Source organism: Marmota flaviventris, chromosome 2 (assembly GCF_047511675.1).
Source record: "Marmota flaviventris isolate mMarFla1 chromosome 2, mMarFla1.hap1, whole genome shotgun sequence".
NCBI lineage: Eukaryota > Metazoa > Chordata > Mammalia > Rodentia > Sciuridae > Marmota > Marmota flaviventris.
Genome location: NC_092499.1, coordinates 3,253,238 through 3,321,644, shown reverse-complemented (window position 1 = coordinate 3,321,644; position 68,407 = coordinate 3,253,238). Strand labels below are relative to the sequence as shown.

General features: G+C 55.3%; 3 protein-coding genes across 3 annotated transcripts; all 3 read left to right on the top strand.

The window, feature by feature from the left end:
* Window positions 1-10,780: 10,780 nt before the first annotated feature.
* Lbhd2 (LBH domain containing 2) lies at window positions 10,781-15,719 on the top strand. Its single transcript, XM_071606202.1, has 4 exons — window positions 10,781-10,842; window positions 12,566-12,651; window positions 14,286-14,445; window positions 15,622-15,719. Exons 2-4 carry the CDS (start codon window positions 12,583-12,585, stop codon window positions 15,717-15,719), a joined length of 327 nt encoding a protein of 108 aa, XP_071462303.1. The 5' UTR covers window positions 10,781-10,842; window positions 12,566-12,582.
* Window positions 15,720-19,996: 4,277 nt separating this feature from the next.
* Window positions 19,997-34,302, top strand: Exoc3l4 (exocyst complex component 3 like 4). The gene is made up of 12 exons (XM_071606385.1): window positions 19,997-20,095; window positions 25,195-25,610; window positions 26,510-27,164; window positions 28,148-28,259; window positions 28,411-28,533; window positions 29,109-29,209; window positions 29,410-29,490; window positions 30,909-31,023; window positions 31,482-31,601; window positions 31,679-31,831; window positions 32,470-32,591; window positions 33,822-34,302. The coding sequence occupies exons 2-12, from the start codon at window positions 25,211-25,213 to the stop codon at window positions 34,027-34,029; spliced, it is 2,190 nt and encodes a 729-aa protein (XP_071462486.1). The 5' UTR covers window positions 19,997-20,095; window positions 25,195-25,210; the 3' UTR covers window positions 34,030-34,302.
* Window positions 34,303-43,814: 9,512 nt separating this feature from the next.
* Window positions 43,815-56,888, top strand: Tnfaip2 (TNF alpha induced protein 2). Its single transcript, XM_027946704.3, has 12 exons — window positions 43,815-43,870; window positions 46,566-46,923; window positions 47,194-47,848; window positions 49,881-49,995; window positions 50,139-50,261; window positions 50,443-50,543; window positions 51,164-51,262; window positions 51,724-51,847; window positions 52,705-52,827; window positions 53,061-53,216; window positions 53,378-53,499; window positions 55,118-56,888. The coding sequence occupies exons 2-12, from the start codon at window positions 46,581-46,583 to the stop codon at window positions 55,257-55,259; spliced, it is 2,103 nt and encodes a 700-aa protein (XP_027802505.3). The 5' UTR covers window positions 43,815-43,870; window positions 46,566-46,580; the 3' UTR covers window positions 55,260-56,888.
* Window positions 56,889-68,407: the final 11,519 nt, after the last annotated feature.

The following is a 68,407-nucleotide window of genomic DNA, read 5'->3' as shown; positions in this document are numbered from 1 at the left end:
CTGGGTTCAGTCCCCAGCCGGAGAGGATATAGAATCGCTTGTTCCAACCAGGAGGAGCATGGAGCAGCCACTCCGCAGCCTGTTGGTGTGAGGATGCAGGAGCATCCAGTCCTAGGGACAGACCACAGAGGAGGGATAAGCAGAATTTTGGGGAGAGGTGACTGAGGAAAGTGGATAGGGTAGCTAGTGATGTGATGTGGGCTTACCTACAGACCCCAGCAGAGCTATGCAGGCCTCTCTTCCTCTCCTCTCTTGGATCAAAGGAGATCCAAGCAAGAAGGAGGCAGTCCTGCGAGGCTTCTGGGCAGAGGAACCCCCAGGCACAGCAAGCACAAGGTGGCCAGGGTGCATGGGCGGGCGCAGAGGTGTGCCAGGCCAGACCCCACAGGCCCAGATTCATCTAGGTGGATGGTGGCAGGCGGGATGAGAGTGTCTGAGCAGACCCTACCTCCCTGCCATTGCCTGCCCGGTCCTGCCACTGCTGGGACCCTGGCAGTGGCTCTTGAGGTTTCCTGCCGTCAGACTCCTTAGGTCTCGGTTCTTCCTGAAGGTGTTTGTTCTCCTCATTCTCAACATCTGAGCTGACCACATCAAGGACTTTGAAAGTCAGGGGCACAGGCTGCTACCCTGCCAGGATCAGACTCAAAGGAAGTGCCCGTGTAATGTTTGTGCAAAGGAAAGGCAGGGAGCCGGCAACAAGGGAGGCAGGAGGAGATAGAGGGCCCCTGGGGGCCTATGTGTAACGTGTGACTGGAGTGTCAGGCTGAGGGTTGGAGACCTCTCCTACTCCTTAGGATCAGAACCAAAGGAGCTGTTATCACAGAAGCCAAGTAGCAAGGGCCAAATGTGTAATCTTGGAAAGCCAGAAAGACAACCTGGGAGGTCCACCAGCCCCCAGGTCAGGGGAGCCAGGCTGGTGACAACCTCAGAGCAGAGCCAGACAGCAGCCTGTGCGTGGGCTTCAAGGTCTGGGTGTGCCAGGCCTGTGGGAATCAGCTGCACCCTCAGACAGGGTCATCTCAGCAGGGGCTGTTTGCAAAGAGCAGAGTGACGGAGGAGGTGGGGACCACAGGGATGGTATAGGAAAGAGCCGGCAGCTTCGCTGTCCCCTACATGCTCCAGGTCTTCTGATGGCCCTCGAAGCCCTCTCCACCCTCTCTAGCTGCTGCATCTGGAAGAGCACATGGACACTTACAGACAAGGGGGACCCTGCTGAATATCTGGGAGGGAGGGAAGAGACAAAGTTGGGCTTCTCCCCAGGCTCTGGCCCTGATACATGGCCCCTGGCAGTGTCCTGACTAAAGGTCACTCTCCTCTCCAGACAGCCAAGTGCAGGTAACTGTCCCTTCTGAGTTCTAGTCTCGGCTCTCTCTTCTTCCTTCCAGAGGAGAGGGGTGTCTTTCTGTCTGACCCCCAGCCCAGGGAAGGCAGCACCACCCAACCTGCACCTCCCCTTTGAGCACGCTGCCTCTTGTTTCGTTGCCCCATGAGCCCTGCCTTCTAATCCCTCAAGCTTGTCCTCTGGGAAACGCCCACTGCGTCCAGGAGCACCAGACCCAGCAGTGCCCGTCAGCTGCTTACTTGGGGCATCTGTGAGCTGGGCGAGAGGGCTTGGGAGTGAGACGCTGACTCTGAGACCTCCAGAACCCCATCGGAGAGGGGAAGGGGGCCCACTGTGTGAGGCTTCAGGAAAGTCACAGGGGCTAAGGTTCACACAAACTGTCCTAGAGTTGTAGTCCCAGAGAGCAGCTGATAACAACAAGGATGAAAGGGCAGAGCCTGAGGCACTGATCAATGCCTGTGCAAACACTGGCCCTGTGTGGCTCCCTTCCCCAGCTGCCTCACCCATCTCCTAGCTGCTAGAGGTGACTTCCCACAGGTTAGCGCTGACCACCTCCCTCCCTTGCTCAGAAGCCTTCCATGGCTTCCCACTGCCTTAGGGATGAAGGAGAGTCCTAGGCCAGCATTCAGGGTCCTTTGGGGCCCTTGAAAGATTCCCCTCCCTGAGCACACAGTTCAGAAAGGAGTGAGGTGGGTGTGGAGGCTGGGCCAGGAAGTCAGGAGGATTCCCAGCAATAGCCACAGATATTTTAAATGCTCTATTATCAGCACTTTGTAGACTGGACTCCAACCCAGACGAGAACCTGAAGAGGTGGGGGCCGGAACTGACCTCACTTCACAGAGGAGCAAACTGGGGCTTGGGGGGTTGAGTAACTGCTGATAAATGGCAGGGCCTGGTTCTGAGCCTAGCAAGCTTGGCCTGCACACTCCTCGGCCTTTCCCCAAGCAGCCCATGTCTCCTTCCAGATGTAGCCCGTGTCCATGTCTCTGGGAGGAAAGATGAGCACTGTAAGGAGCACTCCTCCCTGTGCATGACTTCCTCACAGCCCCTCTCTATCCACACACAGCTTCTGTTCCCCAGTGCAATGTACAGGCAAGAAGACAGAGCCTCGGCATGGACAAGAGACCCACCCAAGGCACACAGCAAGTTGAGGGAGGAGCTGGAACTTCCTCTTAGCTGGGTGGCTAGCAGAGCCTGGGCATTGCTCTTGACACAGATGACGGCAGAGGCTTGTAAGGCTGGCCCATCCTGCTTGGGGTGTGGACAGATGAGGCCTGGGAGGGGTAGGATGTTGCCTCTGGCCACCCCTTGCTCCTGTGGTTCTTACCGTGTGGTCTCCAGATGGGACCAGCAGCAGCACTTATGAACTTGTTATAAATATACCCGGACCCACTCGTCTAGAGCTGCAAAGGCAGGGCAGGGGCTCCTGCCACAGGCTCAGGACTGAGAATCTTTGGGCTGATTTGCTCTGGTGCAGCCTTCCTTCAGGGTCTCTGCTCTTGACCTCCTGGTCATTCACTTTTCTCCTACTGCTCACCTATGTTTGTCAGCTTTCCATTACTGTGACAAAATACCTGCTATAATCAATTTATAAGATGGAAAGGTTTATTTTGGTTCATGGTTTCAGAGTTTTCAATCCATGGTTGCTTGGCCTGTTGCTTTGCCCTGTGGTGGTATGGTACCTCATGCCAGGGCTCATGACAAAGAGAGCAACAGGAAGGGGCTAGGACTCTAATATCCCCTTCAAGGGCACAGAATTTTAAATGTGATGATGACCTAACTTCCTTCCACTAGGCCCCACCTAAAGGTTCCATCACAGACTGGAGACTAAGTCTTCAACATATAGGCCTTTGGGGGGACAATCAAGATCCAAACTATAGGAGCCACCCATCCCTGCCAGCATTGAGTGAGAATGAAGGGAGGGAGATTCAGGGACCTTCAGAGTGACATCTAGTTGAGACCCTGCTTGAGCCTGGGTAAAGGATTACACACCCTTTATCAGATTTTTTTATTTACTTATTTTATTTTGGGGATGGGCTTTGTGTATGCGAGGTAAGTGCTCTATCATTGAGCTACGTCCCCAGCCCATTTGGTTTACTTTGGGACAGGGCCTCACTAAGTTGCTTAGGCTGACCTGAGGTTTACAGTCCTCCTGCCTGCATCTCTTGTGTTGCTGTGATGGTAGGCATGCCCCACCGCACCCTACGTTACTAGTGATTCCTCATCTGCTAAAGAGTATGCTAACAGCCCTGCCTCACAGGGCCTTAGGATGGAGTAGACAAAGCACAGGGTGAGTGCAGTGGGTACCCCAGAACCCAGCTCTTGAGGATCATTAGTGCTGGTTATGCTGGCTCTGGCCCTGCCCTCCACACCCATGCTCAGAGGACCACCCCTCAAATCTGCCTTCAAAGCCCTGAGCCAGGCCTGGCACTTTTGAACCCTCCAGAGTCCTGGAGCCAGAGTTGACACCAGGCCTGTTGATACAGGGCCTGTTGCTGAACACACCCCCCAGATACCTCCTAAGGATAGGCAGATGCAGAGCTGGGGGACCTGCTCTAGAGCTGCTGCTGCTGCCTGTTGGTTTGCCCTGTGGTGGTATGGTACCTCATGTTGGTGCCTTTGTTGAACAGTCACTAGAAGGAAATGCTCTACCAGGCTGAACCACTGCACGGGTGGCAGGGGGGCCAGTGAGGGTGGAGAGTCGGGCTGCTGGACGGATGTGTTGGAGCACCAGGAGGGCCATGCCTCGGGCATCCAACCTGCTCTTCCTGGCTGCTCCTGTTGCAGAAGCTGGGCAGGACCAAAGGTGGCAGGCACACCCTTGGGAGTGCCACTATGGGCCCTTCAAACTAGCCTTGAATCCTGCCCTGTTCCTACCTGTAGGTGGGGCTAAAGTGGGGACAGCTGGAATTTATGAAGGGCACCTGGAATTCATGAAGGTGAAGATGCTGGGGGAGGGGAAGCATGAATCCAGGGGCCTAACACCTGGCAGGGGCTCTGGTAGGTAAGGGAGGGAGGATGCCAGAGTTCCCTTGTGGCCAGCTGGTCTTGGATGGCAGAAAGCCAGCAGGCAGGAAGGGCCAGGGGAAACTAGAGTCCAACCTCAGTTCTGCCCTTTTCTAGCTGTGCGCCCTGGGAGTCTCTGAGTCTCAATGTCTGCTCTGCACCAGGGAACTGGAGGTTAACAGCCTCTGTCCCTAGTGCTGAGGTGAGGAGTAGAGGTCCTGGCTCTCCACTGGAGTGTGGCCAGACAGTTTCAAAGAGGTGCTGAGAAAGATGTGCCTCTACCACGGCTCAGTATTCTGGCGGCAGAGGTGGCAGGCAACCTGTGGGAGACCAACCTTGCACATGACTGAGTCACACTCCCGACTGGGTGCTGAGGCATAAGGCAGCATTCTGCTAGACTTTCCCCACCCTTCTTGGGTCCGAGGGTTGGTGTCTCCTGCATGGGTGTGTCTTGCTACAGCCCCAGGGGTGGAGCTACACTCACCTGTTCCTTTGGAATATAACCCCTTGCCCTGTTTAGGATAGAATCTTCCATGGAAGTGCCTTGTGTGTGTCCCCTTCTCTTACTGTGCCCTTGGGTGTGGCCTACCTAGATGTTTTAGTCAACCTGCTGACAGGGGACATCATGAAGATAGACTCAGCCCCCTGAAACCTGACTTCTTGCCTCATTTGAAGAGTTTCTCCTCAATAAAAGGGGTCAGTGTGTGCTCTCTCACTCTCTTTCTGCGGACCCTTAAGGTCAGAGGAGCCGTCACAGCGACTCCAAAGAAAAAGGTATTGTGTCTCTTGTGTGGTTATTTCGTGCAGCCCAGTTAGCCCAGTTTCCCTGGTGTCACAACAGAGACCCGGCAGAAACTCAGTGATTTAAGTCTGGTGCAGGTCCCCACTCCAAATCAGAGTGACAACTCTCACTCAGCTCTGACACTGCACAGCTGCCTTAGCCCCTGGGTTTGGTTCTTTCTCTGTAAAATGGGATAATGTGTCATTCTCACAGAGGTCATGTTAAAGGAAATGATCCAGTTGTAGGCAAAGCGCCTGCATGGTGCCTGTCCTACAGGAAGTGCTGTGAGCCAGCTAGGCTCCCACATCCCCATGCTACGCAAACAAACAGGGCACTAGCTTTAAACTGTTTGTTACCCACGGTGGCATAGACATTGCTGCTCATTTACCAATTATCCTGGAGAAGCATCTGTCCCCACTTTTGTGAACAGGAGCTGCTGCTTAGTGGGTGGGACTAGAGTATGTGTGAGGCTGGCCAGCTACCACTGCCAGTGAGTCCTCAGAAGGCTCTGACCCGGACCCCTCACCGTCCACACAGACACCATGAGCCAGGCCGTCTTTATTCGTAGCCTGATGGGTTGGGGTGGGGACGGCGAGAAACACAAAGACAAGCACTGTCCCCTGTGACAGGCAAGGCGAGGGTGGGCGGGATGATGACCTCGTCCAGGGTGACCTCAGCGGGCGTAGCAGTGGACAACTCCCTTCCGTTTTGCCGGCCGACCTGGTCACCTCTGCAGTGGCCAGCTCCAACTTGGCCTTTGGGCTCTTGCCGCGCTGTCCTCACCACCTGGCTACCAGTCCAAAGTCACTTGTCCCTCAAGCCGGAAATGGAGCTCACCCAAACCCCAGCCAGCCGAATGCAATCCTGGGCGGCTCTGTCCCCTGGATGGATGGCGCCTGGGAACCAGATCTCCCTTCCCCGCCCCGCCGGGTCAAGCCCTCCGCTCAAGCGTCCTGGGGCTCGACTTCCCCATCCGTGCACTGGCGGGCAGGGCGTCGGTGCCGCGCGGGGCACCGGGCCCCAGCTCCGTCCGGCTGTGCTTCGGCTTCTCGGGCCAGCACCCACTGAGCCTCAGTTTCCCTGCAGTACCAGGGGTAGGGACTGGAGGCGGCGTGCAGGCTGGGACAAGAATGTCAACCCGGCCCCTTTCCCCGGCTCTTCCGGCTTCCCGCTCGCTCTGGTGTTGGGGCGAGACCGAGGGCCAGAGACCTACAGGCCAGGCCACCCAGGCCCGCGCGCCCGCGCAGGGTCGCCCCCCCCCCCCCCCGAATCGGAGCGCTCGCGCGGCGCGAGCCGCCCAGGCCGAAAGGGGGCGCTGGAGACCCGCCGCGCAGGCCGGGAGCTGGGCCGCCGGCCCGCTGCTCCCCACTCGACCCGCCGGCTTGGGCGCAATCCTGCGGCAGTTGGAGACCAGGTTCCTCCTCCTGCCCCCGCTCCACCCTCACAGGGAGGGCAGATTGCCCCTCCCCGGTGTGGCTCAGGCTGCATCTGTCCCCTCGACTTGTCCCGGGGCTCAGCGCAAGCTTCAGGGGAGGCTGAAGTGGGGGCGGGCGATGCCGGTGGCTCTCAGGGTCCCACAGGTCCTGGGAATGGCCCAGGGCACTGTGCCGCGCACGCCTGCACTCCCTGCTGTCTGGATTTTTATTAAGGTATCTTTAAAACCCTGAAACCTTGTTATTTACATCCACAAATTCTGTGCGGCCAGCGAATATTTAGGAGCCTGGGATTTAGTGTTGGAGCAAGACAGCTGAAAATCCCTGCCCGGACCTTTCTTTGTAGTGTGGGGAGACAGTAGGAGGGGTCCAGGTTTCCTTCAGTGGAACCTCACTGAGATCAGCCGGTGCCCAGGCTTTCCACCCTTCTCCTTCTCCCCTGTGGTTGTTTACTTAGGACCAGCTGCCCACCAGCCCATCAAAGGCTGAGGGGTCAGTCCTGGCTCTGCCTCAAAGATCAGCACCTGAGGGCAAAATGCAGGAAGATGATGCCCCTGGCACCGCACCCTTCCAGTATAGAAGGTTGCAAAGATATGCAAACGTATTGTCACTGCCTTGTACCATCCCCGGGAAGTCTGGGGTGCTTTACCCTAGAATGACCACCAGAGGACGACAAGAGCCAACCTTCCTGGCCCAGAACCAGACATGCTGATGCTATCCTCTCCACCAAGCTTTGGAAGGTTGTTTGTGTGTGTTGGGGGGTGCTGGGGAAGCGGCAGTCTCAGCACCTCCAGAGGACACCAGAGATGATTGGTTCTTAACCTTCCCCTGCTTCACTGGAAGGAAAAGGGAGGCCCAGAGAGGGGCAGGGACTCCCTAGACACACAGCAAAGCGGAGGTGCAACAGGACCCAGAGCTCCTGCCTTCAGCTCTGCTTGTTTCTTGTGAAGTCCCCGGTGGAGGCAGGAGGGAGAGGGGAGACCCAGAATCTGAGGCTAGAGCAAAGACAGCCCCTAATGGCCTTGAAAGGTCAGCTCTAGGCTTCAGGCCTGTCCTTGTAGGTGTCCCTACCCCCCCTAGTCATCACAGCATATACTTAAGGGCCTTTCTGGAGAGCTCTAATAGGAGCAATCTCCAGGAGCTGTGAGGCCCTCTGGCAGCTAACACCTGGGATGACAACTAACACCCTAGGTGACAGTTAACACCCAAATTAAAAATTGGGAGAGCAATTCCTGCTCAAGTGGCAAGGAGGTGGGTGCCTTTGGGGGTGAGGTGGTGGGAGGGAGAGTGTGTCTGCATAAAGAATTTTCTGGTCATCTAGGTGTGGAGGTGGTGCAGTTGCAGCCACAGTGACCACGGTGCCAGGAGTCTGACACATTCGCTTTGCTGCAATGGCCCTAAGGCAAGCCCCTCTTCTTCTGGTTCCTGTTCTCCAGAGTGCAGCAGCACATCTACACTGTAGACAATGAATGGGGGGCTCTTCTAAGACCTTAGCTAACTGGGGCATCTGCCTGCCTAAATGTATTCCAGACCTCCCTGCTGTCCCACACGGGGGACTGATTCCTCCGCCAGGTGCTCTCGCCTTTGGGTCTTGCCTCATCAGGTCTCCAAGCTGTAGTCACAGTACCTGATCAGGCCTCTCCTGCCCCTTCCCCATCTTCCTCCCTGGAAACTTATTCAAAAGAACTTCATTCACCCCATGTCTGGGAGAGAGAGGCACTGGAATTTCAGCACAATATACATTTTACACTGGCAATTCTCTCTGACCTGTTCGCTCTTTCTGGACATCAGGCCATGAATTTGAATTGGGCATTATTCATCTCAGTGATCCCAGAATCCAGCACTGGTACTGAGTAACAAATGTTTACTATTTAATACCAATAAAAAAAAATTAAAAAAAAAATGTTTACTATTTATTATTTTTTTAATTATTCTTTTTAGTTGTTGATGGACTTTTATTTTATTTATTTATATGTGGTGCTGAGAATCAAAGCCAGTGCCTCATGCAACATATAAATGAAGCACTGTTATGGTTTGGTTAGTGTCCCCTCAAAACTCTTGTTAATGCAGGAATATGCAGAGGCCAAATGATTGGATAGTGAAAGCTATAACCTAATTAGTCCACCCTAGTTTGAATGAACTGATTGGGTGGTAACTGTAGGCAGGTGGGGTGTGGCTGGAGGAGGTGGGTCACTGGTGTGTGCCCTGGAAGAGTTGTTCTTTCTGGGATCCCTTCCTACCATGAGCTGAGCAGTTTTCCTCTACTGGGTCCTTTCCCAATGGTGTGCTGTCTCACCTTGAGCCCAGAGCATTCAAGACAGCCACCTATAAACTGACCTCTGAAACCAAGAGTCCCAAATAAATTTTTCCCCTACTAAGTTGTTCCTCTCAGGTGTTTTGGTCATGGTGATGAAAAGCTAACTAAAAAAGCACCAAATAAATAAATGAATGATTGCCACTTAGATGATACTGGGTTGTGTATCATCGTCCTTGGAGGTGTAAATGGAAGATGGATGACGGATATGTAATGAATGGATAGACTCTGACTAGGCAGATGATAATTAGATGCTGAAAGAATAGATGGTTTTTAAAATAGTAAATGGTTACATCTTAGAAAATGGATGCATGAAAGGTGAATGGTGGGTGGTTAGATAGTGGAGAGATGTTGAATGGATGAAAGGTAGTGAATGGTATATGGTAAATGAATGGTTTAATGGACAGATAGACAGATAGCAAATGGTTAGTGAATGGATGACCAACAATGATGAATACTGAATGGATAGTGAATAATAGATGGGGGACAATACATGGATGGATGGTGAATGGATTATATGGTGGATGGATGATGGTCAAGGAATGCTCACTGCTGTTTCTTGACTGTAACCAACACCTACAACAATGCCTGTCACATAGATGACATTCAGTACTTTTTTTTTAGGATGGGTGCATATAAAATTGATGGTAGATGATACTTGGAAGGTTTTTTTAACTCACCAATTTTTAAATTTTTTTGTTGTTGATGGACTTTTATTTATTTATATGTGTTGCTAAAAATTGAACCCAGTGCCTCACATATGCTAGGCATGTGCTCTATCACTGAGCTACAACCCTAGCCCTTGGATGGATTTTGAATGAATAGTGAATTGTAGTTTTATAATGGATGGATGGAGGATATCTAGTGACAGACATTGAATAGGTATATATGAGTTGGATGGCAATAAGAGATGGTGCAGGGTGTGTCATTGGTGGATGGATGGATGGTGGATTGTATAGTTCATAGAAATATTAATAGATGGCAGATGCTAAATGATTGATGACTGCATTATTGATGGATGAATTGTGGCTGATTGGATGAAAGCCAATGGATGACTCGGGATATATGAATAATAACTAGAGAGTAGATTTATGATTGACAGATAAATGGTAGATGGACTCACAAAATGTGGATGGACAATTGTTAAACATTTGATGGAAAGCTGCTACACAGTGGGTGATGACTGGATAAACAGTGGATGAAGCTTGGTAAATGAATGTTGTTGGATTGATGAGTATTTTCCTGGTGTATTGGTACTTGGCAAATTGTGGGTGTGGGTGTTGTGTGGATGAATGCATAGTGGATGGATTCTGGTTGGACAGCATGTAGTGACAGAGATTGATGGTTAATGGATATTGGTTGTTGGATGACAGCTGGTGGTAGATAGTGGAAGGATACTGGATCCTGGATGATGACTGAATGGTGGATGGTGAATGAATGGATGGTAGTTGGAGGGTGGAAGGCAGATGGTGGACAGTGGGTAGGAAGGATGATGGTTTATTTATTGATAGTGAATGATAGTAGATAATTGATAGTTGCTTTGCTCCAGGGTTGCTTTGCTCCTTTTGGAGGAAACGAGACGGAATTAAGGTGAGAGGGGCTGTGGATTGATCTCCCCACTTTGGATTTTCAGTGTCCTTTTCACTTCTCTCTTCTGTTGTTCCAAAGGAAGGGAGTCCTCTTCCTATTTCTGGCGCCACCTAATTCTGCACCCAAGTGGCTCGGGTCAGGTTCTCAGGGAAGGGATTGGGGAGAATGAGGCCGAGGTTAGAAGGGGCAGGAAAGGAGCCCTGAGGGGTGGCCACGCCCCACCAGCAGAAGGCGGGAGTGTGAACGAGAGGCCAGGAAAGCTGGCGCGTGTGGGCGGAGAGTGCGGGGGAGGGCGGGACGCGGGGAGGAGAGCCCCAGGCCGGCGAGCGCAGCGCCTGGCGAGCGGAGGTCCGGGCGGGAGCACCCAGCGCAGGCGGTGAGTGTGCGTGAGGCGCAGGGGCGCCCCCTCCCCACCTTTTCTGGACGTGCGCCCAAGTGAGCCCTGGCGGCCGGCGCGGGTGGGTGGGAGAGGAGAAGCGGGTTGAGCAGGAGCTGGGGTGGAAAGGTAGGCTTGGGTCTCTGGATCATCCTTGGAGATGGGACACTGGGATCTGGGCAAGAGCAGAACCTCTGGCGGTTGTGCAGGTGGGTACCTGGCCCTCTACACTTGGGAGCCCCTGGAGATGTGGACCGGTGCTCGCAGTGCCGCCTGCCCACGTTGGTACTGGACCCTAGCAGGAGAGGAGCAGCTCTTGGGCACCGACCCACTCTGATTTGTTCACTGTGACAGCTCTATCGTCTCTCCGTTCTCATTCCTCGCTGATGCCCTCTCTGGTCTCTCTCCAGCTCCTTCTCCTTGCCTTGGTCTCTGTGGCCAGTAGTTTCCCTGCCTTGCCCTTCTCTGGGCTCTGTCCTGGCTTCTGTGGACTCTATTAGAGATTTCCAGGCCCTGGGATGAAATCCTGGAAGAGGCTCAGTGGAGGGCCAGACCTGGGACCATGGGTCATGGAGGCATGCCATGGGCTCTGGGACTGGGGAGCCTCTCCAGTAGACATGGACTGGCTGCTCATTGCTTGGGGATGTCCCCCAACAGTGTGTGCCCCTCTCCTTCCTGGGCATCTGTGGGACCTGAGCTGACCTGAACTGCGTGTTTGGTGAAGGAAACCTCACTTTCCAGAATAGCAGCCCCTGCCCTTGCTGGGTGCCCACAGCGCCTCATTCTCAGCCAGCAGGATGTCACAGGCATTCTATTCTGCTGGTCACTGCTCTCCCTGGGTCCAGTCTTCTTCCAGCTCTTATGCCCCTTGCCTGTGGCCCCCTGCTGCCATCCAGGATCAGGCCTCTAACTGCCAAAACCCACCCCCATTTCTGCCACTGGCCTGGACATATCCCCTAGAGCCCACCTGGCCACACTGCAGGTGAAGAGGCAGTTGGTCTTCTCTTTCCAGAGCCCTTAGAGCTCACTTGCCCTATGCCCCACCTGGGTGGGCATGGCCACGTGTAGGCAGGATATCATTTCCCCTCTGATGGTGGGAGCTAAGGGCCTAACTGGATATGTGAAGTGTAAGAAGAAACTGGGGGGGCTAGGGAATGTGGCTCAAGTGGTTCACCTAGCATTCGTGAGGCACTGGGTTCGATTCTCAGCACCACATAAAAATAAAATAAAGATATTGTGTCCATCTAAAACTAAAATAATAATAATAATAATAATAATAATAATAAAAAGACATGAGGCCCAGCCTTTGCTACTCCAGGTCCCTGGCTCAGAAAACCACTTGGTTCCCCAGGTCCTCTGTGCCCTCCCCTGGCTGTTCTCTACTTCAGAACACAGGTCTCTCCTCCCAGCTGACCTGGTTGTCTCCTACTCATCCCTCAGGCCAGCAGACCTTCTTCCAGGGGACCTTCCTGGGCCTTGAGGCTAGTTCAGTCTCTTCCCTTCCTACTTGTGCCTCTCTGCAGCCTTAGGCACTGTGTGGCAGCTGTCCAGTGCCCCCCTGGGTGGGGGCTCAGCAGGGAGAAGCATGATAAAGATCCTATAGGAGTCACTGTGCCAGGCAGGGTAGGGTGGGTGGGGGGAGGGCAGTCTAAAGGCTTTTGGGAGGAGGGGGTATCCAGCTTCAGCCACAGTGGACACCTCATTCCTGCCCCTCTTTGTGCAGCCTGTCAAGGCAGCAGCATGAGCACCTCCCAGCCCACCTTGTCAGAGCTAAGCCCTGTTGAGGGAACCGGCGGCCCAGAAGGGAAGGTAAGTGGTTGAGGTGTGGGGTGAGGGGACAGAAGATAGCTAGCCTCAAGCACTGGCTCATGACTTGGGGCAGGCCTCTCTTCACTGCTGGCCTCAGTTTACCCATCAGGTGGGGGAGGTCGTTGCTTTTTTTTATCGAAGTCTGGTGCAGAAAGCAATTGAAGGTGAGCCATCCTGACTTACTTAGCACCCCTATGGATTTGGGGACACCAGGACTTGTTCCCCAAGATTAAGAGCATACTCTATTCACTGTTGGGTGATGCAATACCAGGGGCCTGCCTTCAACTTGTTTTCTGGGAGTGGACCATAGAGGCAGCAAAGACCTGACTGAGGTCTCTGCACAGAGGAAGCAGCCTGGGTGCTTTGGGTTCCAGTGCTGGGCCGGGAGCCATGGAGCCAGCAGAGAGCAGCCCAGAGTTGCACAGGGCCATCCTGGAATCTGGGGCCACCGCACAGCTGCCCTGCAAACTCTGCCAGTCTGGGCCCTCTTCAACAGAGTGAGGACACTGAGCAGAGTAGTCCCCTGGCTGGGGGTGGGGCAGGAAGGAAAATGGCATGTGGGGTGGGAGACAGGATGGGAAAGGAGCCCTGAACTGATAGTGCAAGAGGCGGGGTGGGGGGGGGCTTCTCTGCTGTCCTTTGATGTCTATCTGCTCTTTCATTCCACAGAAGGCCCAACCTGGTGATGCCTATTCTCAAAACTCAGGGTCACCTGAAGTACTTGGTTAAGAGAGGGTCCTAAAAAAAAAATCAAGTCATTCCTCTCTGTTGTTGGAATGAAATTGACCAAATTATGCTAAATATAACATAGTGGGAAAAATAATAGAGGGTCCAATGTGCATTGAAGTCCACTGCCGGTGATTCTGCAGTTGTTCAAGGACTGTTTAGCAAAGTTCCACCTGCTGTGTTCCTGCCCTTCCTTAGGGCACATGTACCATTGTGGGACAGAGGACCTGCACCAAGGAGCTGTCCTCTTAGATGGAAAAGATGGGAGGTGGGGAGCTCCAGAAAGAGGGAAACCGCCTAAGCCAGGGCAAGAAGTGGGACAGCACAGGCAGGTCCAGGCCACTGGGGTGCTGAGAGATGGAGGTGTGTGAGGTAGTACCGTGGCCTCCACCTTGCAAGGTCTTGAATGGGAGGCGGAGAAGCTGAGGGCACCCAAAGGGCTGGTGTGGGCACTGAACAATGAGCTGAGAGCCAGAGCTCAGGTTGTCATGGCAACATCCTCCCAGCTCCTCTGAATGGAAGGAGGAGGCCAATGTCCCAGCAGGGAAGACCCCAGGAAGGGGTTGTGCAGGCTTCCAGATACAGGAGCAGCTGGGGGTACATATCACTCCTGGAGTAACCCTGGCCTCTCCAGCCTCAGGCTCCTGTCTGTGAAATAAGCTTCTGAGAATGAGTCACGTATGTTCTATGGTGGCTCAGGGAGAGCTGTGACCCCAGCAGCCAAGTGCCCCCCTCCCTGGTAGTGGGATGGGGGGGCAGACCCATCTTGGGGATACCCATGTGTGTGCATGCACACTCATGCTCACGCCTGCCTGGAACTCCTAATGGGGCAGAGGGCAGGGGAGGAGTGAGGGGGCAGGGAGCCCAGGGCTTGGTATTGCCCTGACCCCTGTCAACTTTCTCTGCAGGCAGTGGGGAGTGCCCGGGAGAAGGGCCCTCGGCTGGGCCCGCGGCTGCCCTCAATCGTGGTGGAGCCCAGTGAGGCAGGTGCTGTGGAAAGTGGGGAGCTGCGCTGGCCCCCAGAGGGCATCCAGAGGGGTGCCCTTCCGAGCCAGGTTGTTGCTGCTGGTGAGTGAGGCTACCTGTGGGGGTGCTGAGAGGAAAAGATGGCCACTGTCTCCCAAGTCCAAAGCAGGGCCTCATTCCTGCCCATTCTTGAAAGAGGTGCTGGATCCCTTGAGCTTGCTTACATCCACCTGACCTACCTCCAGCCTGTGTCCATCCAGGTTCCTAGGTGCCACCTAGCCTTGTCTCCTCCTTATCGCCCTCCTCTCTCCCACCTGCAATTAAGGTCCCCTCACCCACCCCTGTGACCCCAGGCCTGGCACCTGGAAGGTACACAGTCAGCATTTGGTGAGTGAATGACTGCACATTCTCACCCCTCCCCACCAACCCTCCCTCTCTTTTTATTCCCTCCCTCATTGATTCAAGACCTTTGGAACACTGCACATTGCCCACTGGAGTCTAGAGGAGTCAGGGTAGATACAAGTGCACAGTTGGGGACATGGGCAGCCCAATGGCCAGTTCCTGTCCTGGCAGCAGATGCCCTGTGCAAAGGCTGGAGCTTCTGGAGGACCCTGGGGCAGGAGGATCACCAGGCCCAGGCCCAGGGCAAAGGATGGCAGCATGCTGGGCAGTGGAGGGTCTCTGGGGATGGCTCTGAAGCTACTGGGGTTGGGGAGGGGACACGAAGACTGAGCTGTGTCCTCAGAAGTTTTGTGCCTGAAACCCCCTAGGGTCTAGCCCCTAGTGAGAAAATGAACCCAGCCCCAGCCAGGGATGCTGGGCCTCCTGCCTGCCCTCTGTCTATCTGCAGACCTTAGCCCCTGGGCAGGAGTCCTTGTGGTCAGCAACCCTGTAGCTTAGGCCCAGAAGGCATCCATGCCTATAATCTCCCCTGCTCAAAGCTTCTCACCCTTTGTCAGTTTCTGCCCAGGACCCAGGACAGCATCAGGGACTGTCTCTTGGGTAACCACTGGGATTAAGGTCCTGGAAAGGTCCCAGGTGTGCCCTGGACTACCCTTCACTGCCACCCCTTTTCTCTGATACATAGGGGAGGGGAGGAGTGCTCCTGCTCTTAGAGCAAGTTTTCCTCCCTCCCTAACTAGCATATCCCTCCTTCTCATCCCTGGGGAAGAAGTGGATTGCCCTGGCCCAGGTGCCTGCCAAAGGCTGGTCTCAGACCTGTGGGATCCACCCAGGCTGGAGCCCTCCACCAACATGGAGGCCCTTCTATTTTTGCAGCCCCTTCCCCAAGTCTACAAGGAGCATCAGGGAAGGCGGCGGATGATGTTGGCAGTGAGTGTGCCAGCTCCATGGACCAGGCACCTCTGGCCCAGTGACAGAGAAAGACATGGAGGGGCTCTGCTCTCTGACTGCTGAAAGGGCCTCAGTCCCAGGGTGGCTGGGCTACTGCACAGAGAGGGCTTGTCCTGCCCAGACACCCAGTTGGCAGAGCTTCCTGTCTCACCAGATCTGGCCAGGACCTCAGCCCCTGCCTTTTCCCTCCAAGGCCCGGTCTGGACCACATCCTCCTTGTTCTGTGGTTTGGATCAGAAATAAAGGCACTTCCTGGTCACCAGTGGGCACACTTGGTGGAGATTCAAGGGACTGAGGACAATTTTGGTTCTACTCGTGGCCTTCCAGACTGTCCTTAGAACCCAGGCTGACCAAGCCAGAGTGCCAGGTGGGTGGCCACTTCGAGGTTTGGCACTTGGGTGGGGATGGAGAGTGACTGACTGGGTGGGGTGGGAACACTGCAGGATGGGGCTGTCAGGTGCTGTAGTGTTTACCCTTCTGCTGCCCCTGCCTAGGGACCCCCTCCCTACTGTGCCTCAGCCTAGGCTACTTAAGGAAGGACCAGCCTCTTCTACATGGCCTTCCTCTTCTACACTCCTCCTTGGGCCTTAATGGCATGATTCCTGAACCTGTCACCCCCCCCCTTAATCTGGGTGCAATAGGGCACAGGATCAAGTGTCCTATACCAAGTTGGATCTTATTAACTCCTTGAAAAGTCCCATTTTACAAATGAGGAAACAAACTAAGATGCAAAGTGAGATGCTCAATGCCAGTTTTGGGTCTTTGAAGGGACCTTTTAGGCTAGGAAGCCACCGAGCTGGTAACAGAGCCCACACAGGAGGTTACATGGGCAGGCACCTTTTCCTGCTCCATGTGAGTGTCTCTTCCCTCCAGCAGGTCCATGACAAGGTCTCTGGGCGCTGGGCCATCGCTGGGGTGGGCAGGGGGGCTGCTGCCTGGTCAGGGCAGGCTGGTATGGCAGAAAGCTGCCCTGCCCAGGGCCAACTCCCCTGTGCCCCGCACCGTAGGCTGTCCTCCCAGGCTCACAGCCTGGCCTCCTGCCCTTGGCGGGCCTGAGCCAGACCTGAGGAAGTTCAGGGCCAGGCAGAGGGGAGCCTCCTTGAATGTTAGCTCCACGAAGTCCACAGGCGCCAGTGGGTGGGTCAGTGCCGTTTCCAGCTGCAGGGTAGGTGGACACCCAGGGCCCTCTGTTCTCTCCTAGTCCCAGTGCTGACTTCCAGGACCAAGGCGCACTTCCTCCACAGGCCTTCCTTCTAAAAACAGCTCACCCCCAAAAGGGAAGAGGTGTGCGGGGCGGGGTTGGGGAGAGGAGGCAGCGTTCTCCCGTGAGCCTGCTCTGATATTAAATGCTCTGATATTAAACACGTGGGGCCAATTTGGGCCCAGGATGTCCCCATGTGCCCTTCTCACGTCCTTCAGGATCCTCCCTGTCCCCCGCCCTCCCCGTGGGGTCAGGAGCCCGGGACAGAGACGGGGGAGCGGGAAAGGGGGCAGACATTTCCGGGAAGTATTGCGACACCCGGGCTGTGGGGTGAGGGAGCCCGGCAGGCAGAGCGGGGATTGTGTTCTGTGCCGTTTACTAAGTTTGAACCCGCACCGCTCGGCTCGGGGGCAGGGACTGTTGCAGCCGTGTAAACACGACCTGGCCACGTCCCCACAGCGGTCAGACAGCGGGGCTCCGACGGAACGCCAGGTCGACCGAGAGGCCACCACGACATCACTCTGCAGCTCACCGTCTACCAGGGCACTCCGAGGCCCCAGACTGACCACTGCCCTCACGCGGAGCGCAGCGGACACGGGCGGGGCGGAGCCAGAGGCTGCCCCGCCCCTCCCGTGGTCCCGTCCCGAGCGCGAGGCCACGCAGTATCATTCTGCGGCTCCCCCTGGCGGTCACCAGGGCCACTGCACGGTGCGTTCTGAGGTGGGCGCCCAATGCTCTGCAATGTTCGCAGGACGGATGGAGACTCAGAGCGGGCACTACCCCTGCCATGCCCTGCAGCCGGTGGAGGAGTGGAAGATAAAACCAGGGGCTCCTGTCCTCAGATCGGGCTCCACCCTGGACCCAGAACAGTGTAGGTGGTTTGACGCCTCTGGCATCTGAATTCTGCTGTCACTGCCTGACTCCAAAAGAACCCTAGGACTGGCAGGCAGCTGGTGGTGAGGGTCCTTCTCCCCACCCTCCCCTACCTAGGAGCCAGGTCCTCAACTGAGTTCCTTTGGTCCCCCCAATAACTCCACTTTATGGAGTAGTAAACCGAGGCTCAGGAAGTGCCCCTGCCGGAGAGGCAGGGAACTGGGATTGTGTTCTGTGCATGGCCCAGCCATGCTTCTCCCTCTCAATTGCTCCCTGCTCTGCCTTCTGACCCCTGCCAGGCCAGTCCTGTGCCCCAGCCTCCCCTGAGACAAGGCAGGGACTTTTCTACAGGGATTTTACTGGGAAAGTTAGGGGGAAACAACATGGAAACAGAATAAAAGAACAACTGTAAGTTGGAAAGTGGACCCAGGCCTGGGGTGTCACTGGGAGCTTAAGAGCAGGCCCCAGGCCCTGGAGCTGTTCAGGCCCCTAGGACTTGAGTGAAGATGACCCATAACTGGAGGTCCAGGGGCCCTGATATAACCTGGCTACACTCATCTTGGGCCCCTACCCCCACCCCTCTCTTTTGGTACAGGGGATTGAACCCAGGGGCATTAACCACTGATTCACATCCCCAGCTCTTTTTTATATTTTATTTAGAAACAGGGTCTCTCTGAGTTGTTCAGGGCCTCAATAAGTTGCTTAGGCTGGCTTTGAACTTGAGATCCTCCTGCCTCAGCCTCCCGAGTTGCTGGGATTACAGGTGTGAGTCACTGCCCCCGGCTCTTGCCCTGAGTCTTGAGTTGTTCTAATTCCCTCTCATCTCTCATTTCCTCTAACTGTTGGGGACCAGAGGGCAAGCCAGGCAGAGCCGGGAGCACAGGACCACAAGCCTGCTGTGTTCCTTGGAGGCTGGAACTGCGACTCTTCCCACTCCACAGAGGGGACCCAGGGCTCAGGAGCTAGATTAGCAAGAGGCCTATCTGGAGGAGTGCTGGTGTCTTTGGATCTGAAACGGCCTGTCTGCAAATGCCTGGGCAGCATCCTGGGTACCTTCCAGTTTGCTATGGACTGAATATTGTCCCCCCCCCCCAATTTCATATGTTGAAATCTTAACCCCAGAACATCAGAAGGTGACCTTATTTGGAGATGGGCTCTTTAAGAAAGTAAATAATTAAAATGAGGTCATTAGATTGGGCCCTCATCCAATAGAAAAAGGAAATTGACACAGACATGCACAGAGTGAAAACCAGGTAAAGGTGCTGGGAGAAGGCGGCCACCTACAGACCTTCGAGGAGAGAAACCAGCCCTGCTGCATCTTGGCCTTATCCCTGGTCTGCAGAGCTGTGAGAGAATAAACTGTTTAAGCCCCCCAGTCTGTGGTGCTTTGCATGGTGACCCTGGGACACTAACACACTCAGCATCCTGCCTGGGGCAGCTAGCTGGTTCCAGTCCAGGGTGGGACAGGCCAGAATCTGTCCTCCTTGGATTTTCCCTGACTTTCTTTCTTAGGACGCTTGCTTGGAATCCCCCTGGGAAGGGGTGGGGGCTTCCTTCTCCAGGAGGGCTCTGTGACCCTCCCCACAAAATGCCTTCGATCTGACTTGATGTGGAGGAGTGGGGCCCTTGTCCCTTGGCATCAGGCTCAGCCACACCTCTGCAGTTGTACTGCTCCCCGCCCAGACACTGCCCCTCCTCGCTCCTCAGGAATGGAGGGGACAACTACTCCATGGGTGTCCCTGTGAGTGCACTTTTTTCTCTCATCCTGGGCTGGGGATAAAACCCAGGGACTCCCTAGGGCAAAAGTTTCTGCTCTGGCTTTCGGCCACAGCAGGGTGCAAGGGGCCTTGGGATGAATTTGATGGATAGGCCTGGTGCTGGAGCCCCTTCCCTCAAGGTAGGTGTCCCAGAGTCAATGCCTGTGCCCCTGGCCTCTGGCCACAGGAGGGGTTGGTAGAAGTCCCTGCTAGCATTCACCCCCACTGCCTCAGTCCGGGTCCCAAGAATGGTCCTCTCTCCCTTCCCTCCAGAGGCTCCTGGCCCTCTGCCTCTGTCTCAGCTTGCCAGGGGGATCAAAGGTTGGAGTGATTGCCTCTGGAAAAGGGCGGGGCTCTTTTGAAAGTGAAAGTATGGGGTCTGGGTTGAGGATGGGGTGGAGGTGGGGCCCAGTGGGCCTGGGCGGTGCTGACCGCTCGGCTGGGAAGTCCCAGCTGTTGGTCACTCGGGCTGTTTTGGAGGTCCCAGGCCTGGACCTGTCTCTCAGGGTCTCACTCGGTCGGCTTTTCCAGGGCACCGTCTGCCTGGGCTCAGTGTCTGCTCCCTCAGGTATGTCCTGGTTAGGTGGGGCAGAAGGGCGGACGGGAGCTGCAGATAGCTGGCAGGGACTCAAGGGACTGAAACCACTGCAGCTTTCTAGTGGCCTTCCAGCCCAGGCTGGCTGGGCCACAGTGCCCGCTCAGCCACAGGGACTCATCCGCCCTCATACCCCGGCAGTCAACACACAAGCAGAAAGCACAGAGACACATGCACAAGACATGAAGGTGTTCATGAAGATGCAGACAGATACAGGTGGACCCTGGAGAAAGCCACCTGGAGCCCCCTGAGGCACACACCTACTGAACAGTCACACACAGGAGACAGGCCCACGTGCAGACATGCAAAGCTCACATACACTAAGTGTGGACATATCCCCAGACTCACACCATACCTTAGATCCACTTATTCATTTTCCCTGGGCACCTGCCCTGTACTGGCCCTGGCTGGGGGCTGGGTCAGGTCCATTCCCTGCTCCGCAGGCTCCTGGTCACAGGCAGAGACATCCCAGACTATGTATCTGCCCCTTAGTCATGGAGATGGTGTGGCCAGGGCTGGGACTGGACCCACAACAGGAGGTGCTGACTGTGTCCTGGGGCTCCTCAGAGGAGGAGCCTCTTCTGCTAAGCCTGAAGGAGCAGGCAGCTGGAGAAAGTGTGGCCGAGGTCACAAGTCTGTGCAAAGGTGTGGAGGAGTGGTGAGTGCTTCTGGGGTCAGAGTGGTGGCAGGGTGGGGCAGAGCACGAGGGGCAGTTAGGAAGGGCCTCCGATGCCAAGCTAAGGAGGAGGTTGTTCTTCAGGGTGATGGCAGCCTGGGAGCGTTCTGGTTTTTGGCTACTGTGAAGGGGGCCTTTTTGTCCCCACCCCCAGCCCAGTACTGGAGATTAAACCCTGGCATTCTGCCACTGAGCTAGACCCCCAGCCCTTTTTATTTTATTTATTTATTTATTTTTTAATTTTGAGACAGAGTTAAACCAAGTTGCCCAGGGCGGCCTCGAACTTGTGATCCTTCCTCAAGTCACTGGGAAAACAGACTTCTTTTTTTTTTTGGATGAACACAACACCTTCCTTCCTTCCTTTCTTTCTTTAATTTAGTTCTGAGAATTGAACCCAGTGCCTCACATGTGTGAGAAAAGTGCTCTACCACTAAGCTATAACCCCAGCCTGGAAAAAAAGACTTTTAAGTGCTTTTTTTTTTTTTTCTTTTTGATACTGGGGATTGAATTCAAGGGTGCTCTACCACTGAGCTACATTCCTGGTCCTTTATATTTTTTATTTTGAGTCAGGGTCTCACCAAGTTGTTTAGGGTCTCATTAAACTACTGAGGCTGGCCTCCATCTTGCAAACCCTTTTGCTTCAGCCTCCTTGAGTCCCTGGGATTATAGATGTATGCCACTGTGCCTGGCTTTAAGTGACTTTTTTTGGGAGTACTAAGGATTGTACCTAGGGGCATTTTACCACTGAGCCACATCCCTAGCCCTTTTTATTTTTTATTTTGAGACAGGGTCTTGCTAAATTGCTGAGGGCCTGGCTAGATTACTGAGGCTGGCTTTGAATTTGTGATCCTCTAGCCTCAGCCTCCTGAGTCCCTCGGATTATAGGTGTGTGCTACTGCACTTGGCTCAAATGACTTTCTTAATGTGTGTTTTTCTAATAGGCTTTGCTGGGTGTAGGAGAGCTACTGATTGTATTTCCAAAATCAATCCATGAAACTTACCCACCAAACTCTTCTGTTAGCTCTCATTATTTTCAGACTCAGATTTTCTAAGCCGATAATCACATCACCAGTGAATGACAGTTTTATCTGTTTCTCCCTAATATTTATAGTTATTATTTATTTTTTCTTGCCTTTTTGCCTGAATTAGTTCTTCTAGGCAAACAACTTAGAATAGTAACGAGAACCGACATCCTTGTTCTTTCCCATGTTCTCAGACTTCCATCTTGCAAGGAAAGCTTTCTAGGCAGGTTGGGGTTTCAGCAAGGCCTCCCTTCTGCTCCAGGAACCCAAGGAGTTCAGTACGGAGAGAGATTAGGAGGCTGTGATCAGGTGGAGGTGGATGGCAGGTGGGAATTGGGGGGGCACTTCTGGCCCAGGTCACAGTGGCCATTTCTGAGCTTTAAAAGATGTGATGGCCCTTCCCAGGGTGGGTGGGGAAAAGAGGGCGCAGTGAGCACTGAGGGTTGACTGAGGACCAGAGCTGCTGTAGAGGGAAGGTCTAGGAAAAGGAGGTAGAAGAGAGGCTGGGGTTAGGGAGGGAGGGAAAGCACAGACTTGAATTCTCAGTTACAACCCGGTGACCAGGGTGGGAGTTCCCATGATTGTGTCTTCTGTGTGACTTTAGTCCCCTGCCACTGGCCCTGCAACAGATGTGGCAGCCTGACCTAGAGAGTGTGTGGTTCAGGGCCCAGGGCTCAGGCTGGCCTGGGTCTGAAGGACCTTAGAGCTCAGCCAGTGCGGATCCGTCAGGGAGCTAGGGCACAGAAGTTGGGCCTCCCTGGATGCTCAGCGCAGTATGGACAGGGAAACAGAAGGAGAGTCAGAGAGAGGGCCCCATGGCCATGTTGGGCAGGCTCAGGGGAGAGGCCCAGCTAGAGTGGGGGTGGGGGCCCACAGGTCAGCCCAGAGGGCACCAGGGTGGCACCTGGCCAGACCAGCCTAGGGTTGAGGGGGCACCCCTTATACTGAATGGTTCACTCTTTTTCTAGACTGTGCTCTGGGGTGGTAGGGAAGGGGAGATGGACAGAGAGTGCAGGTCAGGAAGGAGGGCCACGTCACTGCAGGGACAATCCTGAGTGCCCACTGGACAGTCAGATGGTGAGGGCACATCACACAGCACCGTTGGAGGAGTCTTGGAGGTGGGGGTGCCCTCAGCTCCTGAAACTCAGGTCAGAATTGGGGGACAGAGGAAGGGAGGTTAGGGGACGAGCCTGAGGGACAGCCTGGAGGCTGACATTCAGGGAGACAGAAGGGAGGCCTATAAGACTGGATGGGTTGGAGCCAGAGAAGGTTCAGTCCAGAAAAGTCTCAGGGTTGGCTTGAGGGCACTAGGGAGCCATGGAATGGCTTAAAGCGAAGAATGATCCCTTTGGACCGGGAAGGTCAAGAATTTTGGGGGAAGCTGCTGGGAGCAGCTGGTACTGGTCCCTGGTGCTGTGGTTGCAGGCTGAGGGGCCCTCTGGGGCCCTTGCTGGCTCTGGTTTGGGACAGGAGTGCTTGAGCAGGCTGAGGGAGCCCCAAGCCTTTGCCTGTTGACCTCCCTTGAGATCCACCTGCTCAGCTGTCCCACCTTACCCTAAAATCCATCCCTGGGCTCCCTGGGAGAGAACTGCTAAGTCTGACCTCTCTCAGGACATCCGTGTCCTCCATAGGGTCCTCTGCCAAACAGAGAGCTCCGTGGGCAGAACCCTGAGGTCCTGGTGCTGCGGGATGAGGACAGCAGGGCCTCTGCTCCCTGTTTCCAGGCAGCCCTGGCTCTCCCACCCCTGAGCCGGTGGCTTGAGGCAAGAGCCAGCTGTGGGCCTCAGGCTCCTCTCTTGTGACGGGAGGCAAATGAATCCAGCAGCCTTGTTGTCTTGGGGATCTGATCTGTGTCAGGCATTGGGCTGTGTCAGTTTGAGCTGTAACTGGCTCTTTTGTGCTTTTGCTCTGTGGGCACCAGCCCCCCAAGGCAGGTACTGAGGGGACCCAGGAAGAGGAGAGGGGAGGTTGGTTAGATCCTTGCCATGTGTGGATTAAGTCTGAGTGGGGCAGGGTCCCTGAACCCTGGCTCCAGAGGAGGATGGTGACCTGTGGCCGGGGTGGGGCCGATAAGGTCCCCATCAATCACTTGTGTCTGTTTCCCTCAACTGGGCCTTCTTCCAGCTGCCCAGTGGCCTCTGGATCCTGGAGGAAGGTAGGTGTCAGCTGGCCCTGAACAGAAACCTTGCTGGAGGGCATAGGGGTGGGTGAGGGTCAGGGCGAACTGAGGCCCAAGGAGGGGCAGTTCTAGCCTGGTGCCACCCAGAGGTCTTGTGCTGGCTCCAGCCGGGGCTTTGCTTGGTGCCTGGGGTGATGGGTAGCCCTTGGGAGGAGCTGTGGGCTCTGCCTCTGTTGGGCTGTAACTTCAGTACATCCATCCAGCCCTTCTTTTGGCCTTAGTTTCTCCAAGGATAAAGTGATACCTTACTAGCCCAAACCCTCCCCCACCCTGCCCCATTGCACAACAGGGCAGGTGGAAGGTCCCAGCCTGTGGCCTGCTGGCTGGAGAGCTAGCTCCCTCTACTCTCCCACCCCCAACTTAGCCCAAAGCCAGAAAAGCAAACATCCTGGCTAAGTTCAGGCTGAAAGGGGATGTGGTAGAGCCTTGCAGAGGGTGGTATGTGTGCCCCATACCATTGGGACCCCCACCTCACTCTCTGTGGCGGAGATGGGGGAGGGGAGTGGGCCGTACAGTGGGTGGGAAACAACATGGAAACCCTCTCCACCCCCTGTTAAATATAAACCCAAGGCCCCTCCTACCACCCTTCCCTAAAGGCTGTGTGGTCTCGATAAGCAGCAGGGTGGCTTAAGCCAGTGCCCTCAAGCCCCACAGCACCTCCCTCCAGCTCAGAAGAAAAAGGCATAGACTCCCGTGGGGGTCCCTACCTCATCTTTAAGCAGAAGCAGTCTGGATTTTCAGGTGGAAAGGGTTAGGCAGTAAAGGGGCTGGTGGAGGGAGGGAGAGGGGGATTTGGGGGTCTCAGAACCTACAGTACCAAAGTCCCGGATGTGGTTGCTGGGCCCTGCCCTTCTGTGGGCTGTGGAATGGACTAGGCCCCAGAATCTGCATGTCCCCCCCCCCAATTCTGGTGGGAAGGGCTGGTCTGGAAGGCTGAATTGCTGTGGGCATGGGGGTAGGCATTTTGTGCAGTGGTGGCAGGGAAAGCTTCCTAGTGGCCTGCTAGATAGTCTGGCAGTAGCCCAGGTAGTTGCCTGCTGACTCTTCCTTTTGGACAGACTGAAGGTTGCTGCTTCCAGGAAGGTTGACAGGGGCCCTGGGTCTAGTCAAGTCCCATGGGGCTCCCAAGGGTTCTGTATCTGTTCCCTGAGGCTGGGAACCCTGTGGGCCTCCTGAATCTCCTTCTCATCCCCAGTTCTCCTGCTACCAAGATGCTATCACCACGGATAGTGACCCCTGGGCCAGAGCTGCAGAGCCCCAAGGAGCCTGAGCTGAAAACCCAGACCCCAGCTCAGGGTACTGGGCAGATCAGCAGTGGAAAGGAGCCAAACGCCCACCATGAGGATACCACAAGGCCAGGCCTGGACACCCTGAAGCGGGCCTTCTCCTGGGCAAGCCAGAAGGCCTCTCAGGCCTCCAAGGAGGACCAAGGCCGGCTCAGGCGAAGCTCCCACTCCCTGTTCCGGTCTTTCCGGCGTACTCCAGATGAAGGTCTAGCTGCTGGCCACTCCCAGGGGGCTGCTATGGCAGAGGAGCCCTGTGTGTTCACAGATGGTGTCAGCCAGCATGCATCCACCCGGGTGGGGCCTGGGGACCTGGAACCTGAGGCAGGTGAGGGCCTCACTGACAACACTGAGCAAGAGAGGAAACTGAGCCAGAGGAGGCAGCTGCTGAGCCAGGGCTTCCAACAACCTCTCATTGAGGCCCAGCTCCCTCAAACCCTGCCTTCTGCACAACCTCACTTCGGGTTCTTAACAGTGTCTTAGGTGAAGCCCCCACTAGGCAAATGAGAAAAGTGAGGCTCACTTTAAGTGGCTTCCTTCCAGCCACACAGCTGGAGAAGCAGAGAAATGAGATTTGAACCAGGATTTGCATGACTACAGAAGCCTCTGCACAGATGTTCACAGCCTGGTTCCCGGTCAAACCAGGGCCATTTGCAAGGCACCCGCCCTCTCTGATTAGGGAGTCACAGAGGGTGTAGAGGAGGCTCTGGGACTGCCCAGAGGAGGACAAATTGGACCCTGAAGGAAGGATACAGGTAGAAGAGGGCTCCTGGGCGTGGGGCTGGCAGGGAGCGACGCAGCCAGAAACATTGACTCTAGATGCTGGGGCAGAAGCCTGGGCATCACAGGACACATGCGGCCAGAGATCTAACCTATTACACTTGCCATCTGGGCTGCACATGAGGCCACTAGGGCTAGCTCCACAGAGCTGGGGTGGGGTGGGAGCAAGGAGGAAGGTATGAACTGCAAGTGGGGAGAACAGAGACTGGTCCAAATTGCTCTTTCCAGCCAGGCTTGGGTCTCTGGTCCTATTTCTACCAATGTGATTATGAGCAAGGGCTCCTGGCAGGTGAGGCTGCCTGTGAAGGTTTTCAGCTAGGCCCAGGGCGTTCGAGGGAGGGACTGGGCTGCCCTGGGCAGGATTTGACAGGGACCTCCAGGTCTCAGTTCAGCCCAGGGTCCCGGGGTGGTCCATCTCACTACCCCTCTTGTCATCTGCCCTTACAGAAGGCAAATCCGTGGCTGACCTCATCACTGAGCGGCAGCTGCTAGCTGCTTTCGAACAGCTCCGGTACCTGGAGACAAAGCTGGTAGCAGAGAAAGCCTCTCGCACCTTTGAGCAGGACCCCACCGCCTTTGCGCGGCGCGCCATGGACGTGTGCCTACATTACGATGGGCTGGCGGCGGAGATTGGCGCCATCGTGCGCGAGACATTGGGTCCCGAAGGCATAGACCAGCCCGCGCTTGTTGAAGTGGCCCGGCTGGTGCGCGCAGAAGAGGAGGCCCACCCGGAGCTCCCAGCCGACGGCGACTTCCTGCGCACACCCCGCCACTGGCGCCAGCACTGGGAGGACGCGGTGCGGCGCAGCGTGCAGGAGCGAGTGCAGCGGTCAGACTCCGGGCTGACTTCTGAGCCTGACAAGGGCGCTTCCGACCTAGCCCAGCTTCTGGCAGAGCTTGGTGGCTTGGTTCGACGCGATCTTCAGAAGGTGCGGCTGGTGGTGCAACCGGCTTACGCGGCCGCCAGCTTCCCAGCGTGGGAAACCTACCTCCGCGCCTTCCACAGCGCTGTGGCCCAGCGCCTGCAGGAGCTCGCGCAAGCCGCCCGCGGCTGTGAGCAGCTCTACCTTCTGCTGGACTGGGCAGCCAATGTCTATGGCAGGTGAGGCCAGAGCCACTGCGCCACAGGGCGAGAAAGGACTCAACTGCCCAACGTGGAGGCCTTGGGAAACTTGCCCCGGGTTCCTTTCTTCTTCATTCCCTCCCTGGGAGAAAGCTGGTGAAACCCTCCCTGCCCCTCACAGGGACTTTGGCATTCTTTCCTTCCTGTTAGGTTGAGCTGTGACTCCCACCCCAGCCTTTCCTAGGGACCCACTCCTGAGCAGCTTCCTGAAGCTGGAAAGTCTCCGTGGAGAGATTCCCATGGGAGCAGGGAACCCAGTTAGAGGACTTATGCTAGTGCACAAGGTGCCTGTGTGTACCTAGAGAAAGGCACTTCTCCAGGCAGGACACCCTGTGGTTTCACAGCGCTCAGTGTAGGCTGACCCCCACTTTCCCCATCAGATGGGAACCCAAGTGCAGGGTACAGCCTGTTGAGGGTTCCACCTCTAGCTCTGAGATGTGATGGGGGCGGATTACCTCTTAGAACCAATGGTTCCCAGCATCAGAGGCAGGGATGCTTGGGGAAGAAGGTTGCCTGAAAATCCTGGGCTCCTTAAATTGCTGTATTGACCTCAGGCTGGTACCAGCCCCTCTCTGGTGTGAGTTGGATGGAGATGGGTCCCTGAGCTGTACTCTGTGTGTGTGTTGCTTAGAGCCGAGTCTTGGGTGTAGGCCAACCATGAGGGTAGAGGTCACCACTGAGGCAGCCTGGCAGAGGTCCATTTGGACATCTCTTTAAGCATTCAGAGCAGGCACAGCTGCTGGAATGCCAGGAAATCCAGTGGTCAGAAGCTTCCGGGGGAGGGAGGTAGTGGCATGCACCCCTAGAGGGCAGGGGTGGTGGATGGGGATGGAATGTGTGGACAGAAATCCAAGCTCAGGGCCTTGCACAATACCTTTAGACTGTGAGCCTATTGTAAGGGGGGACTCCCTGCAGCATTGGAGCCCAACCCAGGCCAGTACCCCCACTTGACGGTTTTCCAGCCCTGACTTCCTGGGCGCCCCGGACCTGGCACTGCTCACGGAACCGCTGCCCCCACTCCTAGCGCCTGACGTGTGGGCTCGACTGGAGAGCGACTACACCAGTTTCTTGGAGGTAATGCCAGTCAGGCATGGATCCAAGGGCAGGATCCTGGGGGAGGGTGGTCCCAGGAAGGCCCAAGAGGGGTTCTGGAGGCGGATGGGGGGTGGGGGACAGAACACCCTCCTGGAAGGGTCTCACCGTAGCCTCATCCTTCTCCCCAAAGACCAAGATCGCAAGCTGCTTCGAGGGCATCCTGCAGCTGGAGCAGAATCGCTGGGCAGCCGGGGAAGCCCCTGAGGTGCTTCAGGGCCTCTACCATGCATCCCTGTCCATTGACGTCCACATGGTGGGCCTGGGAGGAGACGCGGGGTGAGGGGAGGCGGGCAGTGTGTGTGTGGGGGGGGGGGTCGGGGAGAGGGGCTTGTGTTCAGACCTTAGGCCCGAGGTGGGACCCCAGAGCTATCATATCCAGTGCTAACCATTCCTGCCTATTAAACGGGATCCTGAGGCCTCCGGTGGGGTGCGACCAGGGACCCCTGGGGCACATGGCTAACCTGGGGTACAGCTCCTGATTGACTGGTGGACCACGTGTGGGGAGTTGACCTTCAGGTTGGGGCCTGCTTAAAGCTGGAGCCGTCCTGTAATCCCAGTGGCTCAAGAGCTGAAGCAGAAGGATTGCAAGTTCAAGGTCAGACTCAGCAATTTAACGAGGACATAAGCAACTTAGTGAGACCGTTTCAAAATAAAAAATAAAAAGGTCTGGGATGTGGCTCAGTGGTTAAGGACCCCTGGGTTTAACCTCCTGTACAAAAAAAAAAAAAAAAGCTGGAACCGTGACTGTGAGGCAGAGCGGGGTGGGCCATAAGCATCCGGGCATCCGGGTTGGGGCCCCGACCGCGCTCAACTCAGCGTGGCTCGCAGCTGGTGGCGGAGCATGTGAAAGCGGCCGGCGCTATCTCTGCGGAGCTGGAAGCCACCACCCTGCGGATCTGCGCGCGGGCGCTGCGCCTGTTCCTGCCCAGGTGCGTGCGCGGCCTCGGCCAGAGTCGGGTGGATGGAATGGTGGGGCCAGGAGTGGGCGGCGTCCACCCTGTGGACTCAGGATGCAAGAGTCCAGTGGGAGGGAGAGACCTTCATCTCAGTTCTTGAAGTTTGGGCGGGGGCCCGAGGTCATAGAGCAGCCGGGAGTGATCCCCAAGGCGTCTGCGTACCCTGCCCCCAGGTTTGAAAAGTCTTTTCTGGAGTCGGAGGCGGTGAGCGAGCCGCACCTGGGCGCCTATATTAACGCCTGCGAGGAGCTGAGGTAGGTCTCTCTAGCTTTTCCGCAGGAGCACTGCCCAGCGTGGCCAGCAGGAGGCGCGCGAGCTCTGGAAACCCTCCGGGAGGCCGCGGCGGCCTCTGTGCCGGCGAGTGATGGAGAGAGGAGCTGGGACCCGGGCGGGCGTGGAGGGCGCTCCCGGAGTGTGAATTCCGGCAGGCTCTTAAGACCTCCAGGGACCGACGCTCTCCGCCCCGGCTCCTGACATGCTGACCTCATTCAGCCCAGCCGAGCTGGGGCCCTGAGAGGGATGCGGGAGGGCTTAGAGCTCATCAGTGGCCAAGGAGGCCCACTGCCCTAGTCGCAGGGCTGTTTTTTCTCCCTTCGTCCCAGCCAGACTTCTTCCTTTGGGGGTGCACCCCCTCCTCAGAGAAGCCCTCCCTGACACTCGGCCCTGGGCTGTGCTGTCTGGGGTCTGGGCCCCCTCTGTTCCCAGCGGGGGGGGGGGGAGCCCTCCCTGGGGGATGGGCAGACTGCTTCTGTGCCTCCAATTCCACTGTGCCTTGGTGTCCTCCCACTGCAGAAGGCAGACTCTGGGCCACCTGTGGGATCCCAGACTGTCGCTGGCTAGCTGTGCACCTCTTTCCTCATCTAGGGTGGGACCAGAGCATCTGCTCTCCAGAGCTGTGGGAACTCCGTCTTCTTGTGGACACTTGAGATGTGCCAGTCATGTGTGTGCTCTACCCACCTAATGCCATTCTTCCAGAGGGTCTTGAACCCACCTACCAGTGGGGAAGTGGAGGCTCTGGAAATGACCCTTGTCCACTGTTGTAACCAGTGGGTGGTGGAGCCAGGACATGAACCAGGCCTACCTGAGTCCATGATGGTGATGAGACACTACTTCTCCAAGACAGAGTGTATCTGTCTGTCTGTCTCTGTCTGTTGCTGAGGATGGAACCCAGGGCCTCACACTACCAGGCTGCTCCTCAGCACAGAGACCCTGGGGGCTCATGGCCAGGGAGCATTCTCCACCCCTTGGTAGGCAGTGACAGAACTTCAGCCTGCCATGCTGTTCCTAGCCTGTGGGGACTGGGTGTAGCCTGACCCTCAGTTTCCTTCAGCAGGAAATGATGAAGTTCAGTGGAGGGTCTCTACCCAGCATGGTTGTGTTGCACTGTCCCATCACCAAGGGATAGGGGATTTTCTCTTCCTGCTTCCCAGCAGGTGTGATCTACTCCCTGGAGTCTGGGGCCCAAGTCCCAGAGCTGCCAGAGGGAAGCTGGTCTATCCCTTCTATGATTGGCTCCTAGGGCTTGCACTATGCAGCTCCAGGGACCATCCTTCACACTATAGTCTAAATGAATGGAGCTTGTACAGTGCCCAGCGTACAGGGGTGTGTGCTGGGTCTTGTTTCCCAGCCACTCCCCCATGGCCATCTCTTCACTTGTCTTGGACCTTCCCAGGACCAGTCTTCTGGCCAGGTTCCCAGGAACTCTAGAGGAGCTGGAGAAGCCGCTAGTGTCTGCTACCTGTAACTTCCAGAAGCACTTGCTCCAGGGCTTGCAGCATGATGTGCAGGTGAATGGGACAGCCCTTTCCTTCCTACATGCCATAGCCAGTAGGTGCCACCTATTCCATGGAGTCTGGGTCCATGTCCCAGCATTCATTTGAAACCCCAGGGGCAGTTTCAGGGCCCTGTGTTTTGGGGATGGGCAGGGCCCTGATGAGCTTCCAACTGAGCAGGGGTATTTGGGAAACTCGCCCCTTCTGTTGACCTCTAAGAGGCCAGGATAGTGGGTCCAAGGAATCAGGCCTGGACCCTTCACCCTGACCCTCAAGTTGTCCCCAGGCAAACCCTAAGCAGGATGGTCACTAAAATTCAAACCCTGCCACTGGAGCTTCTGCCTGGAGGAGGCATTCTGGGAAAGGCCCAGTGATACAATGGGTGGCTAGGAGATGGATGGCACAGGGAATCCAGCAGAAAAGGAGGTCAGGGATGGTGCATTGGGCTCACTCCCATACCTCTCTGTTCCCAGCCACTCTTCGGGGCCCTAAGCACCAAGAGCTGGCTGACACAGGACACACTGCATCCCATCATGGACAAGGTGGTGGCCTTTGCCCACCACCTCAAGCATGTAACCCCAACACTGGCAAAGGTACTTGGAGGGGGAGGGCCCTGCAGAGTGCCCAGGGGCTGGGTTTGTTGACCCTGACCCTGTCCATGCCTGCCCAGGAGACTCTGCAGGAGGTGCACCGTTACATTGTCCGCGAGTACCTGGCGCAGGCATTGAGGCCCCGTGAGCGGTTTCGGGGCGTGGAGCGTGTGAATGGCTCCCAGAAGATGAATCTGGATGCCCAGGCAATCAGTGACACCTTCCAGGGCCTGGTAGGAGCAGCATTCAGCCACCAGGCCCTCCACTAGCGCCTCGTATTATTTCTATTCTGCACTAAAGAGAATCAGGTTGGGGTTGGGGGAAGGGGCCTAGCACTCAGCTGCCCTCGGGCAGCAAAAGTTCTCCTCTGCATGCTCTATCAGGAGGGAGGGTGGCTGGGTGAAGGGGACACTTTGCATACATGTGCAGTTACCTGGACTTTAAGGGAAGGAGCCAGGGTTGCAGCCCTATCTGATGGGCAAAGCCTCCTGGAGGCCCCTAGGCACTACAGACCCGGAGCCCTGGGAGCCCAGGCAGTCCCTGCTCCCCACGCACCCTTTATCTGCGTTGCTGATCCCTCACTCACAATGGTTCCTGGCAGCACTTCCCGGTTGGGGCCTCAGTCTTCCCATCTGGGCAGAGACGGGAAAACAGGTGTGCTGGAGGTAGGCAGGAAGGCTAATACTGTGTTGCAGATGCGACTTCAGTGCCCAGCCCTGTGTCCCTTCCAGCTGTGGGAAGGGACATGAGGCAGTCACATGGGGGACTGCTGCCAGGCGGTTGCAGGGCTAGCGGTGCACTAAAGGAGAGGCTGCAGGCAGGGGCTCCTGGGAGCGGTGGCCGGCCCACACATATTTTCCTGTCTGCAAAGGGCTCTGAAGCCACATGGCTTAACCAAGCCATCCCTTGCGTGGCGGAGATCCTGGGTGAGAGTTACAAAGACGACATCCAACGGCACCTGGAGACACTCATCCAGAGCTACCCCGACATCAGGTTCGTAGCCCACCTGCGCCCCAACCAAGTTCGGAATGAGAGCCGGAACTCGAAGCTTGACATTTGCTCTCAAGAGTCTAGGTGGCAGGACTGGGGATATAGCTCAGTTAGTGGAGTGCCTGCCTTGCACGGTCAAAGCCCTGGGTTCAATCCCCAGAAACAAACACACACACACACACACACACACACACACACACACACACACGCCGGTCTAGGTGGCAGTGGGTGGGCTGGTAACCAGCGGAGGGTGGCACTTGAACCCAGCGTGGACCTGCGGACCTGCATGCGCATGTGTGTGAGGACCGCATCCAGGGAGGCGCCTCTGACCCCGGGCCCTGGAACCAAGGCGAGCCCTTCCGCGTGTTCTCGACCCGAGTTCCGGTCAGTCTCAGGGCGCGATCAGTCTCAGGGGCGGGGGTCATGCCTCCGCCTCCCGCGATCCCCAGCCCGGAACAAGCCCCCTCTGAATGCCCCAGACTTCGACGGATAGAGGAGGAAGGCTTTGATGCAGGGGTGGGGGCGGGGAGCTGTGAGTCATCGGAGCCTATGGAAATCCCGGTTCAGCGCACTCGGTGGCTTTGGAGATTCCAGGATGGGGAGCTGCTGAAAGTCCCTGGCCCAGCCTCGTTCCTGGGTCATGGCTGCTGTTCCCGGTTGGAGTGACTGCCACATTACATCGATCCGGGGTTTCCCTCCAGTCCCTTCTCGCTGCATCCTCGTTACCTGCTGGGGGCGGTTCTGAGAGCCCCTCACTGTGATCTCGTGGGAGGAGGCAACTCTCGATGTCTTTGGGCGGGAGTCTTCTGCCTCCACGGCGCCTCGCTCCTTGCTGCTGGCAGCGTGAACACCTTTCCCAGACCCCGAGGCCTCCTGGCCTGAACCCTACCTCCCACACTGCATCCCATCGCCCCTCCCTCCCTCACCACCAGCACCGTTTCTTGGACTGGTCTCCCGACTCCCTCGCTTTGTGCAGGGCCTTTCCTTGTGGGCATGACCCCTCCCCGGCGCGCGCGCCTGTTCCTGGCCCCTCCAGGCCCAGGTACGGTGCTCCTGCCCCCAGTCCCATGCTTCCACTTCCCTCCGGAGCCCCCTCCTCCTGTCCTGGGTCAGTCCTGGGCTCTCTGATGAGCTTCAGGAATGCTGAGTGATTCATGCTTCCTCCCCAGCCCAGGGGTTCCGTCAATTCCCAGTCGTTGGAGTGTCAAGGGGTGCAACTCTGTGTTTCTGCAGGCAAAACCACATACTGGCCATTCTGGCACTGCGTAGACTGCGCCGCCGTCGGAACCAGAACCTCCTGCAGCATGCCCAGGACCTGCTGAGGGCTGCAGCTGAGGCTGTGGGCTCAGGAACCGCTGAGGACCGCGTGCTCTTCGCGGAGATAGAGTTGTCTACTTTCAGGATCCAGCTGATCACTTGCATCCAGGGCTCCCTGGCCTGAGGGGGTCGTCAGGGCGTGGCACTCAGCTCTAGGCTAGGATTCCAGGTGGTCATTAGGTCATTAGGCCCTGCCTCCAACTCTGAGGCCCAGAGTCATGGAATCTTTGTCCTCAGCCATGCTTGGCTGCTCAGCAGGGAGGCAAAGAGGAAGATATTTCAGACGTTTGTGGGGGAGAATATTGGAGTGGCAGAAGATCTCTTTACTGCAGCTGACCAGGGAGAGCTGCTCTGGTAACTATCCAGCAGCACCACCACCCCAGTCTGAAAGTGCAGAATGGAGTATTTATTCTAAAAATAAATGTGAATTAAAATGGTGCCTCTCTACTGAGGGGGCAGGGCCAAGCTGGTTGGGAGTGGGAGACCTAGACCCATGCACTCAGGGCCATGCTGGAAGGCTCCTTTTGGTGGGTGACCCTTTGCTACCTATCATATCAACAGAGAGACTGAGGCAGGCCCAGAACTGGGAAGGCGCCTGCCTGTGCTACAGGAAAAACGGGCCTCGACTATGGGACTCTGGGTCCATTTGTCTCGCTAAGTTGGCCTTGCCCTGTGGGGATGGGCACTGTTCTGCCTCATCCTAGGCAGGCCTAGGCTCCTGGGGGACAGGAACAGGCCAAGGCTTGTGGCTTGAAATATTTGGGTTACATGTGGCAGGGACTTTCCAGTAAAGAAAGTTGTCAGGTTACTCTAGGGGGAGTGCTGCCCCTTGAGTGTGTGTCTGGGGGCATGATCTGCAGGTGTTAGCAGCGGAAGAGCTTCCAGGAGAAGCTGCAGTGTGCCCTTGTGCGTGCCCCTTCTCTCTGGAATTTGCCTGCACTCTGAGAGCCAGGCTGCCAGAGAACCTGCTGGCATTAGCAGCTGAGGCTTTCCGGGAAGGCTGAGAGCTAAGAGGAAGCTGAGACCAGCTACCTTAGATGCCCCTCCTCACAGCTCAGAGCCAGAACCTGACCTAGACCCTGGCTGGAGTTGGGCCAAGTTACTGAGGGTGGGCCAACGTCCCAACAATGAATTTTTATCTCCTGAGGGCTTAGGTACAAGGTGAGTGGGGGATGCATCTCTCCCAGCTCCCCCTGGCCCCTCCCTGCTCTCTGGACAGCCAGGGGGCAGTGCCCAGGCAGATTCGCACTGGGACACGGAGCCAGGTCTGAGTCAGCTGGGGACCTGGGGCAAGTGGGCTGAGTGCCTTCAGCTTTTGGCCACCTCTGGGAGCAGTTGCCAGAAGCAGTCCCTGCTCCCCCATGGATGCACCAGGGCTTGAAGCCAGAGGCAGAGCAGGCCGGGTAAGGGACTATCCAGACCTCCCTGGGTAGGGTGGGGTGGGATCGGGCAGGGCAGGAATGAGGAAGTAAGGTAATGTTGGGGTTCCCAGGCTTCAGGTCTGGGTGGGGGCAGGGACTGTGAGTGCTCACGATGTCAGGCAGTACCTGAGCTAGTAGAGAATCAGGCTGGCAGTGGGGCAAGTGGTCTTGGGTCTGCATAACCCAGGGTTCAGAATGTGAGAAGGGCAACTGCCCTAATGGAGAGCTCTAAGGGAAGAATACTGGCCAGTTTTTTCCCCTGCCTGACCCCGCATGTACCCCCAGCAGCCACCAGTGTCCTGCTGGGAGAGTGGCCGATAGGGTTCAGAGGAGGGTAATAGGCAATCTGGCCCAGTGCAGTGGCACACTCCTATAATCCCAGCGACTGGAGAGGCTAAGGCAGGAGGATTGGAAGTTCAAGGTCTGCCTGAGCAATTTAATGAAACCCCCGTCTCAAGGTAAAATGAAAAGTGCTGGGGGTATAGCTCAGTGGTTGAGCACTCCTGGGTTTAATCCCCAGTGTGGATGTGGGGGTGGGAGAGGAAGCCTTATCTGACCAGGTTCTCCCCAAAGAGGTCCTGCTACCCCAGCCTACCTTTGAAGCCCAAGCTATTCACTGAGCCCCTGACTCTGACCCTGACCCTAACTGGCTTGACCCTGCCTGAGCCTTTGGCTGAAGGTGATGTTCCAGGGCCTGACCAGGCTTCCAACCCAGACTATGAAGATGTGGGAGGGCTTTGGTCTTGACTGCTAATTCTCAGTGGTGAGGAGTTGGCAACTTCCTGTTTGTTTGTTTGTTTTGATGCTGGGGATTGAACCAAGGCCCTTGCCCATGCTAAGTACAGGATCCACCACTGAGTGGCACCCCAGTCCCTAGGCAAGTTCCTTTCCCTCTCTGTGCCCAGTTTTTCCAGCTGTGAAAAGGGCTGGGGAGGATGAAGAACCAGCACAAAGACAGGCCCCTGGCCTCCCTCTGACCCATGTCCCAGGAGCCCCACCAGGTGAGGGCCTACAAAAGTCAAAAGGTCCCTGAATGTGGGAGTGGGGGACCCTTAGTGTCAAGCAAGGCATGAAGTTGAGGAGGCCCTTGAAGGTGACTCAGAAGAGACTTCCAGGGCTGAGCAGGTTCTGCCTGACCAGAGCTTTGTAATGCAGGCACGGATTTAGGCATAGACCCTCTCAGAACCTCAGGGTCCTCTTCCTGAGGATTTCTAGATCTAGAGATAGGAAGTCAGGGGTTTGCCCCTCTGTGTTCAGAACATCAGAGTGATCCCCACTCGCCATCCATGTGCATGCTCTCATGAGTCTGGCAGTGATCAGGGGCTGGGGCTCAGCTCCTCAAGGCCCAGCCAGAAGCAGGAGGCCGATGGCAGTTTCCACAAGGGTGCAATCAGTGGGGCTGGATCCGTGGGTTGGGGGAGCCTAGACTGGTTCAGGTCCAGGGCTCTGGCCACTGGCCTTTCTGCCTAGAAGGTGGGGGCTACTTGGGATCCTCCTATTCCCTTTGCCTTCTAGGTCTCATGAGGCCTTGAGAAGAGTCTAGGGTGTTCCCTTGGCTTGGCCATCCTGTGGTCCAGAGAGGAGAGGAGGGTGGGGGTGCTGTCTGAAAGCTGCTTCTGGACTTTTTGGCTACTTGTCTGGCTGGGCCCCCTGGGACAGAAGGCTCTTGTCCTGCTTCCTTGCTTCTGTCATGGAATAGGACAGCCTGAGACCATCCACTTTGCCTTTAGGCTCAAATCCCAGGCTCTGCCAGCTATTCCCTGGTCTCCCGCCTCTACCTGGCCCTACTTCCCCACAGTGTGGCCTATGGCTCGTCTCTCTTCAGAGCCCAGCCTGGACACCTATTTCCTCGAGTCCTTCATGCACTGGGGATTGCCTCTGGTCTCCGTCACTGAGTCCCAGGTCCTTGAGACCAAACCTATTCTGAGTTTTCTGGGCTCCAAGCCAGGCCAGGCTGGGAGAGAAGTGAGAAGTTGCAGGGACCCCACGTCGCCATGCACAGGATAGGAGCTCAGGTCTGTAGGTTGGTACACTGTGTGTGCTGCTGGCTCAAGGACATTGGGTATGGTGGGAGCAGGGGACTTGAACATTCACACCAGCTCAGACTAGGACCTAGTAGCCTCTGTGACCCTCTGCCCCTCCTGGTCCCTGGGCTCAGGCTCAGCCCAGGCTTGAGTGTGCCAGCTGCAAAAGCCTAGGAGGCTGGGGTCTGCGGACTGTGATGGAGTCTCAGCTCTGCTCTCCCCTCACTGGTGACCTGCGGTCCCTTCACTCTGGGGCTCAGACTCCTTGTCTATAACAAAGGAGAGAGTACCAAGTAGGGAGGGAGCTCGGGGGTGAGTGAGACTATCCACGTATGGCGTGCTTCAGGTGGCAGTCAGCATGTCACTTGTGACCACACAGCCTCTCCCTCTTCCTTCCTTGCCTGGTGACCTGGCTCCTTCCGTCCTGACCTCAGTCCTCAGCAGTCCCCTGTATGTGGGGGCAGCACCCTCAGCAGCTGGGCAGGGGTTCCTACAGAGCCCCTCACCACTGCCCAGGTTGGGACAGGAGGCTGCAGGGTCCTCAAGACCACCTTGCATCACCAATCTCACTTCCTTCCTTTGTTACCACAAAAATCCCCTTTGGGAATGGCAGCAGGCCACAGGGGCCACCCACCATCCACCACCAGGCCCCGGGGAGGACAGGCTGTACAGGGACAGGCCTCTCCCCCGCCAGCCTCTGTGGAAGGTGGGCAGGGCCTGCTATGATAGATAATGCTGTTGCCGAGGGCGATTCCGCAGAGCTCTAGGTCTTGGGGATCGACCTTGTCTAGTAGAGGGGCTATGCTGGGAGCCAGGAGCCCCTGGCCAGGGGCTTGGTCTCTTGGGTCTCCTGCTGTCCGAAAACACTTGAAGGGAAGTGAAACTTGGACACGTCACACCTCCCCATCAGTCTACCCTTCTGCTGGGGCCTGTGGGGCCTGGATTAGTCACTGCGGAGGCCCTTCCTCCTTGCAGGGACACCCTTCTATATATCTGCACATAGATCACCCACTTATTAGCTGTTTTAAAATTACTTGTTGTGTTTTCATTTTTCACCTTTAATAATGTTTTGGATACTAATGCATTTACATAGATCAAAATCAAAAACGTTCTTCAAAGACATAAGGTGAAAGTCTCCTTCCCATCCTTTCACCTTCGTAAAAGCAATTCTTACTCAAGGAATATATATGAAAAGTGAAGCTACTGGCACCATTGGAGAACCTGGTTTTCCTGAAGGGGGTTGGAGGGGGAATATGGGACAGTTCTTCCTGGTCCCTGTAAAATCAGCCAGTGAGCCTAAGGCTCTGAGGTGGATAGAATCCCCAACAATAGGACCTCTGGATGTTGGCAAGGAGAAACTTCAAGAGCTGTTCTTCTTTCTGGGGTGCCTGCCATCTGCAGCTGTGCTCAGTGATGATGTGGTACAGCTAGGATTCCAGCCCAGCTGCTGAACCCAGCAGTACCACATTCTGGAGGAGGGCCTGGTGCTGAAGGCTGTGCCCTTTATGCCCCGTGGTTGCTATTTCTGTCTCTTTTAATCCATTCCTTCAACCCTCCCTGCAGCCTGTGGGCGTTTGGGACAGCCTCCCTCCCCTCCCGTCTTTGCCCAGCCCCATGAAGTGCTGGGATTCCCGGGAGAGCTCCTGTCCAGTGATGAGCCTGTGTCATAGGGAGGACGCCCTAGTGAACTGAGCTCATGGGTTGTTTTCCTGGAAATCACATCGGCTGGGGGAAGAGCTCATGTACAGCTGGCCCTGGGCAGCCCCAGGCAGCCCCCGGCAGCCCCAGGAGCTGAAGGGAGGGAAGCTGACCTCGGCATCTTGTATCACTACCAGAGCCCTTTTGAAAAGACGGGGGACTGCATGGGGGAACCTAGGGGCGAGATAGCCCAGCTTGGGGAGGACCATCTCATCCCTCACCCCCGTGAGTTTCATCAGGGCTGCACCTCCAGAAGGCCCTTGGGAGGCCATTGGGGTTAGGGTCCCATTGCTCCATGGGCCTGGCCTTCTACCATGTGGCTCTTACAGAGCTGGGCTCACTGAGCCCCTCAGAGGCCAGGCCTCCTCAGGCCTCAGTTTCCCTTTCTGCCAAACACCAAAAGGAGTCCTTGGCCTGGCTTTCTCATGGGAGAGAGGGGCTAAAGTGGGTGAACAGCTTCCAGGGGAAGGACCGCCTATCCTGTGTGTCTCCTCTGGTGAATGCCCTCGGACAGGAGGGTATGCCTGAGGGTGGCTCCTGGTCAGCTGTCCTCGTCATCCCATGATCCCAGGGAGGTCATCAGATTCCAGCCAAAGCCCTGTGCAGCTATAAATGACCCTGAACAAGTCACTTCCTCTCTTAGGAAAACTGGGTGGTGGCAGGAACACCAGCCTCAAAACTTCAAGCTTTGTGTACTCCTAGCTTCTCTGAGACTCAGTTTCCTCTTCTGTCAACAGAAGATACAATGTCAGCCCAGTGCATTTAGTGAGTGGGGCCCCCCAGGGAATTAAGAGGCGCCAGGAAGGGTCCCAGGTCTAGGGATGGCCTGAGAAGTGAAAGGAAGAGGCTGTGTCCTGAGAGCCAAGACAAGAGCCGTGGGAAATGCAAGTCATCACACAGAGGGAAGTGGGTCTGGCCACGGTGGGAGGACTGGTCTTCTCCTCTGGGCAGCCTACTCCACAGCCAGCACCACCCCATGACTGAGGCTACCAGCCAAGCCTTCTGGCCAGTCGTTTGCCTGGAGTCAGGCCCAGCAACTCAAGAGCTCCTACAGCAGCTGCCTGATCAGCCCACCTGGCCTTTGCAGCCACCAAGCCCAGCCCAGAATGCTGTCTGTTCTGCCTTCAACTTCCCCCTCTGCTGGACAGCTTCCCTCCAGCGACGTTTCCAGAGAGTCAGAGAATGAATTTAGGGAGGGCAAATAATACACTACCCTGTAGTGTCCTCTCGCCAGAGGCTGCCAGAGCTGGGTCAGCCCCCTGCACCTCAGGGCGGGGTGGAGGTTTAATTAATTGACTGAACAAGGTAATGAAAAATATTGGGATTTTTCTGAAAGAAGTAGAGGACAATGTCTCCTATTTCTGCATCACAGGCTTGGAAGTCCTTCCTTGTGTCTGATTCCCCTCCTCCTCCCCACTGGGGTGGAACCCATGTTTTCACACATGCTAGGTAGACACTCCATCACTGAACTGCATCCCCAGCCTTTATTATTATTATCATTATTTTTAATTTTGAGACAAGGTCTTGCTAAGTTGCCTGGGCTGGGCTTGATCCTCCTGCTTCAACCTCCTGAGTAGCTGGGATTACAGGTGTGTGCCACTGCGCCTGGCTTGTGTCCCATTTAATCAAGCTGCATTTCAGAAATTGAGCAGCATTGGAGGAGAAGCGGTATGGCATATTGCAGCTCTATCACCGACTGGCATACGACTGGACCTATCTGTGCCTCAGTTTCCTCGCCAGTACCCACTTCGTTCAGTCATCTGATGAAGTCAATTATGCTTGCAAAGCACTTAGAATAGAGCTTGGCCCCTGTGGATCAACGTCAACTAGTATACCCAGATGAACTGAAAGCAGGGACATGAACAGAAATGTGCAGGGCCCATGCTCACAGTGTCACTATTCACAGTAGCCAAAAGGTGGCAGCAACCCAAACGTCCACTGAGGGATGAATGGAGAATCAAAATGTAGTCCATCCATACGATGGACCACGATTCAGACTCTAAAGGGAAGGCAATTCTGACACCTGCTGCAACATGGAGGAATCGTGAGGACGTGATGCTGATGGAAGTAAGCCCGTCACAGAAGGACAAGTGCGGTATCACTGCACTTCTATGAGGTGTGTGGAGTTGTCAAAGCCACAGAGGAGAATGGTGGTTGCCAGGGACTGAGGGGAGAAGGGAATGGGGAGTTATTGTATAATGGGGACAGAGTTCCACTTCTGTCTTGTACTAGGGATTGAAACCAAGGGTGCTCTGCCACTGAGCCACATCTCAGGCCTTTTTTATTTTTATTTTTATTTTTTTTTGTTTTGAGACAGGGTCTCACTGAGTTGCTGAGTGTCTAAGTTGCCCAAGCTGGCCTCGAATTCATGATCCTCCTGACTCAGCCTCCTGAGTGTCTGGGGTTACAGGCGTGTGCCACTGCACCTGGCTGGGTTCTAGTTGTGCAAGATGAAGAGAGTGCTGTGTATGGCCAGTGGTGATGGGCACACAACAATGCTGATGTACTTAATTCTGCTGAACTGTACACTTAAATGGTACATTTTATGTTATACATATTGTACTACAAATTAAAAAAACAGTAATTGCTACTTGAGCAGAGGGAAAAGAGGGGAAGCCCCATGTGTCCAATGAGCCCCTGGGTTTCACGCAAGGAGTGCACTGGGCTTCTATGCAGGTGCTGGCCTCTATAACTTCTGTCCTGGGCTCCCTAGCCAGTCCTTGCCAGTTCTCTCTGGGGGAGGTGGGGACCAAGACAGCAGATGGTCCTGTACATGATGCTCATTTCCTGCGCAGGGTGGGGTGGGTGCTGGAGATCCTGGCTACCTTGGCTCCCTTGGGAAGAGCCTGGACTCTTGGGGACTGTCAAGAAGGGATTAAAATAGCTCCTGTCCTGTGGGCCTGCCCCACTGGGTATCATCCTTCTGCTCTCCCTTGAGCCCCATTTTTGAAAGATTTCCCTTGTGTTGGGGACAGGACCTTTGACCTCCAGATTTGCACTCAGAAAAGGGAAATATCTGGGGCAGCTGCACATTCTAGGGATGGCCTGCAGGCAGGCTCTGTTTCTTCAGTTCCAGCCCTTGCTTAGGTGAGCTACTGTGGGCAGCCAGCACAGGCTGGTGACTGTCCTGTGAAGTCCACACTGACCAGGGGCTCTGAGCAGATGGCTTGAAGAGAAACCCTCCCTGCTGAGCTGCAGAGTTCCCCAGCAATTTCCCAATCTGTTTGGGATTAGAAGAGGGGTGGATGGAGCAGGAGGGCCGGGTGAGTCACGAGGGGATTGCACAATGAGTGAGCCACAGGCTGCAGGGAGGCAATGGCCAGGGACCCTTAGTTCTCATCCTCTTTGTCCCCTTTCTGGTTGGCTTTAGTCTCCCCATCTGTGTACTATAGTGGGGATGGGATGACCCCCAGCCTGAGCACTGTGGCTCTGTGAGCTCCTCTGAAAAATGTCATCCCTGGAGGCCTCTGGGAGAGGGGGTGGACTCTCTCTGTCTTAAAGCTTCCTCCTGGCAGCCTTTTGCACCCACCTCTGAGACACCCTAGGGAAAGATGGATGACAGTCCAAGCCCAAACCTGGCACTTGGCCACCACTCCTGAGGAAAAAGTTCTCAGCCCCAAGGGACACCTTCAAAACCCAGTCTCCCCCACTTAGTCACCCCTCCTGGCCCTCAAAGACCAGTGCCAGGCTAGCAGGCAGTGGGTGTGGGGGTGTGGGGGGGTGTGGGGGGGGGTGTGGGGTGGGGTATGGGGATGGTGTGGAGTGTGTGGGGTGTGGGGGGGGTGGGGCAACAAAAGGCAGGGAGGAGCCCAGGCTCCACTCTAAGCAAAAGGGAAGCTGGTGCCCAGCAGGAAATTCCTGAATGACAGGATCCTTCCCAGAGAGCAGGACTCCCTGGGATGTGAAATAGGAAGGGGAGGGAGGTGTCCAGGGGTCAACTTTTTATCCCAGCCCACCCATTCTCCTCACCTCCCCCTCCCCCAAAACATACCCTGAGAACCAGCGAGCAGACAGGGAAACTGACACCCAGAAGGAGGTATGACCTGCCCGAGACCACGCTGAAACGGGCAAAGCTGAGCCTGCTGCCTGGGCCTTGTGCTCCTGATCCTGCCTGGTCTCAGGAGCCTGTCCAGGCCCAGTCTTAGCCCCAGAAAGGGAAAGTGCTTCAGTCGGTGTCCTGCAGGCCTAGAGGTGAAATCAGACTGCCACCGTCATGTATTCCTGCCTCTCATGTATTCACCTTTCCGGGGACAGGGGACATCATCACTCAAAGCAAGGCGTGACAATGAGAGGCCAGGAGACGCTCCCAGCACGGGGCCTTGTGAAGAGCGGCCCCTCTTCCCTTCGCGCCTCCTCCAGGAAGCCCTCTCCCACGACTCTACTCGCCACAGGGTGCCCAGAGGGGCGACCCGGCGTGGCTGGGCTTTGGGGTGAGAGGGGGCGCAGGCCACGCAGGGCTGTGACTGGCTGGGACGCGGGGGCGCGGCCCTGGGCGCAGGCCCCTCCCAGACAGCCAATCAGAGGCCGTCGTCGGACAATGGACCGGCGCCCGGTGGGTCGGGGGCCCCGGGGAGCCGTTCGGCGCCCCCCACTTACCCCGCCGCGCTCTGCAGCGTCGCCAGCCCGTCCTGGCTGCTGGAGCAGTGACCCCGCCCTCTCTCCCCTCGGCAGGCCCGCGCAGGGACAACCCTCGCCGCGCGGGGTCTTGGCCTCGGCCCGCGGGTTTTCCGCGGTCGCGGAGGGCGGGGCCGGGGCGGAGTCGGCGACTATTTCAGGCTGCGCGGCGCCCGGGCCAGTACAGCCGCGGCCTGGCCCCGACACGGTAAGTGACCTCCGCCGCCTGGCGTCTGTCCTCCCCGCTCCACCGGCGTCCCGTTCTCTCTGACCCCGAGATCGCGGCAAGATTCCCCGAAGGAATGGCCTGGAGAGGCTGAGGGGACACGGGCGGGAACGCTACGAGGGCTTCTGGCTGGGGAAACCAAGACCTGTGCGCTTGCTGAGCGTCTGCGCACCAGGGCACAGAGGTTTGAGACCCAGAGCTCGGTCCCTGGAAAGACCAGTCGGGACTGGGGACAAAGATACAAAGTCTCCCATTTGCAGTTGAAGGCCAGCGTCCCCACGGGACTCCAGGGCTATAGGTTAAGACCCTCCCTAACTGTGTCTGGGCATCTTCATCTGGGGGTGGGTGTGCCGCTTGTCCTATCACCCCAGGACAGAAGGAGGCAGTCCAGAGACCAGGGGAGGCTTTGTATGGCCCTCAGCCCTGACCTAAGAAGGGGTATGGTGTCTGGGATTCCAGGTACCACTGCTGAACCACAGGCTGTGGTTAACACCATATGCCTTTAAACAGGCACCTTTCTGCCTCAGTGGGTGCAGCCAGGAGCCTGGTGTAAAGAAGGTCTCCTCCCCTCCTAGGCTGCATGGTGTGGCACTACACACACAGGACACAGGAAACTCACTCTCACGCAGGCCAAACCAAGTGCTAGCACTTGGCTTGTGGTTTTTTACCACATCCTCTCAGCAGCACTGTGAGGTGTGAGGGTCTCTTCCCCATTGCACAGGTGGAGAAATTGAGGTCTCTGAGAAGAGGGGTGTCCATTCCACACATCAGTGAGAGGTGAAGCTGAGCCCACAGCCAGTTCTTTTTCTACTGCATCAGCTGCCTTTGAGAATCAAGGTCCAGGCGCTGCTGCTGGATCTCTGCCATAAAGCAGAAAAGGCCTGGACACTCTGTGGGGACTTGCAGGAACCAAGCTTGGAGGTCGCACAGAGCCAAATAGTGAGAAGCTGTGTACAATTGGAAGGTGTGGGACAGGTCACCTCTCCCTTACCCCAGGAGGAGGGCAGGGGTGCCTAGGCCCCCAGGGTGGGGCTGAGTAGCCCTGCCTGTCAGATTACCTCCTCTGGGTGCTTGGCATGAAAATGGGATGGATTAGGAGGGGCAGAATGCCCAGTGGCTTTGAGCCTGGGGAGTTTGGTTGGCTTGGGATCTCCCATAGTACTCTCTGCTTGGTTCTGGAACTCTCAGGCTGACAGGGTTCCAGGAGGACAGCTGAGGTCCAGACTGAGGGACTCTACCAAGAGCAGTAGGTGAGGATGGTAGGGGCTGGGAAGGGGGAACGCAGGCTTCCTGGTCAACCAGATGGCTCTGGTCAAGCTCCAAAGTGTGGGACAAGCCCTCAGGAAATAGGGTAGCTGGGCTGGTGAAGGCAGAGGGCTGAGGCGAGAGGACTGCTCCAGTGTTCCACACAGGCTATGCTTTGGGCAAGTCCCTCGCGTGTGTAGCCGCAATGGCTTCTTCAGAAGCGTGGATCGGGCTATTTGCTGTTGCAGGCTACCCAGAGTCATCCTGATGAATGTGAGGTATGGCTCAGTGTATTTATTCTTGAGGGTAGGGCAGGAGGTGGCACTGTGTATGGGTTACACAGTTACCACGGAGGCCCAGCCTCTGCTCCTGCCCTCAGGGTCAACCATAGATCCCTCTGGTGGTACCAGCCTTGCTCTAACAATGCTGAGGGTCCTGCCTCTCTGGGTGCAGCTTTCAGGGCAGTGGGGGGTGCAGAGGTAGAGGAAAAGCCAGGCTCTGGAACAGATGACCTGAGTTCCAAACCCACAGGGCTTGACCACAGGGCTATTTTAAGATTAAATAGCATGGCTTCTGGATGAGAGAGGAAAAGATGGGATGGGCACCCAGGAAGGGCACAGAAACTGGAAATTTTTTGATGATGATGTGAACCCATTTGGGAGCAGGCAGGGTGGGGAAGGAGACAGGATGCCTGGGTTCCAGACAGAGTTGCTGTGTGACTTCAGGGAAATCTGTGCCTGGATCAGCCCCTTTCCCCTGTGGAAGGGGCTTCCCTTCTGTAGTTTGAGGGGCCTTATGTCTTCTGCAGACCTGGGCCCTGGGGTCAGTGTATGTACAGAATCAGGATTCGCTGTCCTTCAGCCAACTGTGCTTCTGTCCATGGCATCTTTCTGTGACCCCACAGCCACATAAGAACTGGGCAAGAAGAATGAGCAGCTGGGGCTAGGTAGGGGGAGGCCTGGCTTCAGGCTGGCTTCTGGGTATTCTCTGACCCTGACATGGCCCTGGCCATTCTGACCTGTGTTTTTGCTCTGTCCAAAGGGACAGCAGCCTGTGCCCTGCCCCCTCTCCAGAGTCTGGTGGGATTCATAGAGGTACTCTCTAGCTGCCATCCATTTTTCCCAAGAGGGTGGACTGTAAAATGCAGGAACAGCCCCTTCATCTGGGAGGCTTGTTGTCCCCAGCCTCTTTCCTGCCTCTGCAGCGATTCTGGGAGCGCCTGTGGGTATTAGGAGAGATGCAAGCTGAAGCTCTTGTGGCTAGGGAGGGGGCCTTGTTGGTGCCTTTCTGGGCCAAGAGGTTTCCAGGGCCCTGTTGCTTGTACAGGTGAGAACAGAGGAGGCACTCAATGCTGCCATTGGGCTGTGTGCTCATGCCTGGGGGCCAGCCCACTGTGACCACTGGTCCCTCATCCCCTACCCGCAACCTGCAGGACTGAGCCAGGGTGATGCTGAAGATGATGACCTTCTTCCAAGGCCTTCCTGGCCAGCAGTCTGTGCCAGGGACTCTCAACTTTCCTGGAAGCCCACAAAAGTTGCCCTCCGTATCAGAGAGTGAGTCAGAGGCCTCCATGTCAGAGGCCTCCTCTGAGGATCTGGTGCCACCTCCCGAGGCTGTGGTAGCTCCAGATCAAGAGCAGCAAGAGGCTGCAAAGAAGAAGAAGCCCACAGTACTGTCCAATATGTTCAGCATCTTCACCAAAGGCAAGAAGAAGAGAGGTCAGCCCAGCTTGGTTGAGCCCCCGCTGGTACCTGAGTCCAAGCCAGGGCTGGATGGCCCTATCCCCACAGGTAGGTTGGGACTACGGCTGGGGCTGGGGGCCTGCCTAGCCCTGGTCCAGGCCTGGGCATGGATGGGGCATGGGAGCGAAGGGGCCCTCACCCAGGACAGAGCGGGCAGGGAGGTGTCCATCTTCCTCCTTCACCTGTGCGCCTGGTCTTGGGGCCTCGAGTGGGGAGGAATCCTGTCTGGGCACGGGCCTTACCCCTGGGGACTCAGCCGCCCCTTGCCCCAATCGGCTTGAAGCCCCGGGCCCTGCCTCACGCGGGTCCCCTCTGCAGTGGAGGAGCTCAAGGCAGCCCTGGAGCAAGGGCGGCTGGAGGCAGCGCGGCCGTTGCTGGTGCTGGAGCAGGAGCTGGCAGCGGCGGCGGCGCGGGGCGCGAGCCAGGAGGAGCTGGTGCGGCGCCAGAGCAAGGTGGAGGCGCTGTACGTGCTGCTGCGGGACCAGGTGCTGGGTGTGCTGCGGCGGCCGCTGGAGGCGGCGCCCGAGCGGCTGCGCCAGGCGCTGGCAGTAGTGGCGGAGCAGGAGCGCGCGGACCGCCAGGCAGTGGCGGCGGCGGCGGTGGCGACGACGGCGGAGGCGCCTGGAGCGGCGGCGCTGGCGGCCACGCGCCCACGGCGCTGGCTGCAGCTGTGGCGGAGCGTCGTGGCGGAGGTGGCGGCAGAGCGCCTAGACACACGGCCGGCCGCGGGCGCCGAGGGCCGCTCAGAGGCCGAGAGAATCTTCCAGCACTTGGGCTGCACCGTGAAGGAAGACCTGGAGGCGGTGGTGGAGCGGCTGAAGCCCCTGTTCCCCGCCGAGTTCGGCGTGGTGGCCACCTATGCTGAGAGCTACCACCAGCACTTCGCGGCCCATCTGGCCTCCATGGCTCAGTTCGAGCTCTGCGAGCGTGACACCTACTTGCTGCTGCTGTGGGTGCAGAACCTCTACCCCAAGTGAGCAGGCACGGGTGGTGGGGCGGGGGTTCCTGTGCGGGAGGGGTTTGGAGGAGCGCCCGCCAGGCGCAGAGTTGCTGGGCTGGAAATGCATGGTGGGCTTGTGCGCAAAGGGCTGAGGCTACGCCTGCAGGGACTGGGCACAATGACTAGGCAGGCTCTAGGCCTGAGTCTGCTTTGCACTTGAAATCTTAAAATTTCCTGGGCCCCAGTCACATTCTCAGTTGAGGAAACTGAGGCACAGAGAATGGTAGCGATTTGTCATTCATTCATGAGGTCCCAGTCTGGAGAGGGGTAAAGCAGAGCAAGAAGGGCTGTGGCAGGGGTGACCAGGCACAGGGGAAGCCAGGCCTGGAGGAGCAAGGGACCTCCAGGTCTCTAAGGCAGCACCTTCAGCTGCTCTAAGGCAGCTCACAGCCAAATGTAGAGTCAGGCCACAGAGGATAGGGAGGATACCTGGACAGGTGGTGAAGAAGGGAGGAGGGAGGATGCCGTTCCTACCAAAGGCAGGGTCACCCTGGGAGCTAAGCAGAGCCCCTGTGTAGATTTATCTAGCGTACTGTAGGGGCAGCCCTGGGCAAGAGAGCTAGCAGGGGTCAGGTAGGGTCAGGTGCGCTGTGGAAGAGGTCCCTGTTGTGCTTGCCTGTGAGCCCACAGCAGGTCCAGATTCTGGTCACCAAGGGCTTCAGCTCTTCAGTGGGAGGCTGGCTGTGCCAACAAGGGCAGCTGGTACCCAGCTGGATGTAGCCTTGGGCATCCTCTGAATGGCTCAGACCCTGGATTCCTGAGTGTGCCTGTCATTCACCCAAGCTTCTGAGGAGAGCCTCATATTGCAGCATGGAAATGCCCAGGCAATGGAAACCAGGGGTTCTTGCTGAGGGACTCAGCTCCTGCTGTCCCCTGTCCTGAGGGAAGGCTGGGGTGTGGACAGTGTGGACAGTGTCTGAGGGTCTTGTGGACTGCCAAGTGGCCAGTAGGCTCTGCTAGTGTTGATGGTCCACCTGGGGGGAGGGCCAGAGGAAAGGCGCAGTGGAGTGGCAGGTGAGGAGCCAGCAGGGCATGGGGAAATGGGCACAGGGCTGGGCTGGGGATGTGGCTCAAGTGGTAGCGCGCTCGCCTGGCATGCGTGCGGCTCGGGTTCGATCCTCAGCACCACATACCAACAAAGATGTTGTGTCCGCCAAAAAACTAAAAAATAAATATTAAAATTTAAAAAAAAAAGAAATGGGCACAGGGCAGGTTTGCCACAGAGCAGCCAGCCCTGCCTGAGCCAGTTCCTGCTGGCTTGTCCTGACTCATCAGGAAATGTTGGGCACTCACACCTCTGCCCGTCAGCTTTCCTGTCCCAGTGACCCTGAGATCTCCTAGCATGAAGGCCCCTAGGGGGTTAGCAAAACAGGAACTGGGACCAGTGTGGGCATTGAGTCCAGAGGGGCACTGTTGAGGCCTGTGTAGCCAGACATGTGGGGAAGAGAGGGACACAGATGCATCCAGACTGGGCAGGGGGCACAGGGAGGGTCATTCTTAAGCTTTTGGGGCCCTTAGGAAGTGCCAGGGCTGCACAGGGCCCCCAGGAGCTCTGGGATCCTGTAGAGGTGCCAAGAGAGGTAGCCACATGCCTCCATGGAGGCAGGGGTGGCAGGGCTGGGTCACAGTGAGAGGGAGGGGTATGTCTCAGGGGCACTGAAGTAAGGGGCCGGGTTGTATCTATGCAAGAGAGGAAGCCTTGGAGAGGGGGAAGATCAGATTTGAAAAGGGCTCTGGGTGGGGAGGCATTGCTGGGCCCCTGGGGGGAAGCAGGGAGGTGGGAGGAGACTCCCTTAGCTAGAGGAGAGATGGTGGTAACTGGCAGGGGCTGGGGCAATGTTTCAGGCTGACAGACTCTGGAGACTGTTTCAAAGCAGGAATGCGGGAGAGTAGTAAGAGAAGGCACGGTGGTGGGGAGTGCCGAGGGGTGGCACCTGGTGGGCTTTTGCTGGGTGGGTACTGCCGAGTGGGTGCAGTTCTCATGCCAGCCTTGTTCTGCCCACAGTGACATCCTCAATAGCCCCAAGCTGGCAGAGGAGCTTCAGGATGTCAGTCTTGGGAGCCTTCTGCCCCCAAAGCAGATTCGGCTGCTGGAGGCCACGTTCCTGTCCAGCGAGGCTGTAAGTCCTTTGTCTGAGCCAGGGTGAGGTGGGGACAAAAAATGAGGGGAGGCTCAGAGATAGACAACATGGGCAGCGAGCGTGACAGATACTTTCAGTTGAGCCAGGTCAGTGCTACAGTGACCTGCCCCTCTTTCCTCCAGGCTAATGTGAAGGAGCTGATGGCCCGAGCATTAGAGATGGAGTCACAGCACTGGGCCCAGGATGTGGCTCCCCTTAGGCTGGATGGTCACTGCCATAGTGAGCTGGCCATCGACATTATCCAGGTACCGTGGTCTGTCCTTCGGGTATACGGTGCACACTGCACACAGCCAGCCTGTGCCTGTGCCAGCAGAACCACGTCCCCTTGTTCCTAGTGCAGGCACGGGCCCATGTCTGAGTACCCCCCTTGCTCTAGCATGCTTCCACAGGTGGCCCCTGCTCTGCTCACCTACTGTCACCCCACAGATTGTCTCCCAGGGCCAGGCCAAGGCCGAAAACATCACTCCTGACTTGGGCACTCAGATGAAGCAGGTGCTGCTGGTGGAACTGTCCGTGCTCCTAAGGAGGTGGGTGTGCCCCAGCTGGCATGGGAGTAGGGCAGGGGCGTCCCTGTAGCTGTCTCTCTCAGAATCATGTCCCTCCCTGTGCTCCTGTTGGAATCCAGGCAAGATCAGCCCTGCTCCCCACCCCTGTCACTCAGAGCTGGGAATCCTCTGACCTCTGCTCTGTCCCCTAGGCACTGAGCCTCAGGTGGTGTGACCTCAACCAGGATTCACTGTGGTGCTTCTTATCTCTGCCCACAAACTCAAAGCAGAGCAGTCTCCAGCTTCCAAGGGCACGCTCATGAGGAGCCTAGGCCCCTGCCACCTCTTCCACTCCCAGGATTAACTTGGGTGCTCCCCACCTCTGAGGAGCCAACCAGAGTATCTTCTGGTCACCCAGCTGTAGAGGGGGCCTGGGGAGGAGTTGGGACAGCAGAGCCCTGGGGCAGCTTCTCTGGCCCCTCTGGCCTTAGCTTATACAGCCAGTGATAGGATGCTTAGGGGCTAGCGGCCCCTCCCTGGGTCACAGAGACACAGTCACACAGAAAAATGCTGTGTGAACCAGGGAGACTGCAGCGGGGCTGGAGGCTGCTGTGGTCCTGGTGTTCATGGTGGTCCTAAAGATGCCCCTCTGTTCCTGACAGCTACCAGCGTGCCTTTGATGAATTTCTGGAAAGAGGCAAACAGCTGAGGAATTACAGGGCCAACATCATTGCCAACATCAACAACTGCCTGTCCTTCCGGTGAGGATGCTGGGAGGGTTATGTGGCACAGAAACAGGGTAGCTGAGATTCAGAGGGAGTAGGAACTGCTTAAGCAAATGTGTGGAATTAAAGTTAGCAAGGCCTTGGGAACCGGGGTGTGGAGCAGCCGCAGTGTTTGGCATCATTCAGATGTTTTACTGGCTGCTTTATTCTCGTGATGCTATGGAGGGGCACAGGGATCATGCCTGCTAGGCAGGTAGCAAACCGAGGGGAGGAGAGGCTGAGTAACTTGCCCGCCCTCAGGTGAAAAGGGATGCGCTGCAGGTGTGTGCTGGGATATGGGCATGTGGATGGGAGGATTTGGACTTGATCCCTCCGGAAATGGGGAGCCATTGAGGGTTTGAAAGTGAAAAGGAGGTTTAGGAAGATTCATCTAGGCTCACTGGGTGTGGGGCTGTAGGCTGGGTAGTCTGGGGTGACTTCCTGTCTCCACCATCCAGGACATCCATGGAGCAGAAGTGGCAGATCCTACAGGATCCCCGAAGCTACCTGCTGGACCCCCTGAGTGAACTCAAGGTTCACGGCTTTGACGCCCTGCTCCAAAACCTATTTATGGACTTAAAGGTAGTGGGAGCCTTTTCCCCTGTGGAGTCTCCCAAGCCCAGTGCTGGGAGGGTGGGCAGGCCTGGGAGGGGCTTGGGAGGAATGGCAGAAGCACCCCAGGTGTGGCGCCTGCCCCAGATCTCTGGGAGGAACGCGTAGGGAAGCTGCAGTGGGGCAGGGGGTGCCCAGGTGGTGGGGCCCCAGAGGGCTCTTGGACTCACCCACCTGGTGGTCCTCGTGCTTGTTCTGAGAGTGGGGCCCTAGGGCTGGGGGTGCCTGCAGAAGCCTCAGTGTCCCTCCTGACGTGGCCTCCGCTGTCCCCAAGTTAGTACATACTTTCCCTTAATCTCCTCCAGCTTCTTCCCTCCCAACCCCCACGCCTACCTTCCAACTTCTGGTGCTCAGGGTCTTTGGCAGCCAAGACCCCGTCTCCTGGAGGCCAAGAAGTCTGCAGAGGGGGAAAGCAGTGGGGTTGCTTGAAAGACAGAGGGAGGGTTTCCATGCCCAGAGTCTGGGACTGAAGGCTGGGGCAGCTGTGGGTGATAAAAGTTGTGAGTGGTGACCCTGAGTGACTTGGCACAGGTCTCACAGGCCCAGCCAAACACAAGGTATTGTTTATACAGGAATTTATTTATATAAGAAGGAGACAGTGGAAAAGTCCCAGGGCCAGCAGACAGGCTGTCCGGGTCCTGAGCTGCAGCTGGGTGACCTTGGAGGAGGGCACACAGACCCTGCCTCCACTTCCTGTCTGGGACCTGAGCTCTGCACGGGTTCCCTGGAAATCCTTGAGTCCCTTGCCCTCCGGCCAGTCTGTGTGAGGGCGTCTGAGCCCTTCCTTTACAGGGCGTGACCAGACATCCTGCCTCTCTCCTTCTCAGCCGCTGTTCAAGAGGTTCACACAGACCCGCTGGGCAGCGCCTGAGGAAACCCTGGAGGAAATTGTTGGTACCGTGGAGGGAAGGCTGCCCGAGTTCTCAGAGCTGCATGACTGTTTCCGGGAGGTGAGGAGGCCCTGGGCTGGTAACAGCCTGGACACTCATACTGACACATGTGTGGACATCCACACATGCTCACACACACACACACACACATACACACACACACGTGGGAACAGGGGCACACATGTGCATGCCTTTGCTCTGGCATCTGCCCTCTGGATTCCTGAGCTTCAAGGGAGGTAGTGAGCTCCCCGTTGGCCGTTGGCTCACACCGCCCTGGCTGCTTGCCCACCCAGGAGCTCCTGGAGGCTGTGCACCTGCACCTGGTGAAAGAGTACATCATCCGCCTCAGCAAGCGGCGCCTGGTCCTCAAGACTGCCGAGCAGCAGCAGCAGCTGGCGAGGCACATCCTGGCCAACGCCAGTGTCATCCAGGACTTCTGCACTAAGAACGTGAGCCCCTGCCCACTCTCCCCAGGCCCCAAGGGATGGGCCCCAGCCCCTCAGGTCCAGGACAGCACTTGGGAGCCTCTTGAACCTAATAGTTATTGCCTGAGCGCTGGGTACCAAATGCCTGTGAGGACAGGGGCTCTCAACCAGGCCTGTGCCCACAGGGCTCCACCGCAACGTGGCTGAATCCTGCCCTCCCCACGCTCGCTGAGATCATTCGCCTGCAAGACCCTAGTGCCATCAAGATTGAGGTGGCAACATATGCTACCTGTTACCCTGACTTCAGGTGAGAACAAGGGACCCTCAGGATCTAAGCAGTGCGTGTGGCCCTGTGAGGTCCTACTGTGGAGTCCACCTCTCCAGGACCTGTGCAGCACAATTGCCGAGGCTTCATGAGATGCACGTGGTGGTGTCCAGCCTGTGCAGGCACAGACTAGGCTGGGGACTCATGTGTTTGGTCCTCACTGCAACCCTACAGGGTGGCACTGCTTATCTCCATTATACAGCTGGGGCCTGGAGAGCGAAGGAATGGGTCCAGGGTGACATGGCTGGTTAGAGGCAGAGCTAAGATGACAAAGCCAGACAGGAGCTCCACTGCCCATGCTTTTAGCTTTGCTTGAGACTGCCACCCAAAGGGGAAGCAGACCAGAGAGATCAGATTTTACCACTTGGCCCACAAGTCCCTGGGGGCTTGGACCTATGCCTGGGCTCCGGGGCTCTTGTCAGGATGGAGGCTTAGTCCCTGGCTTCCTGAGGGCCAGTGAGCCATGGACGTTGTTCTTTCTGGGCTGGGTCCTCTGACACAGTAGGGAAAGTTTGAATAGGCTTTAACTAGGATCAGCCTAGCTTAGCCTAGTCTAGCCCATCGCTGATCCACAGTACTCATCCATTCATCCATATGAGAACCCATCCAACCATCTACTCATCTGCCTACCTAGCCACCTGTCTACCTATCTATCTATCCTTCTAGCCATCCATCTATCCATACCCATCCATTCATCCATCCAACTATCCTTTCACCTGTCCATCTACTCCCTTATCCACCCACCCACTCACCTACCCACTCATCCACCCATCCATCCATCCATCCATCCATCCATCCTTCCACCTGCCCATTCATTCTATTATCTACCCACTCACTTACCCACCCACTCATCAATCCATCCATCCATCCTTCCATCTGTCGTTCCACCTGTCCATCCACTCCCTTATCTACCCACCCACTCACCTACCCACTCATCCATCCATCCCTTCATTCATTCATCCTTCCATCTGTCCTTCCATCTGCCCATGCACTCCCTTACCCACCCACCAATCCGTGCTCCCATCCACCCACTTTCCCATCTTCCTATCCATCCTTTTGCTCATCCTCCCCAAAATTCTTCAGCAGTCTGCTGGGTGCCAGGCTCTGGATGCGTACAGTGAATCAGCCATGGGCTAGACTAGGCTAAGCTAGGTTGACCCCATTAAGGCCTGTTCAAACTGTTAAGGCACTGGGGTGCGGGGAAGTATAAGACAGGCTGCCTCAGTCTTACCAAAGGTTGCTTGCGCACTGTTGAGCCAGGGGCAATGAAGAGGCAAAGAACTATGACAGCTCTGAGTTGTAGAGTTTAACCAAGAACATGAGAAATAGGGGGTGCTGACTTCAGAGATGAGGAAACTTGGAGGAAGTGAGGTTTCAGCTGAGACCTAGAGAGTGGGAAGGAGCTGGTCACCTCCAGAGGGTGAGGAAGAGCCAGTACAGAGGCCTGGCTGGAGGGCAGTGGGGAGGGAGAGTGAGGCCCTCTGGTGGGCAGAGGGTTGGCTGCAGGGCTCTGTGGCAGGGCCTAGAGTCTGTGGGGCCAGGAGGGTGTGAACAGGGGTGTTGGAGACAGGTTAGGCTGACGGGATGTTCTCCTTGCCAGCAAAGGCCACCTGAATGCCATTCTGGCCATCAAGGGGAACCTAACAAACAGTGAAGTCAAGAGCATCCGGAACATCCTGGACATCAACACGGGGGCACAGCAGCCCTCTAGGTCCCTATTTTCACTTATAAAGGTTGGTTAGCTTTTCCTGACCTGCTTGTGACCACCCAGGGAGCACCAGGCACCACCCCATTTGGTGAAAGCTGCCCCACTGGGGGCTGTTCAGACCAGCACTGGCTCCATGACCCTCCTGTGCCTCTCACATGCTGCTGCTGCATTTGCCTGGTCCTGACTTTGAATAGGACATGGGCAGCTGGAATTAGATGGACCCCACTTTGTTGACATGTCCAGTGTTGCAGGAGCATCCACTGTGGAAGATGATGGCAGCACCTAAGAAACTCTTTGTAAATGATGGTTGATTGTGTGTGTGCCAAGGGAGGCTGGTGATGGTGTGGCCAGGGCCAGGGGTCCTGGGGCATCCCCAGCCAGGGTCCTCCTACAGCCTGTCTCCTAACATTCCTCCACATGGTGGGCCTGAGTGCCTCTTCCAGTTCCCTAGGGCCAGGGGCAGAGCCTTACTCGACCTGCTTCCTTCAGCCCACGGCTGCCATGAACTGGGCTAAGCAAGACTGAAATTGAAGATGGAACTGGAAGAGAAAGATGCATTTTTACGTGGTGCCCCTGATGGGGCCCGAGGGGTTCCCTGGTGAGTTGGTGTAGAGGTAGCATGAGAGCCCACTTCCAGAGCACCCTGCAGTCCCCAAGGGTTTCTCCTGAGAGGGTCCCAGGAGGCTGTGTGTCCTGCAGTGGGGCCAAGGACCTCCTGGGTCCTCTCAGGTCCTCCTTGCCCTGTGCAAGGCCAGGCCCCAGGGCAGTCTGTGAGCCCTCCCATCTGGAAGCCGGCCAAGGAGCCAGCAAGGCGAGCTCTTTTGGTCTCCTGTTGCTGTGGTAACGAGTTCCTGCACTCAGTGGAGCAGAACCAGAGTTCAAGTTCTGTAAATCAGAAGTCTGACACGGCAGAATCGAGCTGCCACCTTCATTCTGGGGACTCTGGGGAGAGTCAGCTGCTGGCCCTTTCCTGTTTTTAGAGGCCACCCACATTTCTTGCCTTGTGGTTCCTCCACCTTCAGAACCAGCAATGGCTGGTTGGGTCCTTTTCACATCCACACACTGTGACCTCTTCTGCCTCCTTCTTCACTTTTAAGGACCCTTGTGATTACATGGAGCCCAGCTAGAGGATCCGAGATCACCTCCCTATTTTAAGGCCAGCTAAATAACAACCTCAACTGCATCTGCAATTTTAGTCCCATTTGCCATGTCACCTAACAGCCACAGTTCTGGACATTAGGACATGGCTACCTTTGGGGCCATTATTCTGCCCAGATGGCCTCCACCCCTCCCCCGCCATGTAGGGGCACCTCTTCTCCCCCAGGGAAACAGGAATCCAGCTTCCCTTCGAGGTCTCTGCTGCCCCAAAGGCCCTGCCCCTCTTTGTGCCTGAAAGTTCCCTCTTAGCACAAGAGGGGGCTGTTCAGACCCAGCTCTGACCCAGCTGGGGGGAGCCAGCTCTCTGGGTTTGTCCCCTCCTCACAGGTACTGCCTTACTGAACTGGCCGCCAACTGGCGGGTGTGAATCATGCACAAAAATCTTAGGAATTAGTTTGTTTGATATTGTTGATATTATTATTATTTTTGATATTACTTCTTTTGTATATCTATACTCTGGACAGGATGTTTTTATAGCTTGATATTAAACTGATTTCAAAAGTGACTGTGGATAGTGGCTTATTTGGGGAGCTGCACAGTTGGGGTGGGGATGGGGTCATCCTTAGCCACTTTCTCTGCCCTCAGAGTGCCTAGAACAGAGCCTGGCGCCCAGCAGACTGCTGAAGAATTGTTGGGGGGATGAGCAAAAGGATGGATAGGTAGATGGGCAGGTGGGTGGATGGGAGGACGGATGGGTGGGTGGGTACGGGAGTGTGTGGGCAGGTGGAAGGACGAATGGCTGGCTGGACGATGAACGGGTGGGTGGATCAGGGAGTGGAGTCACCCCAGGTGTAAAGAGAGGCATTAGAGGGGTTTGAAGAGGAGTTTGGTGCTGATGTGGAACTTCGCAAGACCTTCAGGCTGCTGCATTGAGAACAGATCCGAGGAGAGGCCTGGAAATACCATAAGGGGCACTGCATTCCTGGGAAGAGATGATGGCATTAGTGAGGGTGTGACAGTGGAGTGAGGATGAGTGGGCTCTGCAGCAGAACAAGTCATCATGCCATCCAGAGAGCCTTGCTGTGCCTGGGGTCAGTGGTGCATCTTCCAGAGAGGAGGAAGGCCTGGGAGAGGGGAGAGGCCCTGGGAGAGGAAGAGGGCTGAGCGGAGTTTGATAAGCTTGCAGAGAAGGGAGTGTGGCTCTCAGATTGAGCAAGACCAAGTGACACCCTGAATTGGCCTCCAGCTCTCTCCTGCTGCTCTGGGAGAATAGTTTTGCACAGCCCTGTGGAAGAGGTGGGCAACATGGGCCAAGCAGGCAAATGCACACACCGGTGAGGCGGCCATTCCCCTTTTAGAAGTTATCCATACTTTAACATCCATGCAAAATGATGGAGGTACCAGGACAGTCACCTCAATTGTAGCAGCAAAGTATTAGAAACTCCCTAAATACCCATCAGTAGACACAAGAGAATGACGGAGGGAAGGTGGACAAGGGAGGGCTGTGCAGTCATAAAAAAATGAGGAAACAGAACTTCTGTTTTGATTTGAGAATTCAGAACATATATTGTTGGGGGTAGAAACTCTGAAGATCAGACTTTGTGAATTTCTGTCTTTAAGTAAATGAAAACAATACATATGTATACATATATATGCATATGTATAAATGAAATGATGAAATAGAATGTATGTATATGTGTATCTCACACACACACACACACACACACACACACACACACTGTACTTGCCTGTGTGTGCTTTAAGGCAATCTAAAAGAATATACCAGGAAGGCTGGGTGGGATGGTGCACAACTGTAATCCCAACAGCTTGGGAGGCTGGGACAGGAGGATTAAAATTTCAAAGCCAGCCTCAGCAACTTAGTAAATGAAAACAATATATATGTATACATATATACAGGAGACCTTGTTTCTAAATAAAATATAAACTAGGGCTGGGGATGTGGCTCAGTGGTTAAGTGCTCCTGGGTTCAATCTCTGGTACAAAAATAAATACATAAATATATGTGTGTGTGGGGGGGGGGGGTGGGTGTATCTCACACATACATACATCATCTGGAGCTGCTGGGGTTACAGGTGTGCACCACTGTGCCTGGCTATAGTAACATTTTGTAATGTTACATGAGAGCAGGAGATTTGGGGAGGGGAAGAGAGGAGTTTCGGGCATTCTGGGTGCAGAACCATCCAGCTTGGCGGGTGTGTCTGGAGTGGGCGCGGCAGAGGCCTGGGATTTCTACAGCCAAGTTCAGTGCTCAGGTGCAGGCTAGGGCACATCCAGGAGCACAGAGCTGGGTTTAACCAGGATCTGGTTTTTGTGAGCTGATGGCCACAGAGGATGGGCAGAATAGGGGTGTCTTGCAATGGACCATGGGGTGTCAGCTGGCAAGGAGGGTAGGCAGTGAAAGAGCATGAGGTGTGAGGACAGGACTCAGGTGGCAGAAGACTGCTGGGTACAGTCACAGGAATGAGTGAACGAGGGCTGGGACAGGAAGCTCGGGCAATTGAGGGTGACCCCAGAATATGGCTGGGGAGCTGAGAAGCAAGACCCAGGGAGAAGCAGGTAGGTGCTGGTAGAGTGCCGTAGACAGTAGGCAGGGCTGATGGCCTCCGAGAAGTAAGGAGAGACCAGAGGAAGCACATGACAGACAGCAGGGAGGAGGGAAAGGGGAGACAGGAGTGTGGGGGACGCTGAGTCAGAAAGGCCTCCCCTCAACTGCTGCTCCTTCCCTGGCCTGTGGAGGTAGGTGGTCCTTGGATTCGGTGCTGGGTCAGGCTTGCCAGTGGCCCCGCTGAAGCTCAACTGGGAAGGCTGTGGGTAGTGACCCCATGAGGGAAGGAACCCCAGGTGTCCTGATTCCCTGAGCCTTTCAGGTGCGTGGTGCAGACGCTGAGCCTGCAGTGAGGACTGGGTGGACTGGGTGGCCGGACAGCTGTATGGACAGTAGTTATCACTGCAGAGGCACCTAAGTTCCTGGACGGTCTGGTGTGAAAAGATGCAGGGACATTCAGCCAGGACCTCCACTAGTGGGACACCACCACTTCCCTGGGGTGGAGTGAGTGTGGCCTGATGGCTTGAGGTTGTCCCTGGGAGCTGGACCCACAGCCTGCCTCAGCCAGCTATCCGTGGGGCTGGTGAGATCCAAGACAGGAGCCTGGAACAGCTGGGCTGTCTTGTCTCGGGGTGGCTGACCTGAGCTAGCACACATGAAGGCAGAAAGTTTCACAGGTGGCAAGAGAGGGCAAGCCCACAACACAAGTGCTTTTCTGTCTTGCTTGTGTTACATGTATCGATATTCCATGGTCAAAGTCTGTCTTAAGGCCAAGTCTAGGTTTCAGAGTTGGAGAAATAGCTGGATGCAGTGGCGCACGTCTGTAATCCCAGTGACTCAGGAGGCTGAAGCAGGAGGATTGCAAGTTTGAGGCCAGCTCCAGCAATTTATAAAGGCTGTAAGCAGCTTAGAGAGTCTCTGTCTTAAAATAAAAATAAAAAGTCTGGGGATGTAGCTCAGAGGTAAAGTGTCCCTGGGTTCAACCCCAGTACTCTCCCCCCACCAACAGAGTTAGAGAAAGAGGTCCCTTTCTATATAGCCACAGCACTTATCACCATCTGCCTCTGACTACAGTAATTTGCACTCCTCTCTATTCCCTCCCTCCTGAGTTCCCCCAAAGCATCCACTGTGGATCACGGCTGCAGTAGATGGTCCTGTGAGCTCAGCCGCCCAGAGTGTTGGTGAGGCTGCTCAGGGTGGCTCCGTGGAAGCAGCAACCCTTGCTCTGAGGACCTGTGGACTTAAAGGGCAAGTTGGATGCCTGGACACACTTGACATGGAGTGGTGGGACAGGGACAGAAATGCCATCCAAAGGGAAGGAACGGGCCCTCCTGAAGGCCAACAGCTCTTGTGCTGACCTCATCCTTTCCAGGGGGTCTGGTTCTGCCCCCCCAACTTCCGCTGGGATGCACTCTAACCATCTGCCACTTCAACAGTTGTGACACCCTGTCTCTCCTCTGCGCCCTTGGCTCTGCCTGCTACGAGCTACCTCCTTTGTCATCACAAGCGGCCTGAGCTTGTAGCTGAGTGACTTACTCGATCTTTATGGCAGCCAGGTGCCAGTCAAGAGGTGGCAATGCAGGGGTGTTTAATATAAGGAGTTATTGACCACATTCGACCATTAGAGAAGCAAGGGACTGGCTTACCAGGAACAAAGACGTCTAAAAGCACAGGGATCGTCTAAAAGCACAGGGATCGAAGCTGTGAAGCCCAGCCACCACCCTGAGGGCTGAGGCGGAGCTCCAGGGAGGGAGCAGATCCAGAGCAATCCCCACCCTGCACCCAGGAGCTCAGCCTCCTTGGAAAGGGTGCAGCTGGGGCAAAGCTCACAGGTGCTTGGACAGCCGAACACGCTGGAAGGTGGCCCTCTGTGATGCCAGGTAACCCCTGCCCAGGCAGGTGCTGTGCCACAGAACTTCCTGCAAAGCCACCTAGGGGAATCCTAGGGAAGTCGTCCAGGGAAGATACCTAGCCGCTGCAGTCAGGTGAACCAGAAAATTCCCTGCTCCTCTGTGGTCCTTCTAGCGGCATCTGCTGGTGAAGCTCTGAGCAGCCAGGGGGAGGCGCTGGGAATCCCAGGCAGGGCCCCAAAGCTGGGTTTGGAGCCCAGAACTGCAGGTGCTTCCGCATGCACCATCCTGCACATTTTTAACCTATTATAGAAATCCACACCACGGGCAGCATGTCTGTCCTTCCTACAAGGGAAGCCAGGTTCACCTTTCCTCCAAAGTGAGGAGACACGGTCCTAGATCTGCTTTACCCATGAGTGGATTCCTCCTCAAGCTGGGCACAGTCCCTGCAATACTCTGTTCCCCCAAGACAGAACTGTAATGTTGACTCCAACTAATGATACAATGTGTGTGCTCTCCTAAGTATATAGCTACAGTAATTTACATACACATAGTGCCCACCCCAAGGATAGGGAGAGGGAAATTGTTGGCTTGTGCTCACAGGGCATGCATAGAGCAGGTGAAGAAAGCCAAGCCAAGCCACTTGGCCTGTGTCTGCGAGAGGTCTGCAACCCAGGCTGGACAGGCACGCTTCCTTCTCCATTACCCATTAGCTTCCCGCTTGGGTAACTCACACCAGACGTTTCCCACCCTCAGCTCGGACCTCAGCTCTTTGCGATATTTACCTGATGAAACAACCCAAGCCTATATCCCAGAAGCCCTGAGTCCTGAGCTGTCCTGCTCTGCATGGCTGGAGTAGTCTTTGCTCAGCACTTACTCTCCTGAGGCCAACAGTAACACTGAGCAGACTCCTTCCTAGGCACAGTCCTCCTCGTGCTGCTCGAGCAGCGGCCACCATGTCCCCTGAGCCATGTCTCCTGGCTGGTTTGCCAAAACCTGTTGACCGAAGGAAACACAAGAGGCTAACATTGAAGCAAAGTAAGCTTTACCTGGAAATAGCATTGCAACCCGAGGAGCCGAGCTTGGCCATAGGACATGGGCATATTCAGAGACAGAGGCAGGTGGGAGGGGGGGTTAAAGCAAAAATGAAAGAGGGGCTACTAAATTTTGAGCCAATGATCTTTAGCAGATATCCTTGTGGAAGTGCTTGTTCTCTAAGGTTCCGGTGGCATCTGTGTGAGGACCCGGCCTGGCAGTCTTTTGCCAGAGTTACTTCCAGGTAGTCTTGTGTAAGAACCCTTCCTGCATAACCTCTTGGCTTTATTTATTTTGTTGGGGTTGACATAAGCAACTCCATTTTGATTTTGACAACTTTTACAACATTCAGAATGAAACTCTGGCCAGTGAAGCAATCTCATTTTAGAATTTCTCCCCCACCCCACCCGTGCCCAGTGACTTCACGATCCCCAAATGGCCAGGAGGCAGTATGGTCCATTGTTGGATGCCCTGGTTGAAGTATGCTCTTCCTGGAGACTAAGCTGTCAAATTGGCAGAACTCGAAGCTGCTGGACAGGAAGTAAGGTCCTGCTGTTGGGTTATGGGGTGTAATAGTGTGTGGATCCACCTCACTTGGCTCAAGGACCATGTATTTTGGGTATGGGGGAAATAGAACCAAACAGTGGTCTCTGATTTGAAGCGTATATGGAATCCTGCAACTCAGTCCTGTCCTTGGCGCTGTCTGTTGACTGCACCTTAATGAAATCTTTGGAGTCCCTCAGACTTCCAGTGAGGTCAGCACTCTGGGTGGTGGCGTAGGTGGTAAGACCAGTGGATTCCACGGCCATGAGCCCACTGCTGCGTTTCCTTGCTGTGGAATGAGGTCCTTGGTGAGAAGCTGTGCTGCTGCGCGGAACACCTCGGGTGGGCGAGGCGCCCTGAGTCTGCGAGTAGTGCTGCCGCTGAAGCCTCAGGGAAGGGAAGGCACATCCAGGTCCAGAACCGCTCTTTCGCGGAAAGTGAATCCCTCCATCACGGAAGTGGTTCAGTGTAATCCTGCCACTAGGCAAGTGGCTGCCTTCTCTCGCCTGGGCCTGGTGCCACCAGGGGCCATGTGCTGGTCTCTGCCAGTGTTGAGGACCTCAGCACCGGCACTGGCATCGGCCTGGAATGACAAGTCCATATTACCCAGCCCAAGCTTAGCCTCCATCCCAGGCACCATAGCTACCTGGATCCCGGGTCCTTTGGGAAGGCCCTGGAGTAGCTGGGGCACTGTGTCCTCCAAAACTCACCCTGAGGTCCAGACCCCCAGTGCCTCAGAATATGACCTTACTCGTCGATAGCATGTTAACAGTTATCAGGTCAGAATTGGGTCTGTGGGTGGTCCCTCACTTAGTGACTGGTGTCCTATAAAAAGCGGAAATGTGGACACAGTGGCACACAGGAGGAGGTTGGGGGAAGGTGGAGGCAGAGGTCAGAGTGGTGCTTCTACAAGTCGATGGAGGCCAAAGGTCGCAGCTACCCACCAAGGGCCAGGAGGGAGGCTTGGCCTGGGGTCTTCCTCACAGCCTCAGGAGGAACTGCCTTATCAGATTCAAACCTTCAGAACTTGGAGACAGGAAATTTCTGTCACTTAAGCTGCCCTGTCTGTGGCCCTCTGTTAGGGGGACTGACTTACCTCTCTAGTGCTCCCTCTGTCCCTCTACCTGATTGGGAGGAGCCTTCTGAGGGGGCACCGTGGCTAGCTTCCACTCAACACACAACATCTCTCTGTGCCTGCTCTGAGTGTACTTCTACCCATTTCTTCCCCAGCCTTCCAGACCACCAGACTTCCAGTCCTGTTTCTCTAAGTCCTTGACTCTCCAGCCAAGCTGCTAGCAACTGTGCATAAAGGGCATGGGCCTGAACTCTGGCCATCGCTTGCTCCAGCCATAGTGGACAGCCGAGTGTACTGGTCCAGGTCCTGCCCCCAAGGGCATTTTCCTTCCCTCTGTCCTCAGGGTCCCCCCTAAGTGGGCCTGCAGTGCTGCAGCCTCCTCTTCCAGGTGGGACTGGCAAACCCTGCAGGTCCCCCTGTTGACCAGGCTTGAGATTGTCTTCCTCAGTCTCGGGGTCGTAGGAAACCCAGGAAGCTGCAGCCTGGCTGAGGGAGGGGGCGATGTGGAGGAGCTCCAGAGCCTCCTGGACCTGCCTGTCCTCTCACACACTGCTCCACATGGTGGCAGGTCACTGCTGCACGCTCCAGACCTATGGCTCCGCCAGCCGGCCCATACTTAGCTCATGACGTGAACCCAGGGGGATGGCCACATGGCAACCTGTGTTTGGGCATTTGGTCCCCACCACGTCCCAGTGGAAAGTCAGAGGCAGTGTCTCAGAAGGCAGATCGGCATCTTCAGAAGGTGGCTTGGAACTGCCCCCAAGGCTGGTGGTCTGGCTCCCCATGGACTACCTGAGGACCATGGGGCTGCCGGGTCCCAGGGCCTGGATGGTAGAGCTACTTGATGTGTAGAACAGATGGCATCTGTGGGGCTTGCGTTGCTTGGTCTCCTCTGGAAACTGCTCCTTATGGGGGACTCTAGGTGGGCCACGGTAGCTCACTGAAGTGTGCTGCTTCTGAAACCTGAAGGGCCCTCCGTGCCTTTGCTGTTTCCTTCAAGGTGGGTGGTAAGTGGTGAGGCAGCTTACTTCTCACCTTGGAGGGGATCTTGAAAAATTCTCCAAGCAAATGACCCTTCAGAAGCCTAGAAATCACCGGCCCCTCCATGGGGATGGGGTCCTCCTGAATTGACACGCTTCGTTACGGCCTCTACAGTGGTGCTGCTTCCTGTTCATCAACCCGATCAGCCTGCTGTCCAGTGTGGTGGGCCTGTGTGATGTTTTGCAGAATGTGAGGATGATAAAGCTCACAGAGATGGAAAGCAGAATGGTGTTTGGGGGGCTGCAGGGAGAGGAAAATGGGGAGCTCTTGATTAATGTGTATAGAATTTTGTCAAAACAAAGAAGTTCTGGAGCCAGATGACTGTCAGGGTTTGCACAACCGTGTGAATGTCCTGAATGCAGTACTGTCCTCACCTGGGAGAGTTTTAGAAATGCAGAATGCCTGCCTCTGACCTACTGGATCAGGATCTGCAGTTAAACAATCCCAGTGACTCATATGAAATTTAAATATTTTTATCAGATTTTTAAAAATATTTATTTACTTATTAGGTCTAATGACATTAGAATGCATTTTGATTCATTGAACACAATTGCAGCACAACTTTTAATTTCTCTGGTTGTACATGATGTACCGTCACACCATATGTGCAATCGTACATGTACCTAGGGTAATGATGTCCATCTCATTCCACCATCTTTCCTGCCCCCATACCCCCTTCCTTCTTCTCTCTCCCCTTTGCCCTGTCAAATTTCCTCCATTTCCCGCCCCCCGCCATTATGGATCAGCATCCACTTATCATAGAACATTCTGCCTTTGGTTTTTGGGGATTGGCTTGCTTCACTTAGCATTATATTCTCCAACTCCATCCATTTACCTGCAAATGCCATAATTTTATTCTCCTTAAATGCTGAGTAATGTCAGGAGCTGCCCTGGACAGGAGCTATGTTCACACCTGTAAGTCCTGAGTAAAGAGGTACTGAACAAGGTATTGCACTCATTGCAATGCATTTGGACCTTACCTCTGCTTGGATAAGAGAGGTGCAGCTCCAAGAGTGGGCATCACCCAATGGGGTTGGATTACACCACTTGTTTGTTGTAACCCTACCCTTTGCCTCATTTGAATGACTTCTCCCCAATAAAACCCGGGTTCCATGCGTGCTCCTTCTCTTTCTTGCCTGCCTTGCCCTACTTGTGGGAGCTGTGGCTGAGGAGCTGTCACTGAACCCAAAGGAAAATTACTTTCTGTGTCTGTGTCTTTATTTAGTCAGCCCAAATTCACTCGGAGTATTCCTGACGGGTTTAGTTGTGTGTGGTGACAGAATAATATTCCATTGTGTATATATACCACAGTTTCTTTATCCATTCATCTATTGAGGGGCATCTAGGTTGGTTCCACAGTTTAGCTGTTGTAAATTGGGCTGCTATAAACATTGATGAGGCTGCTTTATTATAGTTTGCTGATTTTAATCCTTTGGGTATAGACTGAGGTGGGGGATAGCTGGGTCAAATGGTGGCTATATTCCGCGTTTTCTAAGGAATCTCCATACTGCTTTCCAGATTGGTTGCACCAATTTGCAGTCCCACCAGCAATGTATGAGTGAACCTTTCCCCCCACATCCTCGCCAATACTTATTATTGTTGTATTTTTTTAAAATATTTTTTTAGTCGTTGATGGACTTTATTGTCTTTATTTTTATGTGGTGCTGAAGATTGAACCCAGAGCCTCATGCATGCTAGGCAAGTACGGTATCCCTGAGCCACAACCCCAGCCCCTGTTGTTGTATTCTTGATAACTGCCATTCTGACTGGTGTGAGATGAAATCTCAGAGTAGTTTTGATTTGCGTATCTCTAATTACTAGAGAAGTTAAACATTTTTTTTCATATATTTGTTGATCAGTTGTATTTCTTCTTCTGAAAAGTGTCTGTTCAACTCCTTTGCCCATTTATTGTTTGGGGGGTTTTTTGGTGTTCGTTTTTTTTTGAGTTCTTTATATATCCTGCTTAATGCTCTATCTGATGTGCGTGTGGTAAAAATTTGCTCCCAAAATGTAGGCTCTCTCTTCACTTCATTTGCTTTTATCATCATTATATATATATATATATATATATATATATATATATATATATATATATATATATATGAAACAAGTTTACTAAAGCAAAAAAAAACCTCTGTGGATTATGTTATAGCAGAAGTAGGAGAATTTACAAGTCATGCTGCAATATGGGGAAGGTATACTGTTGGCCCTGCCAGGTAAAAGCAAACTGTTTCTGTGGACATTGAAATTTAACATGGGGGTGGGTGGGGAAACAAAGCTAGGCCATTTCAGCTGCACACCAAGGGCTTTCACAAGGTGCTACATCCAGGACAGCAGCCACAACTGTAGCTGCCACGTGATCTTGTTTATGATGGTTCATATCCGTCAAGGTCTGTCCAACATCTGCACAGGTAGGTGTGAGGAAATGTGACGGTTTCCCATCCCTTTTCTTTCACATCTTTTGAAGGCGAATTCACCCAGGGATGTGGTCAGGGCCAGGGCCAGGAACAGAGGGGGAGCCAGGGAGGCATCAGGGTGCAAAACTGAAGGAAGGAGGTGCTCATTTGCAGGACCAAGTCTGCACTTAGATTTCATCTCTTAGTTGCCCCACTCATTCTTAAGGGGACACCAGAGCAGTGTTGGAAATTAACACATTCATCTACCACTGGTGAGATTGTAATTTAGCACAAACTTTCTGAAGGGTATTTGGTTATTTAAAAAAAATTAATTCCAAGGTTTCAGAAACTATCTCATCACTTTTCATGAATTATTCTTTCTTGTGAATTTTTAAAAGTTTGATTTTATTTTTACTAGAGTAACACATGAACACAGTTTAGAAGGTCAAATGAAACCTGTAACTTAGAGGTCAGATGTCAGTCCTGGACCCTGTGCATCCATGGGCAGCCCCTTCCCAGTCTCTGAGAATCCCCTAGTCTTTCTTAAGTTTGAGTCTTTTTTTTTTTTTAGAATTTTTTTTAATATTTATTTATTTATTTTAGTTATTGGCGGACATAACATCTTTGTTAGTATGTGGTGCTGAGGATCGAACCTGGGCCGCACGCATGCCAGGTGAGCGCGCTACCGCTTGAGCCACATCCCCAGCCCCTTAAGTTTGAGTCTTGACATCCTCTATCAAGTTGTTACCATTCAGGTCTTGAAGAATTCATTGTCAACTTATTAGGCTTTTCAGAATTTTAGTCAATATTGTAGATCAGATCTTTTCCCCATAATAATTATCTTATTAGCTTCTGGACATAAAATAAAAGCACAATAAGTTTTGTGTGTTTGTCTTATAACCAGTAACCTTACTAGGTTGCATTATCTGTTCTAAGAGGTTTTAGTTGAGTCTTTTTGATCTTCTGAGTGATCAACGCTATCATTTGGAGGGGATTAGGAATCCCTGTGTATCATATAACCTGTATGAAGTTCAGACACTAGCATGGTGCATAGATGTGACACCAAGTGTAAACCGTTGGCACACAATCACAGTGTTTATTGGGAGGGGCAAAAAAATCAGCCACAGGGCACAACCTGAGGGTGGTAAGCAGATGAAGATCAAAATATCATTTTGGGGCTGGGGTTGTGGCTGAGGAATAGAGTGCTCGCCTAGCATGCATGAGGCTCTGGGTTCGATCCTCAGCACCACATAAAATAAAATAAAGATGTTGTGTCCACCTATAACTAAAAATAAAAATATTAAAAAAAAATCATTATCACTCCTGAAAAAGTCAACATGAAGAATGTGGCCTTCATCAGCAGACCTGGGCGCCCAACCTGAGCACCAGCATTGGACAGGCATGCCCGGTGCACTTGGGCAGAAGTGCATTCCTCAGGTAGATTCCCCCCTTGGAGCCATGAAAAAAACAGCAGAATGCATGTAACAAATAAAAGCACAGAGAAAGAGGCTTATCAAACCTTCGCCCAAGGGCCTGTGGGCTGAGCCCCTCCTCCCTGGCTGGCGGTAGGGTAGGGCA

Excerpts from the sequence above, each read along its gene's own strand:
- Exoc3l4 (XM_071606385.1), top strand. The coding sequence starts at position 25,211 with ATGCTATCACCACGGATAGTGACCCCTGGGCCAGAGCTGCAGAGCCCC. Across the intron at positions 25,611-26,509 it reads GGACCTGGAACCTGAGGCAG|AAGGCAAATCCGTGGCTGAC; the intron begins GTGAGGGCCTCA and ends CTGCCCTTACAG. Across the intron at positions 32,592-33,821 it reads CAGAGCTACCCCGACATCAG|GCAAAACCACATACTGGCCA; the intron begins GTTCGTAGCCCA and ends GTGTTTCTGCAG.
- Tnfaip2 (XM_027946704.3), top strand. The coding sequence starts at position 46,581 with ATGCTGAAGATGATGACCTTCTTCCAAGGCCTTCCTGGCCAGCAGTCT. Across the intron at positions 47,849-49,880 it reads GTGCAGAACCTCTACCCCAA|TGACATCCTCAATAGCCCCA; the intron begins GTGAGCAGGCAC and ends TTCTGCCCACAG. Across the intron at positions 52,828-53,060 it reads TGCATGACTGTTTCCGGGAG|GAGCTCCTGGAGGCTGTGCA; the intron begins GTGAGGAGGCCC and ends TTGCCCACCCAG.
- Lbhd2 (XM_071606202.1), top strand. The coding sequence starts at position 12,583 with ATGAGCACCTCCCAGCCCACCTTGTCAGAGCTAAGCCCTGTTGAGGGA. Across the intron at positions 12,652-14,285 it reads CCGGCGGCCCAGAAGGGAAG|GCAGTGGGGAGTGCCCGGGA; the intron begins GTAAGTGGTTGA and ends CTTTCTCTGCAG. Across the intron at positions 14,446-15,621 it reads GAGCCAGGTTGTTGCTGCTG|CCCCTTCCCCAAGTCTACAA; the intron begins GTGAGTGAGGCT and ends CTATTTTTGCAG.